Here is a 71,131-nt window from a genome sequence, read left to right on the forward strand (position 1 = left end):
TTGTAATTAATAATTTATTAAGAATTTTATATTATTATTCTTTTTTTAAAATAAAAGAATTATTTTTAGTATCTTTTTAGTTTGGTTAAAGCAAATATAAAATTTAAAATCTTAATATTTTCCAAACACAGAAAAGTAAAGTTAGTAGGAATCATATTCCCGGGATTCATTTTCCTTAGGAATTATTTTTCTTGCCAACTTTACTTTCCCGTCAACCAAACATGGCCATAAGGATTTTTCTGTTTATTACTAGCGAGTTATACAATGTTATAAATCAGATTCTTTTAATTTAAAATTCAGTAATAGTAGTATTCTACATAAGTGATCAGATTTTTATGTTGGGTGAAAATTGAAAATATTTTTAAACTTTATACTAATTTTTCAACAATTATTTGAAATTGCAGAATCTATACTAGAATTTAGACAAATTTCAAAATTTTATTGACGCCTTGCCCAATTAATATGCAATAATTGTGAGAGCATTAAAAAAACTAGTGCATTGGTATATTTATCATCGTTCTAATCTCTTAGTGGATAATATAGAAACCAGAATTAGTAATCTTTATAAAGTTTGTTAAGTTCCAATAAATTACTTCATTCGTTTCATTAGAAATGAAATATTCATTTTTCAGCACAAGGTTCTACATGTAATACTCTATTATTTTATAAGTTAACGAAGAGAGAATAAATTAAGAAATGATGAAAAAGTATAAATGATGTTATTTTAAAATATTTATTTTTAATGAGACAATCTGAAAAGAAAAAACGATTTTTTTTAACGAGACAAGGGGAGTAATTCTTACATAAAAAGATCAATTTTTTTTTGTACTAGTATAAAATTAAAAGGGCAAAATCAAAGGTTCATTGAAATAGCAAAGACAATAGTACAAAAAAGAAGTCCAGCTCCAGAAGTTGCTGCATAGTTGATTAGAATTTGTTGGGCAGCATGAAATTTGGTTGGTCATTGTGGTAAGTTGATACCCCAATTATTTGCTTGGTTTTTTGAGTTCACAAAAATTCGCAATGTTATTTTTATAGTAGTACATAAATTATCAGAGGCAATTTGTTAGAGAAAATAATAAATTAAACATGATAAGAACATACTTTTATTAAACTGCCCTTATAGTTGGTAAATCATAGTAGTACTATTATATATAAATAATTTTAAAAAAATTAAATATGACATATTTAGATCAATACAAGTATGTTTAACTTATCATTGCCACGAGCATATTTATAATTTTCAATTTGTAGGTAATTTGACTGAAACATTTCGTACATGTATATTGTATGCACAAGTGACAAGGCTCTGTGTTTTTTACACAAAAAAAAAAATTGTTGTACACTGAATAAATTCAATTTATTATGCAATTGCCTATAAATTATACTATTGGGTGTGTAATCTACCCCTACAAAATTAAATACGATGGATCCAAATCTATAGAAACTCATCATATATTTCGCCTGCGATTCACAGTAAATATTTTTGGGAAATAATTTAGTATGTACTCCTCAATTTTATGATGAAAATTAATTTGTGCTATAATTTTCAAATCCAACAAGAAAAGAATATTACTTACATTAGTTAATTTTGATAGAGCAGATAAAGTAAATATCATATAATTAGGATTTCTGGATTTCTGATTTTTTTTATCCTCAAAGTCACACCCTTTTTTAATACGTCCAAGGAATTAATTTGCCCTATATTCTGATTAATATCATTTTCACTGTTGATAGGTAAAGCATAGTTTATAAAGAATATAAGTGGATCTAACTCTTCATTTTTCACATGGCAATGTGTGTCTTTGAAGAGAGAGAGTGATCACTTTTATATGATTCTCTTGTTTTGCAACATGCAATTGCTTGCCCTTGCAGTTTCTTCAATTATTCTTCATAATTATTGCAATTATTTACTTTTTAGTTTTTTTTATAGGGAGCTCCTTTAATTATTTTATATGTTTTGGCAATTTTGTGTCTAAGATGATTTTTTTTCTACAAAATATTAAATTATACCTACTGGAACAATCCTTACCCAGAGATAATTATAATTAATAATTTATACTACTTGAATAAAAAATTTACTATCGAAATATCGCATTCTGTTTGTATTGTTTATATTCCAATTATTATTGTACTAAAATCTCAATTGCCTCCTAGAAATAAATATTGGTGTGGCCACGGTGTCATTTACGGAGTACTTATAATATTATGAAATTTTGTTGGACCCAAAATTTAACTAAATTTTAATTTCATGTTTGGGGATATTTGGACAATTGTTGTTGAAATTAAAAGTTCTTTTGGCATTTTGGACCACTTGTTGGCCTAAGTTTTCATACATTTATGTCGCACTAAAATGGGTATGTAGAATTTCGAGTTTCTACATTGTGGGATCTATTTCACTTTACTTTGTTCTCGTCACGTTTAATTTGTGAATCAGTTTGCCTCATGTATGAGGATGTCTCAAGTTTAGGAACCACTTTTGTAGATTGGCTAAATCATATTCGTGTTCAAATTCATACTAGATGATGGCTGGCACAACTTAAGACACATTTATATATTATTAAAAATGCCGACTAGTTGCAGTTTAGGGTTTTAGTTTAGTTAAATATAAGATTGAAGAAGATTCATTGTGCACATAATTATTACTCCCTTCGTCCATCGATAATCGTTTCAGTTTGCCATTTTCGTCCGTCTACCAATAAATGTATCATTTGCTTTTTTACTACTTTTGTTATAGACTCTACATTCTACTAACTTTATCACATTAACATTTTATTGTAAAAGTAAGTTTTAATCCCTTCGTCCCAAGGTAGTTGAGACATTTTTTTTGGGCTCTACTAATATTAAACTCTATTAATATATTCACCAAAAATATCTTAATTGGGGTGGGTTGGGAAATAATACATGGAATGTCAAGTATGTGATATCTTAGGCCAATTTTACGGGTCATGAAAAATACTAGAATTATATTAGAGTTCGTGATTTTATGGTCCGATATCAAATTAAGAAAAAAATTCATTTTTAGATGTATTTAGTTCTCATACTCTCCTTATCCCGGTCAAAGTGATTACATGTCAATTTTGACATAAGAATTTAAGTAGTGTGTAGTTAGTTAAATTGTACTCCCTTTATTCCCCAGTAGTTGATTCATTTTCTTTTTATCATCTTCTCGTACTTTAAAATCATCTTTTTGATTAGTCTTCTCATGCTTTAAAATCTTTTTTTTTTCTATTTTATATTTTCCCTACTTAATTATTGTTAGAAAAGAAAATACCTTACCTAGCCTGAGACGTCCAAAACAGAGGGAGTATTATAGGAATATATTATTAATTGAAAATATCAATATATATTATTAACTTGGTATGCGGTATGCCTAAATAGATTATAGAATTTTTAATCCATTGTAAATGCACTAACAACTTCTTAGTAAAAAAAAAGTGGATAAAAAACTGAGTGATACATGTGCCGCCGCCGCCCAACCTCAAAAACCCTCTTTACGCGTTAAACTCTCAAACCCCTCCCATCTCTCACACTCCTTTACTTGGACTAGTAAGAGCATCTCCAATGGTCGGCGTCACCACCGGAGCGCCGATTTTTCGCCCACGCCGGTTTGACGCCGAACCATTGGAACCGGCGTGGGCGAAATCGGCGTCAAAATCGGCGTCGCCATGCCGATTCCCGCGCTGACGCCGGTTCCCACGCCGATCCTCACGGGCGCCATTGTGGCTCCCGGATCGGCGCCAAACCGGCGTCGGATTTAAATATTTTTTTTTTTTTTCGCAAAACACTATATATACGCGCGTTGAACCTCATTTTCATTCGCACCACTTGTTTTAACGAGTACTCTCTCTCTACCTTACTTTCTGTACAAGATCAATTTAAGAAATGAGTAATGCCGGTGGTAGTGGTGGGGATGCGGATGAGTACGAGCGTATGATGAACGAAGAGCTTGATGCCTATACGAGCCGTGAGGTTGATCGATGGATGCAGAGTTATATGCAGCCGGCGGCACCTCGCCCACGACCAGTTGTCCACCGTCGACAAGTGGTGCATCGTGATCATGACGCTGCACATCAGCGCCTGTTCACAGATTACTTCGCAGAGGAGCCGCGTTTTGACGCCAACCATTTCAGGCGTCGTTTTAGGATGAGGCGGGACTTATTTATGCGTATTGTTAACGAATTGGAGCAGCGATATCTGTATTTCCGCTTCAGGCACGATGCGGTTGGCAGACCCGGCCACACCCCTATTCAAAAGTGCACTGCGGCAATCAGGCAGTTGGCCTACGGCACCGCGGCAGACATGTGGGACGAATTTTAAATGTACTTTTTTAAATGTAATATTTTTAATTATTGTACTTTTTTTTATATTAATGTAATAAAAAATTTTTAATATTATTATTCGAATTTTCCGTATTTGTCTCGTAATTTAAATTCCGTATGTTGATACAAGTGTAAATTAAATTATATAATTGTTATTAGTGATGTGGATAGGTAGTGTGAAGGCTATTTGATGGCTATTTGATGTCCAGTTGATGTGGCAAGCTGATGTGGCAGGAGAATTGTAGTGCTGATGATGTGGCAGTGTGAAGGCTATTTGACGGCTATTTGACGTCCGTCAGCATTGGAGATGCTCTAAATTAGTCTTAATTTTAAATTTATAATGATTTTTCAGTCTAAATGTCTTGGTCGCATAGTTAATTGTAGTTGATTTAATATTGAAAGATTACTCAAAATGAAGTTAAGAGCGTCGGACGGGCGGACGTCCGACCGGAGTGTCGGGTGTCCGCGCGGGACATCTGCCATTAAATGTGAGAGGCGCGGATGCGGACATCCGATGCTGACACCGCATATATTCGCGGCCTTCCGGCGACGTCAACGCGGGACGTCAGCCATTGCGGTGCCACGACAGACGTCTCGCGCGGACGTCCCGATTTTTTAATTTTTTTAAACTCTATAAATACGGCTCGTTGAACTTCATTTCATTCGCAACATTGAGGTTGTTTTTTAACTATGTATTTTTTTAATAATAATTATGTATGTTTTTTGTTTTAAATAAAGTGGTTGCATTTCCTCCATATTCGTGTCGAAATTTTAATTCCGTAAATTGTTTAATTTGGTGAATTTGTGAATTTTTATTATTGTGGATGTCCGTCGGGATGTCCTTGGGGATGTCCGTAATTGTGCAGTGGGATGTCCTTATGACGTGACAGTGTAGTGGGATGTCCTTATGACGTGACATGAAGTGTTTTTGGGAAGTCTGTCGGGTGTCCGCGCGGGACATCCGCACGCACCATTGAGGATGTTGGAAATCAAATTGATAATGTGCTAAATTATTTTTCGGTAATAAACCTTAACTTCACTTTACTAATTAATACCCAAACAATTAAGTACTACTAAACAAATATTTATAAAATTGTAACTTTATTTTTAAAGAAACATAAAATTAAATTCAGTGTATATATAATTTATGAAAGACTAAAGGCCCATTTTGGTCCTTAACATATTGCGATTCTTTTTATTTTGGTCTAAAACATTATCTTTTGAATTATTCGGTCTCTCACAAATAAAAACAGGTCACATTTGGTCCATTTTGGAGGGTTCCGTCAAAAATTTGACGGTCAACGCCAGTTAACTTAATTTTGACTGGATTAAAAATTTTAACACAATAATGTATTCTACATATTTGGTCCTAAACATACTGTCTTTGTTCATCCATCATCTCATCCCATCCATCCCCAAAAAAGGCCCCAATCCACAGTGACGTCCGGCAGCAAGACTGGGGAAGTGGGTGGCGGAGATCCGCGAGCGGCAAAAGCAAATGCGGCGTTGGCTCAACACCTTTTTCACTGCCGAGTATGCAGCCCGCCCCTACAATCTCGTCGCCTACATTCTCGTCGTCGCGGAGCAGACGAATCTGACGTGGTGGTGGCATTTGTGGAACGAATTGATGGAATTCAGCGACGACTTGGGTTTGTTGGAGACTAGGAAAGAAGTCGGCGTAAGAGGTGGCGGCTGTGAGGGCGAGGTCAGCGGCGACAGGTATAGCGCAGGGGGTAAAGGGGAAAGATGATGTTGGCCTCTAGGGCTCGCTGCCTCCCTCCCTCGGAAAGCTCACATCTCTCCAAACTTTGGAGGTCCAAAACAACCAGCTCTCCGGCGCCCTCTCGAGTCTCGCCAGGTTTAACTCGCTGAAAACGCTCTCCGTTAACAACAACTAGTTCACCTCCGTCCCTCCCGACTTCTTCGACGGTATGACCTCTCTACAAGAGGAATCCATGGATTACAATCACTTAGCTTTGGGTTAATTAGACATTAGACATTAATAAAATATATTTATTAACTTAATCCGGTTAAAATGTAATTAAAATTCGTTGACCGACAAATTTTTGACGGAACCGTCCAAAATGGACAAAATGTGATCCGTTTTATATGTGAGGGACCGAATAAGTCAAAAGATAATGTTTTGGACCAAAATCAAAATATCGCAATACGTTAAGGACCAAAATAGGCCTTTAGAGCATCCACTACGCTGTCTCCCCACCGTCCCTTAAACTACTATTTGAGGGCCCCACTGTACTTTTTTACTTCATCCCTTAACTAAGGGACGAAACCTGCAACGCTCCGTCCCTTAACCGTCCCTTAAATTACTATTCATTCAATTTCATTTTTTATTTTTATTTCCAACCCAATTCAATTAAAACAAACACACTTCATTAAAATTAAAATACCATTACAACATAAAATAAAAATACAACTTAAAATTTAAAAAAATAAAAAAAGACATAATTAAAATCCTAAAAAATAAAAATGACATAATTTAAAATACAATTTTATAGAGACATCCTTGAATGTTTTATGTTTCACTTTCGATGTGGGACAAAATCATTCAAGGATGTCTCTATAAAAGAGAAACAACCAAGAATGAGTTTGTCCCACATCGAAAGTGATACATAAAATATTCAAGGATGTCTCTATAAAAGAGAAACAACCAAGAATGATTTTGTCCCACATCGAAAGTGAAACATAAAACATTCAAGGATGTCTCTATAAAAGAGAAACAACCAAGAATGATTTCATAAATTCGCAAGCCCATCAAATATATATGGGCTATTACGAATTTCTTGTATTCATTTATTTGTAAAAATTATTTTTAAATATAAAAATAATTTTTATAAATAAAAAGTATTTTTTAAAAAATTTGATTTTTTTTTAAAAAAATTGATTTATTGCGTCAGCGTGACGACGCCCACTCGCGGGTCGGCGAGTGGGCGTCACGCATGGCGCAGGGGCGCGCAACGTCGCCACGGCGCGTGGCGTGACAGCCCGTCCCGTGTCTCGCATGCACGGGTCGCGGGACGGGAGCGGGACTGGACGATGTGCCGCAACGCGTCGCGCGAGTGTTCCGTCCCGGACGGAACGCTCGCGCGCCGCGTTGCGGGTGCCCTTAGTTTTTATGAAAAATATAGTAATTGAGAAAAATAGCCAATTGTATTTTTGTCCTTGTTGGCATTTGCGGACACACCACTATCCCATACAGCTCATTTCAACTCATGGAGAGAGAAAAAATGATAGAAGTTTTCCTCCATCATTACCTGGGTATCTCTCAAGAAAAGAATCAAGAAAAACCACACAAAATACCCACCTACCAATTCTAAAATTTTATATTAAACCGACACTTCTGTTCACCGATTGCCAATGCCATTGCAATAATAGCCTCTCTCTTTAGCTAGGGCGTCTGTTAATCCGTCGTTTTCAGCTCATTGTTAATGCAAATTGGGTTTATTTAAGTAGCAAAACCATAAAAATAAACCCCATTTCTTCCTCTCTCGCTTTGCTGTCTGTGTCTGCGCCAATGGGGCTCGCGTTTCTCCTCTCTTTCCATTGATTCAGCCTCTGTTTCTTCCATTTATGAGCTGAATTCTTCGCCATGGACACTAAAGGGAGGCTCGTTGCTGGCTCGCACAACAGGAATGAGTTTGTTCTCATCAATGCTGATGACATTGGAAGAGTAAGATTTGAGTTTTTCATCTTTCTTGAGTTTTTCCTTGTTAAAGATTTGATCTTTTTTGTGGGATTTCAAGGTTTTGGCAATCTGAAAACCAACTTCTTTCCTACTTTCATTATAATTGAATGTTTCAGTTTAACAACTTTTTTCCCGATTTAGTTTCTCTTAGCTCTTTACAACTTTTCTAGATTTCCGGGCCATTCCACATTCCTGTCTTTTAGTTTTCACTCAACTGAATTTCTCAGTTTTTTTGGGCTCTCTCCGGATTTTTCTCACTTTTTTACAAATCTGTAGTTTCCAATCTAGTTTTATGTTAATTGATTTTAGTAATTTCTTGATCTAGTGCTAATCTGAAGATTTCCCTGTTTGGCAGGTGACTTCTGTGAAGGAGTTGACCGGGCAGATTTGCCAGATTTGTGGAGATGAGATTGAATTCAGTGTAGATGGAGAGCCCTTTGTTGCTTGCAATGAATGTGCATTCCCTGTTTGTAGGCCTTGCTATGAGTATGAGAGAAGAGAGGGCAATCAAGCCTGTCCTCAATGCAAAACTAGATACAAGCGTATTAAAGGTGATTTATTTGTTCTTTTATCACTCATCCTAGCTTCTGAATCTAGTTGTTGAATTATTTCACTCATTTTCTTGAAATTTTCTTCTAATTTTCAGGGAGCCCGAGGGTGGATGGGGATGAAGATGAGGATGAGTTTGATGATTTGGAGCACGAATTTGATTACAATGAGTATGAGCAGCACCACATTGCCGGAACAGCCTTTTCTTCACGGGGCATTGGCCGGACTACCTCCGGCATCACCACTCACTCGGAGATGGATCCCTCAGCTGTCAACTCCGAGATCCCTCTCCTCACTTATGGCCAAGAGGTAGTTGTCAATTTGTCATGTATCTTGTGAGTGTGAACAAAAAATTAACTGCAAGATTCTAATAAAGTTTGCATTTTGGTTCTCGATAAAGGATGACACGATCTCAGCCGATAAGCATGCCCTGATTATCCCCCCGTACGGTGGGAAGCGAATCCATCCGATGCCCTCTTCTGATTCATCCATGACATGTGAGTGTTTTGTGGTGTGATTGTTGATGCTTTTTTGTTTAGTGATGGTTTTCTTGATCTCGAGTTTTGATGTGTAGTTCCACCGCGGCCGATGGATCCGAAGAAGGACTTGGCTGTGTACGGCTACGGCACTGTGGCGTGGAAGGAGAGGATGGAAGAATGGAAGAGGAAGCAGAATGAGAAACTTCAAGTTGTGAAACATCAAGGAGGCAAAGGGAGTGGAGATGAGCTGGATGATGCTGATTTACCAAAGTAGGTCCTTCCTTTACCAATTCTCTGTTTCCTTCCCTTTTCAAGTGCTTCACAGAGTGTCGGTTGTCTCACATTTAATGGCTTTATTTCCTATGCTTTTAATACTTGTAATGGAATTGTGTACTGTTTGACTTATAGCTTTTGCCTTCACTGCTTTGTAGCCGTTGTAAAAGCTTGTTAAATTAATGGTATTTAATATTGACCTAAACGTGCTAACGATATAATAAACTACCTTGTAAAGTAGGTATTTCTCAGCAAGAAAATGAAATATTGGTTTTATAGTCTATTTATTAGCTGAGAATTTCGGCTGCGGAAGTGAACTGTACAAAACCCTGTAAATATTGAGAACGCGAACGGAGAATTGGTCATGGATATGATTGAATCGTCATTGTTATTATCCATAGACAGCATGAAATATCGAGTATGTGAAATCTGCGATACAATGTGGCAGATGAAATTTTATACGGCGGAGGAACTAAGACAGCTAATTTAGCTTATGCAACTTACTCGTATGATAATCTTAGAGATAAACTATAAAGATTTTACAGTGTACTTTCCGAAACCTTAAAGTTTCTCCAAAAGTAGCACTCCTATAAATGAATAAACTCAGCTCCTTTCTTCCATTTTAGATTTGTCAAAACTGCTAATTTCTCCAGTGTTGCATTAGTAATATATTTAGGTAAATGTATCATTGGTATTTGCCATGTAGGTCTCTTCTAAAATATAGAATGTCCTTCCTTTTTAGCTTTTTGTTGTATTTATGTAATCTCAAATCTATTTTGTCCTTGTTGACAGGATGGATGAAGGCCGACAACCACTTTCGAGGAAGATACCGATTCCTTCAAGCAAGATAAGCCCATACAGAATCGTCATTTTGCTGCGTATGGCAATTCTAGGATTGTTCTTTCATTATAGAATCCGTCACCCCGTCAATGATGCATATGGACTGTGGCTAACATCAATTATATGTGAGATATGGTTCGCCATCTCCTGGATCTTCGATCAGTTCCCAAAGTGGTTTCCAATCAAGCGAGAAACGTACCTCGATAGACTCTCGTTAAGGTATACATTTTCTCCTTTTGTGTGCGAGATGCTCCCGCATCTTCGTGCTTCTGACCACTGACATGCATGTCAAACTTCTCTACCAGGTACGAGAAAGAAGGCAAGCCCTCCGAGCTAGCTCCTATAGACATATTTGTGAGTACGGTGGATCCTTTGAAGGAACCTCCGCTAATTACAGCGAACACCGTTCTTTCTATACTTTCTGTGGATTACCCCATTGACAAGGTTGCCTGCTATGTATCTGATGACGGTGCTGCAATGCTTACTTTCGAAGCTCTCTCAGAGACGTCTGAGTTCGCTAGGAAGTGGGTCCCGTTCTGTAAAAAGTTCAAAATTGAACCTCGTGCTCCCGAATGGTATTTTGCGCAAAAGGTTGACTATTTGAGAGACAAGGTAGAACCGACATTTGTGAGGGAACGTCGTGCAATGAAGGTATCCATCCTCTCCTCTTTTTCTATTGCGTACCATTTGCATTGCTCTACAAGATGTGTCAAGTTGTGTTATTTTCATTCAAGAAAACGATAAAAACTGGGTTTGAACTTGTTTTGATGCAGAGAGAGTATGAAGAGTTTAAAGTGCGGATAAATGCGCTGGTTGCAATGGCGCAGAAGGTTCCCGAGGAGGGTTGGACTATGCAAGATGGTACTCCATGGCCGGGAAACAATGTCAGGGATCATCCTGGCATGATACAGGTATATTCGACTTTCTGATTTCATCCCATCTATGGGCACAATGAATTGCTCTAGAATTAACTTTATATTTGCTTGATAGGTATTCCTTGGTCAAAATGGTGTTCGGGATATTGAAGGTAACGAGCTTCCTCGTCTTATATATGTTTCCCGTGAGAAGAGGCCTGGATACGAGCATCACAAGAAAGCCGGTGCCATGAATTCTTTGGTAACTACCTTTCCTGTTATTTTCCTTTCTTGGAGTTCGGTATACCGGCAAGCTATCTAACCCTGAGTTTGCTTCTTTCTAATTGAAGATACGGGTGTCGGCTGTCATCTCAAATGCTCCTTACCTACTCAATGTTGATTGTGATCACTACATAAATAACAGTAAGGCTCTCAGAGAATCTATGTGTTTCATGATGGATCCGCAAGCGGGCAAGAAAATATGCTACGTGCAGTTTCCTCAAAGGTTTGACGGCATTGATAGGCACGACAGATATTCGAATCGCAACGTTGTCTTCTTCGATGTATGTATCAAAAACCTTTCCCCGTGTTACAGCTTCGAAATTTCGGTTTAGATTCATGAATGATTGAATTTATGTTTGTTCAGATAAACATGAAAGGTCTTGATGGGATCCAAGGTCCAATTTATGTCGGAACTGGATGCGTCTTCAGAAGGCAAGCACTTTACGGACACGACGCTCCCAAGAAAGCAAAACCGCCGGGAAAAACGTGCAATTGCTGGCCAAAATGGTGCTGCTACTGCTTTGGATCTAGAAAGAAGACTAAGAAAGGGAAATCGAAGGATAATAAGAAAAAGGCGAAGAACAAGGAAGCTTTGACTCAGATTCATGCTCTTGAAAACATTGAGGAAGGAGCTGAAGGTGAGGATATACCTTAAATGATCATCTAATTCAACAGTTATATATACCATGCTAATATAAAAAGATGTATATGTAATGTTTATATCTTCTTTGTATAATTTGTTGACATTTTCTCCCTTGTTGGGTGGCAGTAATTGGCAGTGAGAAGTCAGCCCTGATGCCCCAAGTAAAACTCGAGAAAAAATTCGGCCAATCACCGGTTTTCATTGCTTCAGCAATCCTAGAAAACGGTGGGGTCCCTGCAGGAGCAACGTCTGCGTCGCTCTTGAAAGAAGCTATTCATGTGATCAGTTGTGGCTATGAAGATAAAACTGAATGGGGAAAAGAGGTACACACTACACTCGCTGCTTGAGATAATTTATTTCCCATGTATAGATTCTGATCCCGAATGTTAAATATTGCCAGGTTGGGTGGATTTATGGTTCGGTTACTGAAGATATCTTGACCGGTTTCAAGATGCATTGCCACGGCTGGCGGTCGGTCTACTGTATGCCTAAAAGACCGGCGTTCAAAGGGTCTGCCCCAATCAATCTTTCTGATCGTCTCCACCAGGTTCTTCGATGGGCCTTGGGATCTGTCGAAATTTTATTGAGCAGGCACTGCCCCATCTGGTATGGATACGGATGTGGTCTTAAACCACTGGAGAGATTCTCGTACATTAACTCGGTTGTCTATCCATTGACTTCACTGCCATTGCTCGCTTACTGCGCTTTACCAGCCGTCTGCCTGCTTACTGGCAAATTTATTGTCCCAGAGGTCAGTTATCGTTCCTATGCAAACGTGATATTTGATTGTTTTTCTTTTTCAGTCGAATCTGATATCGAGTTGTTTTTTCGTTGTATCTGCAGATAAGTAACTATGCGAGTATAATCTTTATGGGGATGTTCATATCCATCGCCGTGACTAGCGTACTGGAGATGCAGTGGGGAGGAGTTGCGATCGACGACCTGTGGAGAAACGAGCAGTTTTGGGTGATCGGAGGCGTCTCATCTCACTTCTTCGCTCTAATCCAAGGCCTCCTCAAAGTGCTGGCCGGTGTCAACACAAACTTCACCGTCACATCAAAAGCAGCAGACGATGGAGAGTTCTCGGATCTGTACCTCTTCAAGTGGACGACTCTACTGATCCCGCCCATGACGCTGATGATCATCAACATCATCGGGGTCGTGGTTGGAGTCTCGGACGCCATCAACAACGGGTACGAGTCGTGGGGGCCTCTCTTCGGGAGGCTCTTCTTCGCCCTGTGGGTGATCGTCCATCTGTACCCCTTCCTGAAAGGTTTCATGGGGAGGCAGGACCGCCTCCCGACCATCATTGTTGTGTGGTCGATTCTTTTGGCCTCGATATTCTCGTTGCTGTGGGTTCGTATCAACCCCTTTTTGTCGAGGGATGGCATCGTGTTAGAAGTGTGTGGCTTGGACTGTAATTAGACGATACAAAAGGGTAAAGAAGTTTAGGTGGTGGCTGAGTTAATGTGTAGGTAAAGAAGCTGCGAAATCGAGATCAACGTCGGTCGGTCCGAGAAGGTCGGAAAACTATGGAAACTGCAGCTCTACTGTGGCCTACTGTGTTGCTGTCTGTGTAGATAAAATTAACATACTTTTATTTGTCGTGCAAACAGTTTTTTTTTATTTGTTATGTATTCTTTGGATCAAGTTGTGTTCTGTAAAACAAATGGAACGCTATAAATTATAGTATTTCATTCTCAATAAAAAGGTCTGATGCGATAATTTGCTTTCACCTTTTAGAAATGGGAACATCAAATTGTCTATTCCTCAATTTAGCCTTTTTGAAGGGAAAATGAAAAGCGTGTAATTCTTTATTTTTTTTATCTTCTAAAATAAAATTCTATTGGACCAAATGATTGTCCAATACAATAACAGACAATAGCTTCCCAAACAAGATTGAAATCTCTATAAATAACCTTATAAACCAATAGAATCAAATCAATCTAAAAAATAAAACTGCAACACACTACAATTCGCCGGCGCCGGAAAGAGAGCCGACGAGACTTATAGGTGGAACGCTGAGGAAGGACGGTGGCGCGGCGTGTGAGGGCGGCTGGGTAGCGACGAGGCGCGACGGGTGACGAAGGCGGTGAGGCTGAGCAAGGCGGGGAACGGCGGCTAGGCGAGCTATGCAGTGCGGCGGGTTTGGAGGAAGCAAGTGGGCGGGGAATCACGGCAGTGGACGGCGAGGCAAGGCGTGCCGACGAAGTGTGCCTTTGAGGCAAGCGGAAAGAGGCAGGCGGGGCGGGAGGCGGCGCATGGCGGAGAGAGAGGGGGGGAGAGAGGCGGCGGCTAATGGCGGCGCATGAAGGAGGCAGGTGGCGGCGGAAGGAGTAAATTACCGTTGAGGGGGGAGAGAGAGAAATGATTTAGGGTTTCATGGAATAGTAGGTATTGTATGCTAAGAGCATCAGCAATGGCGCCCGTCCCAATAGAATTCCGACCGGCGTGCTGGAATTCCGCGGCAGACGTCCGCCATTGTGCATGGTATGCACGGATACAAAATTCCGCCGAGGACACCACAGTTTCGCGGTGTTACGCGGAATACTGTCGCGACGGGCGTGCGGACGTCCGCCATTGCGTTGACTCCCACGGACGTCCGCGTGGAATTCCCGTTTATTGCATTATTTTTTTTAAAATTTCTATATATACGACTCGTTGAACTGCATTTCATTCGCACCACTTGTGTCGAAATATTTTATTTAATGAAAATTTTTATTCCCGTTGAACTGCTCTTTTTTTTATTTAATGAATTTTTTCCCCCTATTTGTGTCGAAATTTTAATTCCGAAAATTGTTTAATTTGTGAATTTGTGGTTTTTTAATTGTGGGAAGTCCTTGGGATGTCCGTCACTGTGCAGTGGAAAGTCCTTATGATGTGGCAGTGGAGTGGGAAGTCCGTATGACGTGGCGGGAGGTGTTTTTGGGAATTCCGCGCCACTGCTGATGCTCTAATTGCGCTCTAAGTTGGGCCTTTATTGTAACATATAATTTAGGTTTTAATAGTGTAGTGTAGTAGAATTTATGTTAAACTCTATTATTATTTTTACTACACTATAAAGCTAGGTTCTAAATTAGACTTTAAATTTATTGTACTTTGTATATATTTTTAAAATCAAATAAAATTTGTATATTAATTTCTTGAATATTTTTTTATTATTCTTTGGTATATTGAATATATTTTTAGAATTTGAAGTGTTTCATTTATCAGGAAGGAGAAAATTATTAATTTGGAATATGACAAGATAAGTATATTTTTGTTTTTGTGAATCTTTTTGTTGTTTTGGATTTTTTTTCTATAGTTTCATTACTAGTATATTATTTTACCGCTGATATTATTTCAAACCAAATAGAGTTATAATTTGGTGTTGGACCATGTGTACATATTTGAAATTTAATTATCATAAATTAAGTAATTAAATTGATATATTAATTTACTAAATATTTTTTATTACTGTTTAGTATATTAAAATTATTTACAATAAAAATAAATTATATTTATAGTTAAATTACTAAAGATAGTATACATAGTTAGAATTGAGTTGACTTTGATTTATTCTATAACATAGTACTCCAATATATTGTTATTCAAGATATTTACTCATATTTTTAATTTTAGCTTATCAAAATATTGGGATATGTGTCTATAAATATTATTTATTGAATTTAAATTTGGCTAAAGTGAATAGATTAATTGTGAAAATTTTACTGTATTTCATTTTTGCTTTCTCATGTTGGCCTATTTCTAAAAAGACATGTTTTTAGTCATGGGCAACTGTATATTGTATTTTAAAGAGCCACAAAATTTTATTAAAAAGTGATGATGTTGATGTTTGATTCTATTATTATGATGTTTACTAAAATGTTTTCTATGATTAATGTGTAGTTGATTTTTTATATATTGATTTCAAGTACTTTAATCTATTTTTTTAAATAAATATTAAGGAGATTAAAACATGGCTTTACCAGATAACTATTAAGGAGACTTTAGTCAAGCATTTACTTAAAATGATGCTTATTGACAACAATACATCAACACGGAAAATGAAAATAACCTGGTGAGATTGCAGAACTAATTTGCTTCGATGCTGAATATATATGTCTTACAAAGGGCATTCTCTTTATAAACCATTCTCCTATCAAGAAAACAGTGGAACCCAACCATGACGAAGCAAACATACCAACAAAGAAAATAAAGATTATTGATGTGATGAATCCAAGGCCTGCACCAGACAGATATAAAGGAAAAATCAGCGACAAACAAATCGAACTGGAGGAAAATCCACATGTTTGTGACCAATGGATCAAAGAATTATGGTCCGCAATGTTGTCAAAGCAGTATGGCGGCTTATGGCGTTCCGCCCGAAAACCGCCACAGGGATATGACGTATCGGTATGGCGGGATATGGCGGTCATTAATTAAATAAATAAAATAATATTTATATATAATTCAAAAAATTAGAAAATAATAAAAATATAACATCAAAATTCAAAAACTCTTTAAACAATTAATAAAGCAAAAAATAAAAAGCTATTATATATAAGTCTAATAATTAAAGTCTTTAGTTCAACAAAGCATAAAGCCATCATAAGCAATACACAATAGTCATCAAGCTCAACATAGTCTTCTAGTTCATCCTCATCACTAGAGGTGCCCAAGGTTTACGGTTCCGGCGGTTAACCGTGAAACCGTAACCGGCGGTTATGGTTCTGAATCGGAACCGTGAGAATTTACCCGAACCGAAACCATCGATTTTAGAACTGTGGTTCGGTTCAGGTTCAAAAAATTCCGAACCGAAACCGTACTAGAACCACCGCTTTCGGGTGGTTCCAAACCGGAACCGTGAAAAACCGACAGAAAACCACGAAACCGAGTTGGAACCGCAAAAAACAGCCGAAAACTAGCAGTTCAGAACCGTGAAAAACCGTAAAAACCGTCGGTTCGGAACCGAAACCGAAACTGGCGTTTTGGAGCCGTAATCACGAAACACCATCGCGGTTTAGTTCCGGTTCGGCAATCTCCAAAACTAGAAGCGGCGGTTCCGAACCGTAACCGCCGGTTCCGAAACCATGGGCACCTCTACTCATTATCATAGGCATCCATTGCTTCATCACTATAATTAGGGTTTCAATTTCTATTTTAAGTTTAATCTATTTTCATTTTAATTATAAAATAAAATGGGTTAGAATGGTTGGGTGGGCCGATTCAGTTTTGGGCTTATACCAAAATTCAATTAAAAAGTAAAAAATCCATTAAAAAGTCCAAATTAGAACCAAAAAAGTCAAAATTATTGTAAGTCAAAATTAGAACCAAAAAAGTCAAAATTATTGTAAAACACCGCCATAGCGGGATATAATGGCGCCACGACCGTGGCGGGCATGGAGGCCGATCCAGAAAAATCCCATAAATCGGTGTGGCGATGGCGTTTTCATTACTAACCGATATGATATAGCGCCATATAACCGCCATAGCCGCTATTTAACGGTCCGCATGAAAAATGTTGAGTTAACAGTCAATGAGGACCAAGGATATATATACTCAGCTTCAAATAGTGTCATGACCAAAGAACTTACCAAATATTTCAATGCCAAGCCTCTCATATATAGGGCTGAAGAAACCATCAACGACCTGGATAAACCACCAAGTGATAAAAAATGTAACAGCAACTGGAAATAAAACCACACTGCAATATAATTTTTTATTAGAAAGGGAAGAAAAAAAGAAGTGAATAAGATGGTAAACAAGATTACTATATTGAAGCAAAAAAAGTCATTACCATCCAGTCATGAACTTCTTGGAAACCCAACTCTGAAGAACAGCATAGCAAGCCTGATAAAGCACACACATCAGGGTGACTTCCCTTTAAAACGACATGAGTCCTAGCTATTTATCAAAGATTCTCAACAGAAAATATATAGGCTTTGTTAGTAACACCCAAACTTTCTAAATGATAATCTAATACTGAGGATGGCATAAGCATGCTGACTCCTCATCATTTGGTATACATACTTCACCTTGAACTTAATTGGGTGATTGTTATTTTCAAGTGAACATTGGAAAAAAATATTTATATTATAGAATTAAGATTTTATTAAAAATAATTTTAATCAAAATAAATTTGGGTCATTTTTTATGTTATCAATAGTAAGAATCATAAATCATGAATATAATTAAGAATATTATCAAATTATATAAATGATAAAAAATAGTAAAGTACATGGGAGAACCAACCAACCAACCAACTGCCCAAATTGTTGTTAGATAATTATATTTTCTTGCGTTAGATCGTACAAGTTATCTACACTACATCACCCACCCACAGGGTGGAACAGCCCAAGAGTGGACTCTATCAATACCATTTCTATCCAGACACATTACACACTCTAGATTCAGACTGATAACACAAAATATTTTTCTAGGATAAAACCTTAACATGAAGTGTTTGTAATAAGCAGATTTCTTACACAAATGTAGCCAAACCAAACCACTGAAAACACAGAGGAGATAGAATATAGTATGTCAGGAAAGAAACTCATTAGTCCTGTAGTTAGCAAGATGCCGAGAATCAAAACTTAAAAAATATACTTAAAGCATTTTGCAGTATTCAATATCCAAGTATTCAACAGCTGGATAGAAAGGGGAACATTTCATAGGTTTTATAGATTTTACCCCTACATTTTGCTTCTATATGGATACATAACATATAATTAGTAGAGGTGTCTCAAACGTGACATGCAGGAATTTAGGGTGTTCCTTTTCTATCTCTTCTAAGTTCCATTTCTCTTTTTCACACAGGTTTGGGTGGATACACAATCATATACTCACTGGACACTGCTGTTATTCAAGCTAAGCTTTAGATGCTTGGCCCTTGAGAAATCCTATGGCATATTCTTTGTTTCAGAAATTATTCATGCAAATGCTACTTAAATAGTGACCTTGTCCTAGGGCTCCTTTTAGGCTCCAACTACTACATCAATGTTTTATGCAAGTGCAGAACTAGATTAAAATCATTCAACAGCCAAGGATCACTAAAGAGCTACCATTCTTTATTGTTCTTTCTTAGGATTAATTCATCAGCTAATGTCTCTGTCACCAATTCTGATAAGTTCACTAAAGGTTCAAAAAACAGAAGAAATAAAACTTGTAAATAAAAAAGAAGCAGAAAAGAAGCCGACATGCTGTTAGGAGTGCAAATCTCTTAACAAAGAATATCCTGTCGAATACGCGAACAACACAATCAATCCGGCGCCCCAAACCTTGAGGTCGGCGGTTTCACACACGGCTGGCGCGGAGATCTTCTCCGTCGGCAGCGATTGGGTTTTCTTGATGTATTGCACAAGTATGTGGGCAAAATAATTCTTCATTAATTGAAAGCGGAATTAATGAGAAGCCCTATTTATAATATTCTAGACCCTAGGGTTGGTTCGGCCTAAACCTATACGTCGGGAAAGAACCAACAAAGAAAACCCGACGGAGCTTATAAAACGCTCGAGACAATAATTGTTTTAAATAAGGAAAAAAGAAAAACAATAAAAGAAATACGTAAAACAAAGTACTTAGTGCAAAAATAAAAGACGTAAATCAGCATCCTCTTAGGCATTCTGTCGAGCAGCTGGTCCGCTACTTGGGACGAAGTCGTGGTAACGCTCCGGCTGCTTAATATCCTTCGTCGGTCTCAGCTTCCTCGCCGTGTCCACCTGCGAGTCTTCGACTGACTGATTCTCCAGCTCCTGAACGGATTCTGATGTCGACGAACTCTGCGTCGGGGGCGACGCAGCCTTGCCTTCAATTGTAGTCTCCTCCGTTACTCGTGATTGTGTTGAGTTCGTAACAACTCCCCCGTCCTTAGAAACTTCCTTGTCCTCAAGGGAGAGGGTGGGAAATCGTTTCATCAAATCCGCCAATGGCTCCCAAGAAGGAGAATCCGAACCATCCAACCACCTTACTAACACATGCTCCACCCCAGCGCCCTTGTGCCACAATATTTTCGAATCCAATATAGCCACTGGATGGACTACAGGTCGATTCCCGACAAACTGCTCTGGGAGGGGCACGATTGGATCATCCTTCACAAAAGCTCGCAGAAGACTTACATGGAATACATCGTGAATACGACTTCCTTCTGGCAAACACAGTCTGTATGCCACTGGTCCAATCCTCTCCTCCACCTCGAAGGGACCGTAAAAACGCTTGGAGAGCTTTGCCGAGATGGGCCTCGCTACAGAATGCTGGCTATATGGCTGTAATTTCAGCCACACAAAACTTCCAACTTCAAATTCGATATGGCGTCGATGCCGATTGGCTGACGCGGTCATCCGTTGCTGCGCGCGGGACAGGTTTCTGCGCAGCTCGATGAGAAGCTCTGCCCTCTTTGTAGCTGGAGCGTGAATCACATGCGCCATGTAGCACGCCTCTCGGCCCGCAGTTCCATCTATGTTAAGAACAACGCATTCAAACTCTCTTGAGACAGTAACATCCCCAGTTAGCCCTTCATCAAGATTGGAACCATCTCCAACGATGACTACATCTCCAATCCCCTCCAAGTGGGTTTTTTTTTGCAATATGTGAAGAAACCCACTGCCCACCTTGTGTTTTATGCCTAAAGGTAGCAATTGTAGGAATACAAATTGGTAAAACTCCCCACTTACAACGTGGGTATGTACTAATTCAACCACCACCAGAATTATGATGTACACCATCTTGTCCTTATCGAAGTCAAAATACGAGAGAGTGATGTAGTTATCAATACCAACACCGGGAAACTGCTGCGCCTGCTGACCGTCAATCAAAACACCATTCCATAACATACAACAGAGGCTAATAATATCATAAGCATACGCTATGTAATAGTAGATCCCCAAACACTTTTTCTAGAACTCCTTACCCTGCCTAGAAGCTAACTGGTCGGCAAAATCCGAAACCTCCACACAAAACAACCCAATAAATCCAACTCCATTAGGCCTGCCTGCATAATATTGCAATTCGGTCAGCCTGTGGCCTCTTCTTGTCCAATTGATTTCACATTTGTTAACCAGCTCGGGTGTGTGCGGAAACCAGAGCTGCTTCACATCTTCCCACTGGTGTGGCGTCATCCAAACTGCGAACTGATATATTAGATCATCCAGATCAAGAGTCAGTGTAGCTGGATAAAGCATTCTTGTCGACTCATGTACTACTAAAGTCATCCCTAGAACTACTTTCCACCCAATCGACATATTTAATTTGTGGCTGAGTCCAACTTCAAGACGTCGGATATGCTTCAGATTAGTATTATACGCATAGTTGCTTCCCCTCCCCTGAGCTTCCAACAATGCTGCATCCAAGTGAAAATTCCCGCCAAGTGCAGAGCCTCCAATGCTAAACTCATGTTCCTGACTAGGCCTCCCCCAATCATTCATCATTAAACCAAGCATGTTGTCATCACTGCCTCGTCTACATCCATCTCGGTCCACATTTATGATAATGGTGCCAAGTTCGGACAAAGACTCCAAAACTACAGGAACTCTTCGAAGCTGTGAGGATTTCAGCAAAAGAAACACACCAGCATCGGTGATGGCATCTCTAGACAACTCAGCATCGGGGACAACCTTATCATCGTTGGAGACAACACCGTAGCCGCAGATATTATCCCTAGAGTGGTGATGCTCATGATCAACCATCGGTGTTATGCTAGTCCCCTCCACATATAACATGTTTTTGCCACGGCTCAAACAGTGCAAGGGGTCATGTCCGTCCCTATCAGGTCCTTGAGGGTAGCGATCTGCCGGCCTCTCCCAGCTCGAGCCATGCCACGAATCACGGCAAGCGCGGTAGGGGGCTGCTGCTGTACTGTGTCGTGGAGGGCGGCCCTCTGGCCGGTGTGTCACGCGAACGGTGCCTCGTCGACGCCGAATATCCCCACCACGGTCACGCTGGCCGTGGTTGAAATTCCGAGGGACATCCTCGTTGGCCGTCCATACATCACGCTGGAAGCGATATCCGTCCAAGTCCGCGTAGTCCGAAAAATAGGGCAGATCCGGTTCGGGAAGGCGTCTGGCTTCCAACCTATCAACCCTTCTATCCCTCGCATCCAATATAAATTCCAATTGATCAAATCTTGCCATGATTCGATCAAAACCCTGCGTGATCGGGTCAACTCCACCCGAATCATTCCATTGGCGGCCCGAAGCAGAAGGATCCCCCCTGGGTGGTGGTCGGGGTGGGCCTCCTCCGTCACGACGATGTCCCAAAGGCGGCCGGCGCGTCGGACCGAGAACCACCTCCTGCGCGTTTCCTCCCGTCAATACCGGTGGGGAGCGCTGCAATTCCTCGACTATATCCATGAGTTCAAGGTGAAAGCACCAGTTGTTAGGAGTGCAAATCTCTTAACAAAGAATATCTTGTCGAATACGCGAACAACACAATCAATCCGGCGCCCCAAACCTTGAGGTCGGCGGTTTCACACACGGCTGGCGCGGAGATCTTCTCCGTCGGCAGCGATTGGGTTTTCTTGATGTATTGCACAAGTATGTGGGCAAAATAATTCTTCATTAATTGAAAGCGGAATTAATGAGAAGCCCTATTTATAATATTCTAGACCCTAGGGTTGGTTCGACCTAAACCTATACGTCGGGAAAGAACCAACAAAGAAAACCCGACAGAGCTTATAAAACGCTCGAGACAATAATTGTTTTAAATAAGGAAAAAAGAAAAACAATAAAAGAAATATGTAAAACAAAGTACTTAGTGCAAAAATAAAAGACGTAAATCAGCATCCTCTTAGGCATTCCGTCGAGCAGCTGGTCCGCTACTTGGGACGAAGTCGTGGTAACGCTCCGGCTGCTTAATATCCTTCGTCGGTCTCAGCTTCCTCGCCGTGTCCACCTGCGAGTCTTCGACTGACTGATTCTCCAGCTCCTGAACGGATTCTGATGTCGACGAACTCTGCGTCGGGGGCGACGCAGCCTTGCCTTCAATTGTAGTCTCCTCCGTTACTCGTGATTGAGTTGAGTTCGTAACACATGCCAACTCTTCCACTTTGAATCTCCAAAAGGGACTTTCCTTTTGAATGCATCTTATTTTCCATAATTAATACTCAACTCCAGTACAACAACATCCCGATATTATGATCCAACATACAAATGCAAATCTTTAAGAGCCCAATCCATTTAACAATGTAATATCCACACAGAATCCAACACTCATTATGTGGTTCAGCAGGAATCACCAATCATTTAACGCTACACCAGGATATTGCATTACAGAATTTCATATAATTCGCCCCCTCCCTTGTTCTGTTTTTATTTACAAGACATTTCCTTTCTATAATCTATATTGTGGTTAAATGAGTAATTCTTCAACAAAATCTCAAACATGATCTATCCTAATATACTAATACCAATCTTAGTACTTGATAGAGGTTATTAGTGGGAAAAAGTAGACTTTATAACACTATATCATCGCTCACTGGATCAAATTAAATAGCTGCGAGTATACAAGTACTAAATTCTCAAGCATTTTGAGTGTGCATTAACATCATTACATATAAGGAATTCAATTTTTATCCTCTCAGAATTTAACTGATCTAATCAACCAATATCCGACTCCAATTCACGCAAACACCCAAAGTAACTAACAACAATGCACAAGTAAACAACAGAAAGCAGCGATAACAGTAAACCCCCCCAAATAATTCAAATATTCTTCAAAAAATCAAGCAATTGAAAAATGTGAATAATGGAAAGGTGGTCTGACCTTGCGCGTGGAGGAATTGTTGGGGGAGTGGGGCGGGGATTTGACGGGATCTTCAACGTCGTCGTTTGGGCGGGTCGGCGAATTCAACAACCCCGAGGCCGCAGAGTCCTTCTTCCCCCGATTGCTGCTGCTCTCCGCCGCCATTAGCTCCACTCTCATAGGCCGACAGAGTTGAAATTGAAAATTACAGTATTGGAGAGTGGATTTTGGGAAAATTGCGTCAATTTCGTAGATTTTCTAATTCACTTTTTCTGCATACAAGCCCCAACACATTCGGATATTTCAAATTCACCCCTCAAATGTTCACAACCCATCAAAATGTATACTCAAATTCTTCAATATTACATTTACTAGTAACTTTTTAGTTTTTATATTAAGAAAGTTAATTTCTTCGAGATTAATTATTCTTTTGTCATTTCGGTCTCTCCCTTATTTAACAATCCCGATTCACTTTTACTCCACTAACTTATTTTATTTATATTTTATTACTATAAAACTAGTAGAGTATGTATAAAAATGAGATCCACCACATGCCACAATCTTTTTTTCACTTATTTCTTGAAACTAGTATCATTATTTTTTCCATTTATTTCTTAAAACTTGGGTCGAACTTGATGACTTTTAATCGCAGACGAAAGGAGTACTGAACAACTTTTGTTTTTAAGTGCTTTACATGGTGTGAATTATTATATAGTAAAAGTTTAAATGTATTGAATATATATTTTTGTATTCAAATTGGCAAGAAAAAAGTTCAGAAGCGCAATTCATACATCAACGAAGCATTTAATTATATAATGTGAGTTGCAAATTAGGTTTTGACTAAATAATCCAACGCTATGTGCATTGAATTTTGAGGTACTAATTGCATTATTGGAGTTTAAATGAATGTGGACAGGGGTGTCAAAATGGATATCGGGAATTAGATACGCGATATCCAAACCCGAAATATCTGGTAATTGGATATCCGATACCCAATTTTTCGGGTTTTGGGATCGGGTTCGGATATAGGATTTTTGGATTATCGGGTACCGGATAACCCGATACCCGATCGGGTATACCCAAACTATCCAAAATATCCGATTTTTTATATTTTATTTTTAAAATTTAATAAATAATGTATTTATTCTATTATTTAAAAATTAAATAATTAAATGTACTCCCAAAATACTTAACTCTTAAGTCATATTTTGGGCTAATGTATGAATTGTGATGTTTATTATGGATGAATAAGGGGTGTTATAGCTTATGAATTTTTTATTTCTAAATATTTGTAGTAGTTTTGTTTTCTTAAATTCGAACGACTTTAAATTTGTATCAAATTCGAACTACAAGTTTGTAATTTTATAAGTTTGTAGCTAATTTTCTTAAAAAATAATAAAATAAAATCCAAAATCGGGATTGGATACCTGAGTCGGGTATCCGGGTACCCGAAATCATTTTCGGATCGGGTATTAGATTTTGAGAAATTCGGGATCGGGTACTCGAAATTTTCGGATCGGATATCCGCGGCTACCCGATTTGACAGGCCTAAATGTATATTAGTTTAGAAAGATAAAAATAGTACTCCTACTTTTCTGTCTTACAAAAAAAATTCATTTTAATCAGTTTTTAACATTTTACAAACATATATATTTTCAACTTTTGGATACTTCAGTACACATTTAACAATTTCTTAAATATTCATGACATCAAGTAATGAATTATTTTGTGTGACGCGGGGAGGAGTATAAATTATTTTCTTATATATCTACTCAAATGATTTAGAATTATGTCATATCTAAAAGTCCTTTAGAAGAAAATGGATTGTTGGGAAGGTATTGGTATCTTAAAATAAATTTTGTTTTTGCACGAATTTATAGGAATTAGGCATTGATGCTAACCTCACTCTGTCATGAAAGCGAGCTCTAAGACTATCTCCATCCGTGACACTCACTCAACCCAACCCCAATCAACTTTTTAATAAAATATTCATTTCTCTATCCTCCACATACACAACTCTCCCCCAATTCAACCCCCATCAACTTTTTTACTTCCATCAGTGACCCCAACCCAACCCAATTAAATATTTTCTTTATCATATATTTTATATTAATATTTTAATTTATAGTTAATTTAGATATATTAAATAATGTCTAAAAATTATAATAAAAAAATATATGATTCAAATTTAAAACAGAAAATATTAGATATTCAAATAATTAAAGCACAATATAATAATAAATTACACACATTAAAAAATACAAGGCGATAATAGAAATAAATAAACCAAAATACAAATGAAGAGTTAAAAAAAAGCTAGCTTAAACAAGATAAACATTAGTACATATTTAATTGTTTGTGCCTAATTTAATCCAAATGTGCTCAATCAAATCTTCTCGAAGAGCAATATGAGCTTCTCTATTGCGGAGTTGAGCTCGATTAGTCATATATGATGACAAGCTCCCGATCCGTTGAGTGGAATAGCGAAAGGCTTCAACATTTTCTTCATGTACTCTTGTATGCGTATCTTGAATAAACTCAGTGGCATCATAATAATTTTGATATGTATCACGTTCATCTTCTACTATCATATTATGCATGATGATACAAGCCATCATAATTTTTCCCATCAAAATCTTATCCCATACAAGACACGGCCTTCGCAAAAATGCGAAACGTGCTTGTAGGACTCCAAATGCTCGCTCAACATCTTTTCTAATAGACTCTTGGTGTTGAGCAAGCAACTTATGCTTTTGAGTTTGTGGAGAAGTGATTGACTTGACAAATGTAGCCCATGCAGGATATATGCCATCAGTAAGATAATACGCCCTATTATATTGATGACCATTCACAACGTAATTAACATATGGTGCTCGACCTTCTAAGACATCATCAAAAACAGGAGACCGATGAAGTACATTAATATCATTGCACGAACCTGGAGTCCCAAAGTATGCATGCCATATCCATAAGTCGTATGATGCCACAACTTCCAAAATGATCGTTGGTTTTCCACTTATCCCTGTATATTGTCCAGCCCATGCGTTAGGACAATTTTTCCACTGCCAATGCATGCTGTCTATATTCCCTATCATGCCTGGGAAACCACGTTGATCTGCTACATATAGAAGTTAGCCATATCTTGTTCAGTAGGTCTTCTAAGATATGTGGCACCAAAACATGAAATAACACTATCAACAAAATGCATTAGAGAGTCTCTTGTCGCCGTTGAACTCATCCGCAAATATTCATCGACGACATCGGATGATGTCCCATACGCCAACACCCGCATAGCTCCTGTACACTTCTGTAAAGAGGACAAACTTTGTCTCCCAGCAGCATCGCGTCTCTCCTGAAAATACTCATCGTTAGCAGTTACAGCTTCAACTATCCGAAGGAATACGGATTTGTGCATGCGAAATCGGCATCGGAACACCTCTGGTCCGTACGTCGGGTTGGGACCAAAGTAGTCATTGATCAAACGCTCAGCACCAATCTCGCGTTGCCTTTCACAATACCTTTTTCTGACTCTAGAAGCTTGGACCCCTGCAATTAGATTGGGAATGTTAGATAACATATTCTCAACAATTGTATAAATTTGATGATTTTGTTGAGAAACTCGTTCTTCCCATTGATTGAGTGCAATGGTATTTGAATCATCAGAACTTGAATCTGATGAAAGTGATGAGTTTTCAATGGAAGACATTTTTTGGAAATGGAGTGAGTATTTGGTGTTATCTTCAAAAAGAACTCACAAGCTATTTATAAACTAAATACTGTTTACAAGTGGCACGGAATTCATATTTTCACCTCCACATGTGATAGACACACTTGCAGTAATGCATGTGACATATCAATCACTTTTGCCAGGAAATGCATGTGATAAAGAAATTACGCTTGTGACATATCAATCACTTTTGCCAGAAAATGCATGTGATAAAGAAATTACTGACATCCCACTTAATTTTGCATGTGATAGAGAAGTAATCTTCCTGACATCTTAATAATTATTTTTACGGGTACATGCATGTGATATCAAAATCATTTCTGCAAATGCATGTGGTCAAAAATGATGTTTGTGACATCCCACTAACTTTTGCAGAAAATGCATGTGACACTAATTTATATAACGTAAATTTATATTACATAAAGTGCAAACAAAGATCACACCAAATGAAGAAAATTAAGATTACACAAAACTAACATTACATAATTAAAAGCACACCATACAAATATTACTACAACTAAGATCACACCAAACTAATATTACATAACTTATTCTCACACCAAACTCATCTCAAACTAAAAGCATTCATTTTCCAAACACAATCTCTGTTAGGTTGCGTTTCATATCTTGATCTTCTGGGGACAAGTGCTCTTTCTCCAACAACTTAAGCAACATTTTTTGGTACATCTTCATAGAGGGCCTATCCAGCTTTTCACGTTCTAGCTGCAGTCGAGCCCTTGCTATTTCGTTCTCATTATCTGTAGCTAGCCTAAGTGCATGAAGATCTGCAGCGCATTGTGCATTAATAGAATCAGATTGTGTTACCTTGCCTTTTCCTTTTCTTTTTGCCTTGTCTCTGCCTTAGGTCGGGAACTAGTTGAATGTCCAGATGTGGGGGTTTCCGGATTTGAAGGGATAATATACTCGCTGGATTCAGAAGTCTTTGTCCTCTTTGAGTTGCTATCATCCTGTTCATTAGCAAAATATTCATTGTCAGGAAATACCTGTGTTGCAGCATGAACACTCCACTTCTCATGTTTACTCATAACTTCATTAAACACTATAAAATCTTGAAAGTCGTTGCCTCCGTCGCCTTTGTAGATGCTATGAGCTTCATTCTCAACATCCTGGTCGCTCATTCCGCTCCTCTTTCGGGCGTTGGCAGCTCTGCAAGCAGCCACCCATTTGTTGCCATTTCCGTTAAGTCGTTTCCATCGACCCTTCAAAGAGTCCATATTTCTTTTGTTAATTACATCTGGATTTTCTGCTTGGCATTCATGATACAATTTATGGACATTTAGCCATAATGTATCTCCCTTCTGATTTTTACCACGCACACTATCTTCGCTTGCATAGACCCAAGAAGACATAAGTGTTATATCTTCTTTCACACCCCAACTCACATTTTTTGAGCTCCTCTGATTTTTGTTCGCTCGTTGGACATCTCCGAACAAATTGCGGGTGATATTTCCAGACGTGGGAATTTCAGTAGATGTAGGAATTTGGCTTAGATTTGGAGAAAATTCAAGGTTTTGTGAATACTCCGGATTAGAAAAAAATTGGGAGTTTGGTAAATAGGGACGATAGTCTGGATAATTTGGATCCATGAAACCAAATTTATCAAAACAAGAATGAAAAGAAAGTTAGTTTGTTTGTGAAGAGTTTTGCAATGCTTAGTGGGATATATATAGAAAAAATGAAGCACAATAAAAAAGTACTAAATAATAAAGAAATAATAAAAAATAATAATTAATCATAATAAAATGAACTAGTTCACGTGAATTTTTCAGAAGAGGGGCTCACATGAATGTTTGGAAGAATAATTCACATGAGTTTTAAAATGATATATAAAGACAAAATAATAATAATTAAATAAATTAAATTAATAACTAAAATAAATTAATTCAAATGGCTTTTTTGGAAGAACGTTTCACAATGAGTATTGGAAGGATATATGGATAAATATAATAATAATTGAATAAAACAAATTCATAACTAAAAGTAATAAAAAAATCAAAAATTAATTTAGTGTAAAATGTTCAAGATTAAAAATGTAAATCTATATATGGATAAATATATTTCTTATTGCAATAAAAATATAAGTACAAATTTATACAATTACCAAATTTGTACAACTAGTAATAAAATAAATCAATAAATAAAAGTAAAAGTATTTCAATATTGACCAATAGGATTGTGCCATGTGTACATGACCTCCACTTTTTGCTTGGGCCGGCAGGTTGACAATGGAAGAGGAAGTTGGGTTGGGTTGGGTTAATATAATTTAGAATTATTTTTATTTATTTGTTTTTTGTCCTATATAGGTGACCCTCCCTCCATTGTCACGGATGGAGGTGGTCTAATGCTCGTTTTGCAATTTGCAAAGTTCACAAATTGGGGACCTTGTTTATGTTATGGAGGTTTTTTTATTACACTGGCCCCTACAATTGCAACATATAATTATGTCATGTCCTTTTTGAACTGACTAGGTGGTGTTTTAGTAACTTGAAAGAAAGGGTTTTGCACGTGTGTCGTAGGCACGTGTTCCTTCATGATGGCTTGCATGAAATTTGCACGGTCTACTATGTATCGAGGCCAAGTTGTGCTACCCTAAACCCTAATTTATATGTATATGCAAAATAAATTTGGCATCGAGAAAGGGTTTTGCGCGTGTGTCGTAAGCACGTGTCCCTTCATGATGGCTTGCTTGAAACTTGCACGGTCTACTATGTATTAAGGCCAATTTGTGTCTACATATGATGTTCATACAATTCACGTATGGAGAAGAAAAGGGATTGTTGGGACGGTATTGACATCTAAAAGGTGGGTTAGCCTAACTTATTACTCCATTCGTTTCATACTAGTGGAGACATTTCTTTTCGGCACGCGATTTAAAAAATTATGTTAAGTGAGTAAAGTAAATGAAGAATAAAGTAGGAAATGAAAAATGTAGAAGATGAAGAGAGAATAAAGTAAAAGAGAGTAAAGTAAGTGATAAGAAATATGTTAGACTTTTACTAAAAAGAGAAATGACTCTACTATGGAACGTATCAAAATGACTCTACTACTATGGAACGGAGGGAGTATCTATTTTGGAGACTTCTTATGTGACTAAGAGTTTAGGGGAAAAATCAAAAAAAATTAAGGACTTTATTTTTTTTATATATAAATTCAGATATTTGTGGCGATATTTTTTCTAATTTAGGGACTATGCAAAGTTCACTCTTATTTTAATTTTATCAAATTTCTCCAAAATTCTATACTTTCCGTCCCACTATAGTTGAGTCGTACTCTTTTTTGGGTTGTCTCACATTAGTTGAGTCATTTTTTATGGCAAAAAACACACGCTTTATCTCTTAATATTCTATTTGCTATTTTACTCTCGTCATCTCCCACTTACTTTATTCTCTTTTCATTTATATACTTTATTCGCACTCCACTAGACTAACTAAACACTCATTTCTTAATCTTCATACCTAAAAGAAACACCTCTACCGCAAATGGACGAAGTGTCGAATGGAGTACTCATTTAGGAACTTTTGAGTCTAGTAACAGTCATGTGGGGTTCAATCCTTAATTGCTGCTTTTGATACGAACCCGTTGAAGTTAAACGTATTTTATAAAAATTGATTACTCCCTCCATTCCACAGGAGTACGCACTCTTTCCTTTTTAATCTGTTCAACAAGAGTATTCACTTTCTAATATTGGAAACTTTTCACTCTATTGAGGTTGGACCCATTCTTCACTAACAATATTTTAATTATTTTTTCTTTATATATCTCTCTTACTTAATAATTGTGTATTAAAATTCGCATACAACCGAAAGTTAGTACGGAGGGAGTATTTGTATGTGGCCATCTGTGCATAAATTTTATATTAAAAAATAAGCAACAACGTAACATATGCACATCTGAAAGTATCAAAATCCGGGCGAAATCGATGAGTACTATTTTAACATGTTTTACACAATCTTGACAGACATGCTTAGATACTTAAACCGATTTGAAGTAGTTCATTTTCTTATTAGGGGGAGGCCCATACATTGTTCAGCCTCACTAGGTCAGTCGACTAGAGCCTTTTTTATAGTCCACAAATGCTCCACTGACAAGGTCCGAGGCAAATACTTCGTCTTACTGCCATAGAATCTCGCGTACGATGTCGAGATCATTGGTTATTACAGTACACAGAACGTCATATGTCAATGTCTTTCTTTTAGCATTTTGTAGTATGGGCGGAAAAGAGAGAGAAATAGTTACCTGGAATAACTGCGGACAGTTATTCCAGGTAACTATTCGCAGACTCTGTACAATGGCAGCAGTAGTTGATATGCAAAACTGCGGACATCATCAAAGTTTGTAGGCGGAGATTCTTTATAGAAATGGAAGAGTTTTGGTGATATTGATTGGTGAAAGGCAAATACAATTTTCATCTGCAGAAAAAAAAAACAAATAGGAAATAGGCAAATACAATTTTCATCATCAAACCTGATTGGCCTCCATCTGAAAGGTAAGCTTCCCCATTCTCTGGAGAAAATAGGAAATGAATGGATGCTGATTTTTATCATGTTGGTCACTGTCAGAAATATACAATTTAAGGGTTCTATTCCCTTTTCTTGGATCAAGAATACCAAAAGCCTTTAGGAAACGGTCTTGCTCGGCACTGTCAAGGCTTGACCAGAAACTAGAAACATCCATGTGTTCATTCTTCTCGAAGAAAGAATGAAGATGGGAAATTGAGAACACGAGGTTTTGCATGATAACTTTGCCAGCATCATCACTCGATGGCACCTTCAGCTGACAACATAAAGAAACAGCTAGATGGAAGAGTATACTCGGTCTCATGAGATAGAATGCGTCTGCTGAGGCTTTGCTGTTATCCACTGCTGTGAAGTAAGAAGACAGAATCTGGCATGATATGTTTCGCAACCACAAGTGAGGATGCAAAAGGAATTCACAGATGGTTTCCCAAATAGCCTGTGAGAAGTTATTGAAACAAATATGAGAAGCTAAAAGAAAAAACAGAATCATTGATCAAATATTGCATAATACGAAGACTAAAGATGTAACGAAATGTTCACTGAAAGCTTCAAAGAGTAAGTAAGTCCATGAGAGGCTCATAGTAATGTTCGGACAGCAAATATCCTTGTTCGTTGAGATAAGTAATAAAATGAATTTGGAGCAAACAAACATAATCAAAGTACCAAACAAGGGTATAACAGAATAAATTAACAAATGATGAAAAAAAGTCATGCTTATGATCGGAAGATCTAGGAGAAACCTACACCCATAACCTTCTAAAACAGAAATAAACGAGAAGAATATATGTAGTACAACGACAGATAGAAGAGTGAGTTGTACCTCTAGCTCCCTATCCAGGAACAAATAATGAAATTGATTTAGGATCTTCCCTAACATAACAAGAGAATAATATGCCTCCTTCCAGAACGGAATCACTGAAACATCTGATAAATCTTGTTGAGTTGATGCAAGAGCATTGACAGCAGACTGAAGAATGTTTCTCACTGCTGGAAGTACTCTAATGAGGTGATTTTGAAAAGTCATTCCCATAACTTCAACTAGTAAACCCAAAACCTGTCAAGCAAAATTTTATTCAGAGATAATCCTAGAGCAAGAACAGAAGGACATGCAAAACCACAAGCCCAAGGTATTTTGTCCAATAAAACTTCTCTGTTAGCAAAGAACTATAACTAATTATAAGATGAAAGATCATACCATAACCCAAATTGAAAACCATGAAGGGCATCTTTAGGGTGCTAAAGTGCTCCAAAATCAGGAATCACTGACCTCGGGATTAAGTTTGAAAAAAGTAGTAATCCGGTAATAACATCAAAAACAAAAATTCACATGTTCAAGAATAGCTAGAACGATACATAAATCATGAATGGTTATCTACATAAGGATCTTATACTATGCATGATAAGCATAAACATCAAACTCAGTTCCACACTTCCATAACATATCTTAATACTAGTTCATGTGTTTTCTCCCTAAAGTATTCAAAGTTCATGAGTAACCTGTCTGATAGGGTTTAGGGTTCACCGAGTAACCTGTCTGATAGACACAAATACATCTCAAAAGCTTTCAGAAAATAACACAAACTTAAGAAATACTTTGTTTTTGTTGCTAATCTCCACATGGAAAGCAAGCACAAGAAGCATGCTGGACAAACAGACCAGATAAAATTAGAAAATTTCTTAAGTTTTCAGACCATACATCTCAAAAGCTTTCAGAAAATAACACAAACTTAAGAAATGCTTTGTTTTTGTTGCTAATCTCCACATGGAAAGCAAGCACAAGAAGCATGCTGGACAAACAGACCAGATAAAATTAGAAAATTTCTTAAGTTTTCAGACCATACATCTCAAAAGCTTTCAGAAAATAACACAAACTTAAGAAATGCTTTGTTTTTGTTGCTAATCTCCACATGGAAAGCAAGCACAAGAAGCATGCTGGACAAACAGACCAGATAAAATTAGAAAATTTCTTAAGTTTTCAGACCATACATCTCAAAAGCTTTCAGAAAATAACACAAACTTAAGAAATGCTTTGTTTTTTGTTGCTAATCTCCACATGGAAAGCAAGCACAAGAAGCATGCTGGACAAACAGACCAGATAAAATTAGAAAATTTCTTAAGTTTTCAGACCATACATCTCAAAAGCTTTCAGAAAATAACACAAACTTAAGAAATGCTTTGTTTTTGTTGCTAATCTCCACATGGAAAGCAAGCACAAGAAGCATGCTGGACAAACAGACCAGATAAAATTAGAAAATTTCTTAAGTTTTCAGACCATACATCTCAAAAGCTTTCAGAAAATAACACAAACTTAAGAAATGCTTTGTTTTTTGTTGCTAATCTCCACATGGAAAGCAAGCACAAGAAGCATGCTGGACAAACAGACCAGATAAAATTAGAAAATTTCTTAAGTTTTCAGACCATACATCTCAAAAGCTTTCAGAAAATAACACAAACTTAAGAAATGCTTTGTTTTTGTTGCTAATCTCCACATGGAAAGCAAGCACAAGAAGCATGCTGGACAAACAGACCAGATAAAATTAGAAAATTTCTTAAGTTTTCAGACCATACATCTCAAAAGCTTTCAGAAAATAACACAAACTTAAGAAATGCTTTGTTTTTGTTGCTAATCTCCACATGGAAAGCAAGCACAAGAAGCATGCTGGACAAACAGACCAGATAAAATTAGAAAATTTCTTAAGTTTTCAGACCATACATCTCAAAAGCTTTTAGAAAATAACACAAACTTAAGAAATGTTCAAGAGGGGGGGGGGAATAACTAAGACTTGCAATTGGCAGGAAACATCTGAAAAGGCATAGAAGTAACTAAGACAGAGGAAAGGCATAGAAGTAAATGAAACAGTGAAAATATACACATCAGTACCTTTTTACCAGTGCCTTCCTTGTTCATTGCATTTCCCATATGTTTCAACAAAAAACTGTTCACTATTGCTCTAGACCACATTCGGTCAGGCTCTGGATATGCATTTAGGATCTCGCCAGAAAATTCAACAAAGGATAGAAGTAATCTGAATGCACTTTGACGTAATATCGTTTATTCAGATGACATATCATGTACTGCATGAGCCAGGATTGGCAATGCATGCTTTTCCCCAATAGTATAAAAGAATTTCACATTAACCTTCTCATAAGTAGAGAGTACAGTGTCATGGTCAAGACCACTCATCTCCATTGCAGAGGTTGCATTTAGCCCTCGAAGAATATTTGCCTGCACAACAAATAGGAGAGGCTTATTCTTCTTTTTCATCCAGGGATAAGAATATAAATTATCTACGATAATTATCAAGAGGATTGCATTACCAATGTTAACAGAGAAGAATCACTGGAGGCAACAATGTCAAGAACATCACATATAGAGCTACGGATGCCCAAGTCAGCTGAAATAAGAAGTGGGGAAAGCGAACTCAAAATCTTTTTACTGATTCCACTGCCCAGGACCGTCACCACTCGGCCAATGATTTTCAATGCATGGTCACAAGTATCTGCAAGAGAAAAAACATTGGTTGGTAACAAATTCAAATCATGCCTCAAAAGATTGAAATGGTCAAGAAGCTAACCAAAATTGAGGCGTTTCTTTGCAAGAAATATGAGCAATATTTCAACAAATGATTTAGCATCTGATGGTTCCTTCACATACACCGATAACAAGTTGAAGATAGTGATCTCTCTTTTTCCAGGGTATTTAATCAAAGGCCTACAGAGAAAAGAGGTCAAAGGTCCCCAAATATAGAATATCAAAAGAAATTTCAAATACACATAGAAATTTGTTCTATATATTTGGAGACATTCAAATTTCTGTTGTGAGAATACAATTGGGTTTAGAAACATATTCCACAAGAAGAGAAATTATGGAGCACATGTAGAAAAAAAAAATATATGAGAGAGAAAACATCATGGCATAGCTTCAAGCTGAAGCCAATCACAAGTCAATATCAATGCACAAAAACACAACATTGTCAAACTGCCACTATCAAGTGACTGCGATGGGGAAATGAATACCTTTTAGTCGCATTGTTTTTGGTGAAAATACAATGCAAGCCGCAGATGAGCTTATCAAGATGAGGAAGTAAAACTCTTTTGACTGTGGCATCTTCAGTATCCAGTGCATTGTCAAGCTTCAACAAGTTCTTAGTGAACTTCAAGATACAAGACAAAATGGATTCTGAAGCTGGAGGAACGCTAAACGTCGGGTACCAGATTCTCCTCCTTTGATAATAGTGGAACAAGTTTGTAGCTTTTACTCATTGCAATAAAACAATAAAACAGTGAACTTGGCTTTTGGCTATGAAGGCATTCCTTCTTAAATTTAGCAACCAAAGGTTTTAAAGAACATTTCCCAAAATGCACCTCCAAAATTATGATCATCTTATTTGCTAAGAACAATATTTACGACCTTAAGGCTTAAGGACCTCAACTCCCTGATTTGCTTCCTATCCTGCAAATGAACAAAATTTAAAGAATAAGTCATATCCAACAGAAAGTAATTTTTCATCCTTCTGACTCCACAAAGCATACAGGTCTATCCTACACAAAAGATACAGAAATCCAAGTATCATACGGGTTACACATGGAAAACACTAGAGTTCTATATAATTGATGTTGCCTTAACTAAATGGACATTTCCCCCTTCAGTGACTCTTCCCATAATCTCTGGATCCCCACTAGAGTCTTGAAGTTTAGTTCTTCAGCGCTGCATTTATACACTTCAGTTGGAGATGCCTTAATACAGTTATGCTATTCCGTTTTTCCTTTTCCAGGTGTGGTCCTTGTCAGTTTATGGTTCCTATTCTGGATCAAGTAGTAGTTCAATGAATGATATGATCCAGATTGTTAAAATTGGCTCGGAGAAGTATCCCAGCATTGCAAACAATAGAAGCATTGCCAGCATTCATTTTGTTTAAGGATGGGGAACCATTCGATCGCTTTGTAAGTAATTGTTTTTAATTGCATTTGTTTAACGCTGGTCAAATTTGTGAATTCATGTTATAGTTTAATGCTTAGCAGGAGAAGATGAGTGAATGATTGCTTTGGGCAAATGTCTGCAAGTGTAAATTAGGGCACACAAAAACCAAAATAATCCCTTTTGTTGGTATATATAGAGGAAGGCCTACATGAAATGACATTAGAGATTCTGGACTGAGAATTGTATGGATCCATAATAGTTGTGATATATGTTATCTGAAATCCTATTACTATTTGGTTCAGCTGGAAAATGGTGCATATAACAGCTGAATTGGACATCAACTGTTGAGAAAGTCTTTTTAGTATCTCTGTTGAGTCAATTTTTCAAGCATTTAGTGATTATAACACGTGGCCAATTTTATATATTGTAGGAGTATTAGTATATAAATTTAATCTCACTTGTCCAAGCTTTTTCTTTGTGGAATAATTGCCCATATATTAAAATCCTGACTTTGCATTTTGTATCATGTATTCCTCATTAGGCAATAATATTAATACCAATCGGCATTCTCTCTGTGGACATGAGCCTTACGGTCGAGCCACATAATTGTTGTGTGTATATATATCTTGTTTCATTACTTACAAGCTAGTTAACATTTTGGAGAACTTTATGTGCAACTTATATTGGAGTATATGATTATTACAATTGTTGCTAATACTACACAAAAAAGTGCACTTATGAGATATGTCATTGACTACTTCTAGGGATTGGTCACTCAAAGCAAATTGATACGAGTAATATATAGTCGGAGTGAACGAAACAAGAGATGAACATGAGGAGAAGAAGATCTTGACGTTAATTAGGGTTTGAGGAGAAAAGATAGAACATAGAGACAAGTACACGAGTAGAGGAATTACATTGATAAACTGTTGAGAATAACAATCACAAAACACACTTTAATGCTACTAACTATATGGTTCGACTCATACTAGGATTTGGGAAAGAACCATAAAGAAAACTTGAAAACAATAACGACTTTAGTAATATACTATAACTATGAAAAATAAGGAAATACTAATCCACCAAACATACTAAAAAGTGGATACAACTCTTTAGACAAAGTTGCAAATCAGTATCATCGCAAGATATCATCATCGTCTTCATCCTTGTATTTCAATGTGAAAGTGCTCAAACTCCAGTTTAAGTTTTGTGGCCACCTTTTCAAAAAGTTTACTCATTCCCCACGTGAGACATATTTTTCAGAATTTACGATATCTTCTTCAAATTTCAGTTTTTTAACCTCCTCCTCTATCTCCCCACCAATGCGTGAATGAATGCTTTCTGTGTTTGTATCTCCCCGAGGTTCCCCGGCACTTGTTCCTTCTAAAAGGGGATGATTCTGCATTTGTTCCTCTCTATTTTGCCGAATGCGTACCTTACCTTTAACTTTAAGAACAAATTTTTCTACTTTTTTGCCATTAATATCTATAACTTGAACCACCAAATCTTCTCCTAGCTCTTTCCCACATGCCATCTTGAACGTTTTGAGTTTACGCTCCATTTTTTGCAGTAAGAACTTCAAGAATTGCAGGATGCGACCATTATTATTATTGTGTGAAATATAGAACTCCATAACATAAACAAGATCACCAGTGTGTGAATTTTGCATACAAATTGCAAAACAACCAACACAACCCGGATCCAATCGAGATGATGTAATATATGGGCAACCCAGATATGATTCAATATCTGGGCAAAAACAAGCTTTGCTTTCACATACCAATGCAATCCCAACAATCCCTTTTCTGCCATTTACGTGAATCGTGTGAACATTTTCATCTCTAGGCACAACATTTGTAGATAAGTATATGCCGACGTAATCAGTAGACAGTGCGAGCTCCATGCAAGTCATATTAGTATTTGAAGAACTAACACATTCTCCATTATTGACCCAAACATTTGCCCCAACAATTTGGCGATGGTACCCATATGACTGTTGAAGGAGATTGCAAATTTCAATCAAAGCTTCTTCTTTAACAGTGAGAATCTAGTCAAATAGAACACATGTTAGTTATGTCAGCAGCAGCAGATTGACAGTATAAGCATATTTCTATGAAATAACGTGGTTTACATGTCGTGGACTTGGTAAGAAATTGGTGCGGAAATCATTGTTAGTCGACCACAGTTTCCCAATCTGCATGGAATTAAGTGGAGATAATTAATGTGAGAATTAAGAATTAGTAAGAAGAGACAGTACCTCTAGCGTTCTTGCAATGCGTCTAAGGTGACAGTGAGGAAATCCGACAAACTCCAGCACACCATCACACTGGTGATTGTTTTCATCATCAAATATTGGGAAAGCAAAATATCCTCCTTCATTACAGCAATACATTGCATCACTCCTAATTGAAAATTCTTGTGTAGTGTACTGGAAGAGGTCACTAGTTATTTCTGGCTGCCTATTTCTGAAGACTCGTCCAGGGGGGCCGAGTTCCTCGTTTTTGGCTTCGTCATCTACCACATAATAATGTTCCATGCATTTCTTCCTAAAAGAATCTATGTCTTTTGTAAGAGTACCAACCGCATAAGGCTGATTTCTAGTTGCTAAGCACAACCGATTCAACACCATTTTAGGTGCCCACAACTGTACTATCCAATTCTCCGGTTTCCAATCATCTTCTGATGTCTTCTTCAGAAATATTTCTATTTTGTCCTTCATACCCGTACAACTCTTTTTGAGTCAACACCAATGCTCCTCGTCCTTTTTTATATCACATTCTCTAACAAGAAATATATTATCACATTAATAATATCATCATAAATTGTAGTAAAAATATATGCTCTACACGCCAAATCTCTTACTGCATTTAAGATCATTCATTCTCGATTTCTACGAAATTATATATTGCATACCATAAAAGACCAGTGAGTATAAAAATAGAATATTGTCCGATAAGTATATACTGGAAGCTTTTATATAAGAGGATAATTATTTAAATCAGATCTCATTCTATTTGATAGATAAATTTGAAAAGATTATGTGCAAGTGTTTCATGAAATGGAATAAATAAATAAAATAAAATAAACTAAAATAGAATAAATAGTTTTGGGTGATAGGAATTAGAAACCGATCACGTTTACTACAAGTGGGGAAAATGGAGATTCAACGATACCGTTTGGTGTACACCACCCTTTATACTCCACAACAGAGGATTCTGGACTCCGTTTTAGTTATTATAAGAGTAAATGTCAAAATTGATCCTGAACATATGACCATTTTACGTTTTTGGTCATAAACATTATCTTTTGAATTTTTTGGTCCTGAACATATGAAAATTTGATCATTTTGGTCTTGGACTAACCGTTCCGTTAATAACTAACGGTCAACAGGTTTAATCCTGGTTTTGACCAGTAATTAGCCAGTAATTAATTCGAGGGATGTGAATCTGGGTAGGGTGGTGACCAAAATTCGATTATGGTTTCTTCGTTCCGCAGAGAAAATAGGGTTCGTCGAGAAGGATTCCGTCGTGTCTACCTTGGATTCGCCGTCGTCTGCCTTGGATTCGCCGTCATGACCGTTAGTTTTTAACGGAACAGTTAGTCCAGGACCAAAATAATCAAATTTTTATATGTTCAGGACCAAAAAATCCAAAAGATAATGTTTAGGACAAAAAACGTAAAATGATCATATGTTCAGGACCAATTTTGACATTTACTCTTATTATAATTGATCAAAGTTCGATGCTCAATGTATACGTTGGACGCATTCAATAGTTATAAACTCCCTCCCTCCCTCAAATTTTGTCACATTTTTTTATTTCCGTCCGTCTCACAAAATTTGTCAAGTTTTACCCTTTTGTCCCTAAAATTTTGTACATTTTTATATTTCCATCCGTCTAACAAAATTTGTCACATTTTATATTTTATTATTTTTGATAGTGGATGCTCAATGGAGTACTATATTATATTTCATATATTTAGATGCACATATTTACATGCGCATGCTCTGAAAAGACATTACATATTTCGATTAAGGGTTCATATATAATTCATTGATGATGAATACAAAACTCAATCTCAATAGTACTATACAAATTACAAAACACAAAACCAACACACGAAAGTCATTTTTAGATATAATAAAGGCTATTGTAAATTAATTTTTACTAGTTTATTTTAGAAAGATGACCATAAAATATAAAAAAATCTCAAATTTAGATTTTATAAAATGACTTAAAAATAATTAATAATGATATCCATATCACATGCATTTTTTATTGAGTATCAGATTTGCAATAAGAATTCAATTCTTATTTTGATCAAAATCATCGTATTATAATACTTATTAAATGATAGTATTAAAAAAAATAGTACTTGAATTATAAGCTGTTTTAGTCAAACTTGGACCCCAAGAAAAATTTGTTACATAATCACCAATGAAACAAAAGTCATCACCAAAATCAATCTTCTCAAAAAATGGAGGAAGACAGAATCAACCAATTCCCGGATGAAATTCTTGAGATGGAAAAACCTCTGGCGCTCCCTCCGCCTCCACCTCAGCCGCGTCGTCTCCTCCGACTTCCTCTCCCACCGCGACGCCACAGCCTCCACCTCTCACTCGACGACGAATTTAATCTCAAACTCGTGAATAAATGCGTGCTCTACGCCATCAATCACGGCGTTCAATCCCTCCGCCTCCGCGCCTACAATACTGATCTGAGGCTTCCCGCCGCGCCTTTCACCTCCACGACACGACCATTCGACCTTCAATGATGACAACGGGATGGAGACGTTTGCCGGTCCAGATATTTTTTGTTGCTATTATTTTATCATATTTTGATTTTCTAACGGTCCAGATGATAGTTTGGAGTTTATACAATATATGAGTTTGCATTTGATCACATTCCTAAAGTAGTGATATAGCAAAACTCAATCTTCAATCTTACTGCAGAACCAGATAGTAAGCATGACCTAAAATGATCTAAAAATGACATTATTTTTTAAATCCGGATTTTATAAAATGACCTAAAACAAACTAAAAATGACAGGTTCAACAGTTCGGCACTAAAAATTAGTTCGACATTTATTATAACCATGTATATATGTATGGTAATGGTTGTTTGAAATTGAAAAGGTCCTTGAACTAGATGGTGGTCCAATCGAGCAAAGTCCTCCATTTCCGAACCTCAAATGTCTCAAGGTGATGAAGGTGATGAAGGACATTACAAAATTCGTTCAGAGCGTAATGTACTATTTGACAATTGAGAATTTGTATTTTGAGATGGTGGAGTTTCCCGATGGTGTGACTGGTTAAAAAGAATCCCGAAGATTTGTGTGACTACGAAGATTATAAAGTGAATGGATCCTTTTAACTAGAAGGTGAAAGAAACACCATTTACTATATTAGTCTCTTGTCTATTTTTTATCAATGACCCTGTGCAAGAAAATATGTGACGCCCCGAAATTTCATTTCTTTCTTTCGAGATAAATCGGATTGGTTAGCTTAATTAATTTCTTTTAGAAGACGTGTAATCGTAGAGTTCTCGTTATAATCTCGACATTTGTTTGAAACGGGCATGTTGTGTGGAGAGATAAAAGGGGAGGAATCTTTATCGATGCAAAAGAAAGGGTTTTGATAAAAGGAAATTTTCTAAAATATCATTGAGGACTACATACACACATGGAAGTAGAATGAGATTTCATGCCCATGCCTTAGCCGTTTGAATTACACGTACATGTGTATAAATAGAGATATATGTTCAACTCTTTTGGTACAGAGAGGCATAGTGTACAGCTACTACTATCCTAATGGTCTCAAGGCCTAAGACTTGGCTTCAAGCTAGAAATAGGAATGGAAATGTAGGCATGCTTGGAACAAGATTCTCTCTACTTCTTCCCTCCTGATCGGACAGCACAAGCTCCAATCTTGACAGCCAAGCTACTCCAAGGACCCTGCAAGAAAGGCTACAAGACAAAGAAAAAGGGATTAGAAATGGATCACATAAAAGCTAGAGTTTGGAACTTCCCTAAACATAGTAAGTTGAGTAGTATAGCATGTTATCTTCTGCCAAGTCCAAAAGAATGGACAAAAGATATGTTATCCTCAAATCTTTCATAGGGGAACAGAGACAATGGGGAGTAGGAGTTGAATTCGGCACCTAGACCCAGCAGAGAACTGAAATTCAGCCCCCAAAACTTACACAAATTTAGTATGAGCAACATAGTCACAAAGCTCAAAAGGAAACCAAGCATATAGCCCAAAATGGAAGGATCATCCCCCCAAAATTCAGACGCAAGAGGCCAAAATCGAGGCCTATATAAGCCGCCCCCCACCTCCATTCCCTCCACCATTGAGTCACCACAAGCTTCACCACACATAAGAATTTCAGCAAGGACTATGGAGGAGAACGAGGGAGGCAGTGACAACGCGGAGAGAGAGTAACCACAACCGAGGTCCGAGAGGTAATCCCCTCAACAACACCCTCGTTACATCATGATAGGCAATCACTAGATAGCATGAGTGATGAATCCGCGAATTTCTGATGTTAGCAAATGCTGGTAGAGAATAAAGACTACGTCACAAAGAATTTACGTGGTTCGATTTACTGAAGTAAATCTACGTCCACGGGAAGAAGGGAGGGCAAGATTGTATTGCTTGATCTGGGATTACAGCTTACAACACAGACTTGCTATATGATATTTTATCTCTAGAGAGCTTAACCCTCGTCTATCAGATCTAAGTTCTATTTATATATTGAACTAAGATCGTGGCTTGCATCACCACCCTAAGTCGTGGATGTCGTGTAGGTCATGGCCTAAGATCGTGGATGTAGCGTAGGTCATGGCCTACGATCGTGGCCTGAGTTGACACCACGTGGTAGTGGGTGTGTTGGAAGTTGTGGAAATCCTGTATGGGTCCACTAACTCCTTGTTCGGTCGAATACTGAGACCGAACTGCTTTGGTTGCCGATCTGAGAGTAGAGCTTGATGCCGACCTGAGAGCAGAGCTTGATTGGTTGGCTTTTACCGAGCTGTAGGCTGAGGCCGAACTCTTTGGTAATGCCGAACTCATACTCTTCCTTGGGCTTTGGGCTGATGGGCCGTCATTGCTGTTGGGCTTGTTTAGTACGCACCCCATCACTACCCCCCCCGAAGGGCGAAGTGAATCACTTCGGCGAAGTGAGTCACTTCGGCATTCTGGATAAAGGCAAGGGGGAGGCTGATGTCAGGGGACGTGCCTTGCACGTGACTGCATTAAATGCGACAGTAAAATCCGGCCGTTGAATCCTGAAAAGGTGGGATTCGAAACGGTGCGACGATTTTCAAATCTTCGCCGAATCTGATAAATACCTCCTTTCGTCATCATTGAAGCACTTTTGCGACTGCTTCTTCTGCACTCTCTCTTTTTTGCGAAAATTCTCTCTCGGTAGTCTGGTAAGGCTAATTACCGATAAGGGCGAGCAGGGGGCCGACGTCGTGCTGCCTCTGTACAGCCGAGAGATAGCAGCTCGGCTTCAGAATCTGCCGCTCCTTGAGGAGCTCGCTTCATCCTCGGTCCTGCTTTCTGCAGACCGAGTCCGGAGTTGTCGAGCTGATCGGGACGAGAACCTGGAGGCTATCTTTGCCTCCGTGGGACCCGTTTCACCCGCTTCGACTTACAACGGAGAGGGTGAGGCCGAGCCGCTGGAGCAGGAGGCCGAAGTCGAGCGGGCCGGGCATCCGGAGAAGGAAGCCGATCAGGAGGCGGAGGCGAGGCCGGCAGGATGCGAGGCCGAGGCTGAGGTAGCTCAGGAGAAAGAAGCTGAACCAGACCGAGGAGCCGGAGACGAAGCTGGCGGAGTATGATTTCGTCTCCCTTCTCTTAGTCTAGTTTCTTCCTTGTAAAATGGCCTTGAAGCCCTCCTAGTGTAAAAAATTTTCCTTGTGAATGAAAAATTCTCTACACTTGTCTTCGTATAGCTTTTCGTACTCGCCTTTATTCCTGTTGTATTTTACTATCTGCTCGGTACAGCTGCCGAACTAATATAGCTGCTTTGTACTCAAGGAGATGGAGATACTTCACTGGAAACGGCTGTACTCTTCGGCTTTAGACGAAGCTGAGAAAAGAGCTATAGCCGATCAGACGAAGAATGACGAGCTTCTGGCTCGTTTAGTGAAGCTGGAGGCCGATAATAAGGACTTAGAGTCCGATAAGAAGGATCTGGAGGCCGAGCTGAATACGACCATTGCTGAGAGGACTGCGTACGAGGATTACATCCGTGTGCGCGGGGGAGTGACCATATCAGATGTTCAGAGTCGAGTTGACGAACTGTGGGAGGAATATCATGTACTCCGGAGGAACAATGCGCTGGAGAGCTCGGCTTGCCAACAAGTTGTGAAATCATTACGGCGCTGGGCTTCTCGGTACGACATCATTCTTTCCCGGCGTCCCTCAATCGAGAGATTCCTTAGGCATTTCCCGCCAACAGATGCTCGCACTCCAGATCAAGCTTTGACGTACAATCGTGTGGTCTTGTATCCTCTTTAGAAGCTTTGACTCACAATCGTTGGCTTGTATATGTTCTAAGAAGGGGATCAGCCTTCGAAGAACAAGATACCTCAGTAACATTTGTAAGAGACGACACGCACAGAGACAGACAAAACACACAGACAAAACGCACAGAGACAAACAAAGACCAAGCAAACCAAAGAAAGCACATTGACCGAACAGGACTCAAGACTGACTGACCGGACTGTCTCTTACAAATGGAACTTCTTGAGGTTGGAAATGTGCCATGTTCGGGGTACCTGTTCTCCTGACATGTGAGCCAATTTGTAAGACCCTTTGCCGAGGACTTCTGACACCCGATACGGACCTTCCCATGTGGGTTCGAGCTTGCCCAGCTTTTCTGCTCGGCTTACTTCGTTGTTTCTCAAGACGAGATCTCCCACTTGAAACTGCAGCTTCTTCACCCTTTGGTTGTAATACCGGGCTACTTGCTCCTTGTACTTGGCTGCTTTTATGCAGGCCAATTCTCTTCTTTCTTCGGCAAGATCTAGTTCGGCTCTCAGTCCGTCACCATTCATTTCTGAGGAGAAATTGAGTTCGGGGACTGGGTATGCCGATCTCAACCGGAATCACGGCTTCAGTGCCGTACACCATCGAGTTCGGCTCCGGTGTGACTTCGGTCATTTCGCCTGCCTCTGACTCCGGCTGCTGTGATTGCTATGCTTGATGGTGCCGAACTGATTGCTCGGCACTTTTAAGCGCAATCTGCGAACACACTTGCTCTTTTTCGATCACCTTGGATGACCGCTATCCCTCCTTTGGTGGGGAAGGTGTTCGGCGAGGAAGCCTCTGATCGCTATGATCGGGCTTCTTTTTGTCTTCTCTAGATCGAGAGATTCCTTAGGCATTTCCCGCCAACAGATGCTCGCACTCCAAATCAAGCTTTGACGTACAATCGTGTGGTCTTGTATCCTCTTTAGAAGCTTTGACTCACAATCGTTGGCTTGTATATGTTCTAAGAAGGGGATCAGCCTTCGAAGAACAAGATACCTCAGTAACATTTGTAAGAGACGACACGCACAGAGACAGACAAAACACACAGACAAAACGCACAGAGACAAACAAAGACCAAGCAAACCAAAGAAAGCACATTGACCGAACAGGACTCAAGACTGACTGACCGGACTGTCTCTTACAAATGGAACTTCTTGAGGTTGGAAATGTGCCATGTTCGGGGTACCTGTTCTCCTGACATGTGAGCCAATTTGTAAGACCCTTTGCCGAGGACTTCTGACACCCGATACGGACCTTCCCATGTGGGTTCGAGCTTGCCCAGCTTTTCTGCTCGGCTTACTTCGTTGTTTCTCAAGACGAGATCTCCCACTTGAAACTGCAGCTTCTTCACCCTTTGGTTGTAATACCGGGCTACTTGCTCCTTGTACTTGGCTGCTTTTATGCAGGCCAATTCTCTTCTTTCTTCGGCAAGATCTAGTTCGGCTCTCAGTCCGTCACCATTCATTTCTGAGGAGAAATTGAGTTCGGGGACTGGGTATGCCGATCTCAACCGGAATCACGGCTTCAGTGCCGTACACCATCGAGTTCGGCTCCGGTGTGACTTCGGTCATTTCGCCTGCCTCTGACTCCGGCTGCTGTGATTGCTATGCTTGATGGTGCCGAACTGATTGCTCGGCACTTTTAAGCGCAATCTGCGAACACACTTGCTCTTTTTCGATCACCTTGGATGACCGCTATCCCTCCTTTGGTGGGGAAGGTGTTCGGCGAGGAAGCCTCTGATCGCTATGATCGGGCTTCTTTTTGTCTTCTCTAGATGAGCTGTCTAAGGAAATGCGAGCATCTGTTGGCGGGAAATGCCTAAGGAATCTCTCGATTGAGGGACGCCGGGAAAGAATGATGTCGTACCGAGAAGCCCAGCGCCGTAATGATTTCACAACTTGTTGGCAAGCCGAGCTCTCCAGCGCATTGTTCCTCCGGAGTACATGATATTCCTCCCACAGTTCGTCAACTCGACTCTGAACATCTGATATGGTCACTCCCCCGCGCACACGGATGTAATCCTCGTACGCAGTCCTCTCAGCAATGGTCGTATTCAGCTCGGCCTCCAGATCCTTCTTATCGGACTCTAAGTCCTTATTATCGGCCTCCAGCTTCACTAAACGAGCCAGAAGCTCGTCATTCTTCGTCTGATCGGCTATAGCTCTTTTCTCAGCTTCGTCTAAAGCCGAAGAGTACAGCCGTTTCCAGTGAAGTATCTCCATCTCCTTGAGTACAAAGCAGCTATATTAGTTCGGCAGCTGTACCGAGCAGATAGTAAAATACAACAGGAATAAAGGCGAGTACGAAAAGCTATACGAAGACAAGTGTAGAGAATTTTTCATTCACAAGGAAAATTTTTTACACTAGGAGGGCTTCAAGGCCATTTTACAAGGAAGAAACTAGACTAAGAGAAGGGAGACGAAATCATACTCCGCCAGCTTCGTCTCCGGCTCCTCGGTCTGGTTCAGCTTCTTTCTCCTGAGCTACCTCAGCCTCGGCCTCGCATCCTGCCGGCCTCGCCTCCGCCTCCTGATCGGCTTCCTTCTCCGGATGCCCGGCCCGCTCGACTTCGGCCTCCTGCTCCAGCGGCTCGGCCTCACCCTCTCCGTTGTAAGTCGAAGCGGGTGAAACGGGTCCCACGGAGGCAAAGATAGCCTCCAGGTTCTCGTCCCGATCAGCTCGACAACTCCGGACTCGGTCTGCAGAAAGCAGGACCGAGGATGAAGCGAGCTCCTCAAGGAGCGGCAGATTCTGAAGCCGAGCTGCTATCTCTCGGCTGTACAGAGGCAGCACGACGTCGGCCCCCTGCTCGCCCTTATCGGTAATTAGCCTTACCAGACTACCGAGAGAGAATTTTCGCAAAAAAGAGAGAGTGCAGAAGAAGCAGTCGCAAAAGTGCTTCAATGATGACGAAAGGAGGTATTTATCAGATTCGGCGAAGATTTGAAAATCGTCGCACCGTTTCGAATCCCACCTTTTCAGGATTCAACGGCCGGATTTTACTGTCGCATTTAATGCAGTCACGTGCAAGGCACGTCCCCTGACATCAGCCTCCCCCTTGCCTTTATCCAGAATGCCGAAGTGACTCACTTCGCCGAAGTGATTCACTTCGCCCTTCGGGGGGGTAGTGATGGGGTGCGTACTAAACAAGCCCAACAGCAATGACGGCCCATCAGCCCAAAGCCCAAGGAAGAGTATGAGTTCGGCATTACCAAAGAGTTCGGCCTCAGCCTACAGCTCGGTAAAAGCCAACCAATCAAGCTCTGCTCTCAGGTCGGCATCAAGCTCTACTCTCAGATCGGCAACCAAAGCAGTTCGGTCTCAGTATTCGACCGAACAAGGAGTTAGTGGACCCATACAGGATTTCCACAACTTCCAACACACCCACTACCACGTGGTGTCAACTCAGGCCACGATCGTAGGCCATGACCTACGCTACATCCACGATCTTAGGCCATGACCTACACGACATCCACGACTTAGGGTGGTGATGCAAGCCACGATCTTAGTTCAATATATAAATAGAACTTAGATCTGATAGACGAGGGTTAAGCTCTCTAGAGATAAAATATCATATAGCAAGTTTGTGTTGTAAGCTGTAATCCCAGATCAAGCAATACAATCTTGCCCTCCCTTCTTCCCGTGGACGTAGATTTACTTCAGTAAATCGAACCACGTAAATTCTTTGTGACGTAGTCTTTATTCTCTACCAGCATTTGCTAACATCAGAAATTCGCGGATTCATCAATGAGAACTTAGAAACATATATGAAACCTCAATACAGTAACTAGAACACATGACATATGATGAATCAGTAGCTAATATTGCAAGAGAAATAATCAAACCAGGAACAGAAACTCGTTTCATCAAACTCCCAAGAATTTAGAACATAAGAACAAAAATCCCCCAACAAAATCAGATGAAATCCCCAACATAGCTACTGCACTAATGAAACTTAAGGCTCAAAGGAAAAACTAAGTAAAGGGGGAAAGGGAAGGGGACTTAGCTTAAATATGTGGGGCAGTCCGGCGACGACGGAGGAAGCCGAGCGACGCCGCGGGGGCTGGATCGACAATAGCAGCGCTCGCTAGCCAGCCTCGACTCAGCGACAAAGGGCCGCAAACGGCGGAGCTAACCACCGAGAAAGAGAGGGCTCGATGGAAGGGGTGAGCTAAGTGACGAGTGAATTGCAGAGGAGGAAGAGCTCGCCGGAGAGAGAGAGAGAGGAAATCCGGATCAGTGGGAAGGGAGTAGGCGCCGGTGGAGCTCCGACAACCCGTCGGGACGGCGATTTCGCCGAGGAATGGATGGAAGTGAGGTAGCCACCGCTGCTTCTTCAATTAGGGATTTCCTAATTTTGAGTTTTGTAGAAAGAGAGAAAGTGTCCGACGGGTTTTGAAAGAAATGGGAGTATGAGAAATTTGACCACTTTAATTGACTTGGGCCTTTTGACTGTTGGGCTAAATCCCATCTATTTAAGTAAGAGTGTTGTTGGGGCCATCTTTTTGACAAAGCAAAGTGGGCTGCCCCTTTAATTAAATTGGGCCGAGATTATCTATGTTGTGATTGGATTTAATTGGTGGAATAAGCTTGGATCGAGAACTTTTAATTGTTGGGCTTGAGAATTTATAGGGACTAACTTAAGGAATTGAGCTTGGAGCGTAATTAATTAATTGATTCCCGAATAATTTATTAAATTATCGAAGTTGAGAAATGTTGAAGTTGGAGACGCGAATTGGTCGACCGGCGTCGCCCCGCGACGCCATGGGCGGCCTTGAGGAAAATCCGAAGAAAAGGAATTTAAGGAGGGATTTTAAGAATCCATATTTTATTAAGAGATAATATAATTTCTCCAAGATAAGTAAAGCGAATAATTAAATGCGGCCGCACAATAAAGCCGAGTTAGGATTTAAGGAAAAATCCTATAGGCCGAGACTAAGAGATAGATGCTATCCTATAGGGTGCATGCATTCTTTTTCAGAAAAATAATTCAAGTACTAATTAGCGTGTTACGCTATTTATTTCTAAAGAAAAAATTATACAAGGGCAAGTGAGGCCAATCGAGGAATTTTAATTGGAGATAAGCATACCAGGTGGGCTTTCTTTTAATATCCAGCACTATAGTGTGGATATAAAGCAAATGTTTTGAAGTTATGAAATACCTTTTTCTCAAAATAAATATGTGATCATTTCTTTTAAAGTTGTTGTCATGCCATAAAATGTTTGTTTTCGAGACCTGTCTGTGAGGGCTATATGCCTTGGGTTCTGGCGATGCCAAACCATGAACGAATTCGGTGATGAACGAATTCGGTGATGAATAGATTCGGTGACGAACGAATTCGGTGATGAACGAATTCGGTGATGAATAGATTCGGTGACGAACGAATTCGGTGATGAACGAATTCGGTGATGAATAAATTCGGTGATGAACGAATTCGGTGATGAATAAATTCGGTGATGAACGAATTCAGTGATGAATAGATTTGGTGACGAACGAATTCGGTGATGAACGAATTCGGTGATGAATAAATTCGGTGATGAACGAATTCGGTGATGAATAAATTCGGTGATGAACGAATTCGGTGATGAACGAATTCGGTGATGAATAGATTTGGTGACGAACGAATTCGGTGATGAACGAATTCGGTGATGAATAAATTCGGTGATGAACGAATTCGGTGATGAACGAATTCGGTGATGAACGAATTCGGTGATGAATGAAGTCGGTGTTGAATAAATTCGGTGATGAACATATTCGGTGATTAACGATGAACGATGAATGAGGAAAGAACTTAGTCAGTAGATGGACTTTTAGCTCACAAAAGAACTTAGTATGCTCGGGTCTTTTAAGAAAACCCCCGTGTGATACTGTTGATGGATGACAACTTATATTTGTATGTTTTGTTTTCGGCACGTGTCCACTGAGTACTCATGTACTCAGCCCTGCATGTATTTATAAATGTGCAGGTTGAACGTCAAGATGGAGAAGAATTGATCGGAGTCGATGCTACTAAATAAGCATGTGGATTTCTCGATGACTCGTGTCTTCATACACGAAGTCGTTTAATAAGGACCTCTTTCCGCTGCATTTTTTTTAGAAGAATCTGATAGTCACACCTTCGAACTCTGATTTAGTTGCTATGGTGAATGATTCTATTTTGAGAGCTTGTAATACTTGGCTTCTAATTTGTGGTATCAATTGATTGGCGTTTCGGCAAGTCCCTTGAGTTCTTTCCTCGTTTCGTTAATTCCGCTTATTAGTCACGGATTTCCCGCCTTTGCTATCATTAGCAAAGTGCGGTCGTGACAAAATATTTATGACTTGGTACTACTTTTTTTTATCTAGTTGCGTTTTTATGTTTCTTTCAATTTCGTTCTTTCTATTTTGTTAAGGTGAAAATGGTTGAGGCTAAAGGTTTGCCCCACTCGTAAGGTGTCAAGTTGTGAACTCAGTAAGTTCGTTGAAAATTCTATAGTTGATGTGAATGTGTATAAAAGCACAGTTAGATCCCTCCAATATGTTACTCCCTCCTGATAGGATAAACCTCCTATCGGGCTGATCGGCGTCCGTGGATCGGTGATCGATAAATGTCTGTCGCGGGCAAGTGCCCATCGAGTAAGACAGTTTTCTAACATTGGAGAAGAGAATGAACGATAATATTGATATTCTTAATTGATTTTCCAAATGATTACAATAACTCCTATTTATAATGCTAATAACTAACTTAATGAACAAGAAAACAAAGATATGGAAAAGATACACAAATCCCTAATTTAACTAACTAAATAATGCTCGTATCAACTCTCCCACAGTTGAAATCCACCTTGTCCTCAAGGTGGGACCTATGGCACAATGAAGAGAGTAAAAAACATCAGCTTTGGCCGGCTATTGGCGGTGTGATGGCGGCGGCTAGAGGCGGGACTCGACAACCAAATCTGGTGTTGTGCGCGGAACGTCTTCCGGCAGGCAGCAACGCAATTTTGGTTCGAGATGGTGGGAAGGCATAACTAGTTGTTGTGCGCGTGTGGATTCCCGTCGGGCAACGACGTAGCTATGGTCCGATCGGTGTGGCTATTTGTTGTGCGCCGTGGATTCCCATCGGACAGCGATGTAGTTGTGATTCGATCAGTGTTTTGGAGGGTGAGATCACGATGAAAGCACCAATTTGATAGAATAAACCTCCTATCGGGCTGATTGCGTATGTGGATCGGCAATCGATAAATGTCTGGCAAACGTCTTCGAGCAAGACGGTTTTCTCACTTTAGAGAAGAGAATGAACGATAATATTGATATTCTTGATTGATTTTTCAATTTGAAAAGATTATGTGCAAGTGTTTCATGAAAAAGGAATGAATAAAGAAAATAAAATAAAATAAAATAAATTGTTTTGGGTGATAGGAATTAGGAACCGATCATGTTTATTAGGCCATCCACAACGCTGTTCCTATACCGTTCCTTAAACCACTATTTGAGGGCCCCACTGTACTTTTTTACTCCATTCCTTAACTAAGGAACGGAACCTGCAACCTTCCGTTCCTTAACCGTTCCTTAACCGTTCCTTAAATTACTATTCATTCAATTTCATTTTTTATTTTTATTTCCAACTAAATTCAACTAAAAAAACACACTTTATTAAAAAACAAACACACTTTATTAAAAAAACACACAACATTAAAAAAAATTACAACTTAAACTTTAAAAAAATAAAAAAAAAACACACAATTCAAATCCTAAAAAAATTAAAAACACACAATAAAAACACACAATTAAACGTGGGAAAATAAAAAACTACTCCGCCGGCGAATCATCCTTCGGAGGCGGTCGAGGTTTAGGGGGAGGAGGAAGACCAAGTAGTCCTGCCATATGCACAATTCCGTTCCACCAGGCCGTGAATTGGGCGTACGAAAAGCGGGAAGTGTACGCCATTGTGGCGGTTATGTACGCCACCATAAGTGTGTCCGAGCCTTCCTCGCTCTAGCCGTCTTCGCCGCCTTCGTCCCTTGCGGCTGACGGCGCCCACGGCTGGATCCCCCGTATTCGTCGGGCGTTGGATCCCCCGTACCCCCAAACACCTGCGGTGCACCCTCGCTGGCCTCACCGGTGTCACCAGACGAGTAGTTGCCGGTCGCCGTGTGCTTCGTGCGCTTTGAGGTTGAGCCCGAGCTCGAGCGGACACCGCCGGCCCACCTTTCCTCGTCCTTGACGAGCTGCCAAATATCAACATATTTGAACTGTAGACCGGTGTCCTGGTAGAAGACGCGCAAAGCCGCCCTCAGAATGTCGGCGCCCGAAGCTCCGCTTTGGTAGTTCGCCGCTTCGGCCGAGTAGATGCCGCAAAATTTTTTGACCTGTGCGTCAACTCGGCCAAAGTGAGCACGGAGCATTGTATATTTGCGCTTCCGAGCCCCTTTCGGCTTAGTCTGGTGGTAGACATCACGGACCTTTTCCCAGAAGCACTTGGCGGCTTGTTGATTCCCGACGATGGGATCGTACGAGACGGTGAGCCAGGCGGTGTACACCGCCTTGGTTTCTTCGTTGTTGTACGGATGCCGGCCCAGATCCTCCGGTTCCTCCTCCTCCTCCTCCTCGGCCGCCTCAGACGCAGCCCTGGAGCTTCCACCGCCTCGGCTTCCTCCCTGTGTGGGTTCAACGGGGATATCCTCCCGAATCTGGGACAAACCCTGAGAAATCCGCGAGCGTAGGCATCCACATCGAAAGTGGGTGGTTGGTACCCACCCGGCGTCGCCGACCCCTGGGTGCCCGGCGTCGACGACCCGGAACCACCAAGTGTGTTGTACATGGTCTCCCAATCGCCGAACGCGTTGAGATCCCACCCACCGGAGCCGCCACCGCCGTAGTTGCTGTCGCCGGATATTTTTGTGTAGAGATTGAATATGAAAATTGGAGAGGAAATGATGTTGATTTAAGAAGAATAAATGTGTAGTTGTTTGTGAAATGAGAATGAGAAGTAGGAGTATTTATAGAATAAGAAAATAAAAAAAAATTAAAAAAATTAAAAAAGTTAAAAAAACGGTAATATTACCGTTAATTAAATTTTTTTTTTAAAATCGATTTTAAAAAAAAATTATTATTGCGTCATCTGCTGACGTGTCCCATTCGCGGGCCGGCGAGTGGGAAGCACGCACGAAGCGGGGAGCGCCACGTCGCCCCAGCGCGTGGCGGCACAAGCCGTGCCGCGTTACGTTCCGCCGGCTCCCGGCACGGAATGGGAACGGAATGGGAACGGAATGAGAGCGGAATGGTGCGCCGCAACGCGTTCCGCGGCGAAACCGTTCCGGCGGAACGGCACGCGGAACGCCGGCGGCACGCGTTGCGGGTGCCCTTACAAGTGGGGAAAATGGAGATGCAACGCTACCGTTTGGTGTGCACCACCCTTTATATACTCCACAACTGAGGATTCTGGACTCCTTTTTAATCTTCTTTTTTTTTGTTTCTTTCCTCTTTACTTTTATTGGTATCATATCAAAATCAGCTACAAGCATATAATAATCCCAATCCATGATTAATTATTTTTATTGTTTTATTTTACTTTTATATGCACCAAAACTTTTTATTTATGAATTTTATTTGTATTTTTAATCTTTACAGCGATCAAAATAAGAATATTATGAAATATATATAGTTGTTCTTAATTAACTTATGTCAATTTTTCATACCTAGAGGCTAGAGCTTAATTTTAAAATTTATTTTTGTATAGGTTAATCAGTTTTATTATGTTGGAATTTTTCATATTTCGATTTTATATCAATGTTTTAGACCCATTATTTTACCAGCAATCTAATAACCAATTAACTATTTAAGAGAAATTTCATTCGTATCCATAGAGGAATGTAAGTGTGATTTGACTGATCTGACAACTCTTATGATATATACCCATATTAATCTTGTGTTAATATAGATATAGTATATATGCTAATGGAATTTTACAATATAGCAAACAATTTTTTCATGAAACTGGGCGGAAAAAGGATTCTTGAAGACTTGGCTTTTATATATGTATAGATAGATGTATAAATGTATAGATATTTTTTTGAACACCAAGCTAATATCTTTCTTGGGTTCCAAACTAATATATTTTGCTTTTCTAACAATATGGACTGGATTATCTATTGGAATAAATGATAAGTATAAAAAATAATTAGGATAGACTAATCTAAACATAGTAAGTGATGCCGGTTGCTATTTGAATCAGCATCATTTGGGTATGATTATTTTATTGTCTTCATCTTTGTATTTCAATCTTGAGTTTAAGTTGTGTGGCAACTTGTTTTAAAAGCTTACTCACTCCCAACTTGAGACATGATTCAAAATTTATAAATTACTAGTAGTATTTTTCATATTTCACTTTTGTAATCAACTCCTTTGTCTCAATCTCATCGATGCGAGGATGTCTGCTACTGCTTTCTATGTTTGGCCATCTTGGAATGCCAATTTTTCTGCATGCACGCTTTGTTGATCTCTTAGCTATATATAAATATAAGAACACAAGTAAATTACTTTCTATCAATCTTGCATTTACTATCATTATCAACAAAACTGAGAGAATAAATTATTAAATGAATATTTATACTCACAACCAAGCTCTTTTCCATCATCATCTGGAATCGGAATCTTGCAAAAATATTGATTGAATACTTCAATGCTACTCATTTTCCTTTTTTGTAGGAGTAGTATTTCTTTTGTCTCTGCACTAGGTCCTTCCAATTCTTCTACTTTTGTTGATGCACATTTAAAATTGCAAATATAATTCACATAAAATTGTTTTTTCATTTTATTGTAATTTAATTTAGATAATATTACCACTTACCTCTCTCAATTTTGTTCTTTTCTTGGGTGCAACTTCCATCTTCAATTTTCACATTTTTTACATCTTCAACCACCAATTCTTCACCTAGTTGTTTTCCACATGCCATTTTAAAAGTTTTTTGAGTTAACACCAATCCCCCTTACTTGTGGCCCTCCTTTTATACATCATGTTCTCTAACAAGAAAAATATTGTGAAATTAATACTCCATATTGATATAATATATTTGAGTAAAAATAGGAGAAAATAAATGTTCTCCACGCGAGATCTGTTATTATATCATTTATTGTCAATTTGTATGATATTATAGATTGCATACATAAATGATTTAAGATCATCTATTGTCAATTTTGTACGAGATTAGACTGTAAATTTGTTATGAAATTATCAGTTTTCTTCTTCTTCTTCACCAAGACCTAACAAATATCTACCCTCGACACTACAAACCAAGAATTTTAATTGGAAGTAACGATGACAGCTTAGTCCTATACATAAAGCTAGCCTTAACACAAAAACCATTTTTATATATCTTTATTTAACACAATTCGTTAGTCTCTGTGCTAAAAAAATGTTTCAATTTAGTTGGGACGGAGGGAAGGGTATTATAGTACTCATCGATATTATGTGTCCTGATACGAGTGTGCAAACCATTCCAGAGGTTCAGCTCCACGAGGACAATGTCGACACTCGCGACATCGATCAGGGACAACAGCCCAACAATGAAAGGAAGAAGCCTGCTTGTCCGAGAAGGAAGACACGGCCACCCAATCACATTGACGATTGTGTGCCGAAGTGAGCTAGCTTAGTGATAGGATTGCTTTTGTATTTTCATCTTGTACGTTGGTGTTTTCTGGTTTAATAGGTTGTAAGTGTCGGACGTAATTATAAGCCCCATCTTGGGTTTTCTTTCCCGGGAGGTAGGAGGTCGAACCACCCAGATATAAAAGGGGAGACTTGTCAACATGCATAGTAATGAATGATAAGTTTATTCTCCACAATCTAATCTCTCTTTACATTTTCTGAAACTGCTCTCAACTGCCCGACGAGATTCTCTCTCGCACGCAGAACCTCCGAGATTCTCTATCACGATACGCTCTCGCGTATCATTTTGGTGCTTTCATCCCGAAACTCATGGCACAACCTGGTCCGCAATGGGGTATACCCCCTGATCTTCCTACGTCTAAACCTTTGGTCGGGCCGTCAATCGGGCACAGAGAGTCTAGGACCTCTTCGTATTCATAATATTTCCGACGGGACTGATTCTCCTGATTTACACAACGTCAGACCCTTGATCGTTTCTTCTCCAAATTGGAATCGAGAATTGATGCTACTGATCATCGGCTCACGAATATGGAACATGATCCTCCATTTGATTATCCAGAATATGTTGAAGGGGACATGGGCCAACCGCCCACAATTTGGCAATCTCATCGTCGATACAAACCATACCAACACTCGCCTCGGACCCAAGAAGATTCCCAGCCGCCAGTCCTCTATCACGATACGCTCTCGCGTATCATGTCCACAGCAACAGTCTCGGATGCAGGTGAAGTTGTTGGGCCCAAGGAAGCCATTGCTGGAAAAAGCTCGAGTCAATCTACATGACTAAGTCCAAAGATGCAATGCTATACGGGAGAGACACTAGGATAACTCTAGAGGAAGTCAAGGAACCTCAGCAGGATACCAGCAGCCAAAAGATCTAAAGAAAAGAAAAAAGACAAAGGAGTTTGGGAAGAAGGATGTGTTCATTCTAGGAAGAGGAGATTGAAACTGCTGAGGTACTTAATGTGTTGAGAGATATTCATGGATCTTGGACTCGGACTGTACTAAAGAATGGTTCGAACAAACTCCTTGAAAATGATCAGGTGTGTGATATAGAGGGAATAGGAAATAGTATAAGATTATAGATGCATGATAAATCCTATGCTCCTTCCAATCCCATAATGGATGCAGGGTAGTTATAGATGGAACAAGGCTGATGATGAAGGGAGACAGGAAAAACAGTCTTTGTTATTTGCTTGTAGATTCAATTGTGGACTAAGCAAAACAAAGCAGGGCTAATGGAATTAATGCTGCTGAGTGCTGAGTGGACTTGAAGACATGTAAGGAATGTATCTTGGATACAAAAGCATATATATTTTCAACATTCTTCTTTCACAAATCACACCATATATATATATATATATATATTTTCAACTTATATATAAAGCCATAACAAAAGCCAAGAAGAAACTAGATAGGAGAGTACTTGACATACCAAATAAAGTTGAATACTAGTTTTCAACACAAACAGAAACAAAGTCTTGATAGAGCAGAGTGACCAACACAACAAACATTAAATACTGGAGTACTATATATATGGTTCTACTCGGGATAGAATTCGGGAAAGACCCGAAAACGAGAAAGCAGTAATAAGCTAAGGATTAGCACCACTTGTAGTGGTTCTTGCAAAGCTTGTTCCTTGAGAGAGGAAAGGATTGTTGAGTAGATCCTCTCTGGTTGGCCATCTTTCAAGTCCAAGTTTCTTGTATGCAGTCCGTATTGCTGACTGGTAACCTATATAAGAAGAAATAGATTGTTAATCTAATATGAATATAATATAGTACTACTAGTATTTATACTCACAGCCAAGCTCAATGGCAACATCCTTCAGGCGCTTGCCGAAATGTGGCTTGAGATCTTCAAGGCTAAGATTGAGACCCCGTTTCCTTTTTCTATTCTCCGTTATGTTGAAATCCCAAACTTTTCCCGAAATGTGGCTTGACATTGTCAAGGCTTTTGACTGCTCACCATACTGCATTCTCTTAAATCTGACTGGGAACAACATAGCTGCTGCATCAGAATCAGAACCAATTAGTTTTCGTTCTTCAGAAGCAATAACTTCGACCACCAACTCTTCTCCAAGTTGTTTCCCGCTTGCCATCTTAAACGACTTGAGTTCATGCTTCATTATTGGCAGTAGCAACTCCAAGAAGGACCGGACATAACTATATGTTGAAGGTCCCGGGTAGAGAAAGAACTCCATGACATAAACAAGTCCACCCGTGTGAGAACTCTGCAAACAGACTGCAAAACAAGCACTAGAACTCTTTCTCCTCTCAAACAATGGTTGGTCATCAATACCGAATTCATACAAACTTGGGCAAAAATAAGCTTTGTTTTCAGACGCCATTGCACTCCCAACAATCCCCTTCCTGCTCCTAACGTGGATTGTATGCACATCATCCGCATCCACATATTTGTTGTAATATGTATAAGACAGGGCAAGTTCCATACAATGCACATTAGTATCAGTAACACTAATACATTTTCCATTACGCACCCAAACATGTGTGGCTTCAAGTTGTGGAATATCCCAATCAATGATTTGAAGGACATTGCAAATTTCAGCCAAAGCATCTCTGCGTATAGAGGACTTCCAAATGCAAAAAATGTCGGAATCAAATATAGAAACAGATAAGCAGCATATTGATTCAATAAAATGAAGAGGCTTACATCATTCTCAGGCAGTCGTAGAATTGGTGGGCTGAAGTCAATGGCAGCCGAGCACAGTTTTGCAGCCCGCGTGGAAGTGAAGTGAACAAATTTAGAATTCAGTTTGAATTAAGAAGAGACAGAGACAGTAAGATTACCTCGAGCATTGTTGCAATGCGTCTAAGTTGACAGCCAGGAAATCCGATGAACTCAAGCACGCCCTCGCACTTGTTGTTGTTTGCAACATCAAATACGGGAAAAGCAAAATATCCGCTCTCAGTGAAGCCACACACTGCAAAACTTGTCATTGGAAACTCTTGTGCAGAGTAATTGAAAAGGTCACTAGTGATTTCCGGTTTCCTATTTCTGAAGACTCGTCCGGGGGGTCCAAGATCCTCCTTTTTGGCTTCATCATCTGCCAAATAGCGATGTGCCACACATTTCATCCTAAAAGGAAGCATACCACTCGCATCACTAACAACGTAAGGCTGATTTGCAGTGACTAAACACAACCTAGCATTCACCATTTTAGGTGCCCAACATTGTACTATCCATTTGTCTGGATTCCAAACATATCCTTTTATTCTACTCATAACAGTTTCGATTATCTCCTTCATCGGTATTGGGATACATTGAAGATGATTTCCAAACAAACTTTCATTGAAAAGCAATCCCTGTAGGTCAGCATCAATCCCCGACGACTTGATCACATTTACACCACCACCACCAAGTGATCTGCTGCTTCCAATTGTATCAGAAGCCTCTACAATCTTGAAGCTCTTGAGATTCGTCTCCATTATCCTTAAGAGCAGCTGCTGACCGCAATCACTATATGCATCTTCTCTACAGCTTGGATCCAGGAAAAATCGAATTGTGCACCTGTTATTCAGAGAAACGGCAAAACAGTGTGACAACTTAGCATATTGGGCATAGTGCGCCAATGGATTGTTAGATATAGCGTCTTCGCACAAATTTGAACGGGAAACACTTGTATCCACTTGTTGATGGCAATATGCAGCAGCTTCAATGAGATATTGAGAGAAAAAATGGTTTTCCGAAGAAAATGTATTGGGAGTCCTAGAATGAGAGTCTATGAACCATTTCATCTGCATACAACATGTGTTAGCACACTTGCCGCAAGGAACCATAAGTTGCATCAGAGAGAGCATCGGGGCATTCTTCACAGCCAATTCAAATATTTCTACAAATTCTCTCTCAGGCTGCCCCTGCTTAGCAGAGACATTCATTTATTAAAAACAATTTTTTATGATATTTAATTTTGAAGAAAAAAAAGAATGAGGTACTACCAATTTTGGTTTGAAACTGTAAGAGGAGCTCAAATCAGCAATCTGGAAATGATAATTAAAGTGATTATTATTAGAAAAATAGAATTAAATTAAATTAAAAACATGTACCTGTAATCCTTGATCCAGTGCAGCAAATAGCTCAAACTTCTCCGCCACAAGAAATGGTGACAAGAACTCCAGCACACCATAACAATGATTTGTATCGAGATCGAGCAGAGGCAGTACCATGTAAGCTCTATAGCCGCAGCGCGCAGTTTCGTCCCGCAGAGGAAATTCGTGGGAAGAATAAAGCCTTAAATCAGGTGTGGATTCAGGAAGCTTACTGCGGTAGGCACGTCCGACAGGTCCAAGCTCGTCTCCGACATTGTAGACATGATCGCTGGTTAGCTGTCTGTACCAAGAATGCCCCTGCCAAAGGTTGCTGCCAAGAAGAAAGGAGAATGACGATGTGATGAGGCTCCCATCCACCTTTCCATCTCCCCAAAATTGAATCATGTAATCATTTCCTTCATACTTTGATCCAACATATTTCAATACATTTTGGATTTTCCAATGATCATAAGATAATAAAATCTGCTGCTTCTTTTTCTCCCAAAAAATCCGCCCATGCTTCAATTCCTCATGCCCTACTGCATCTTCTTCTTCCTTCCCCAAATCTCTTTTGAATTCAGAAACTTTTTCATACCATTCGTTCCATCCATCTCTTCCTTTCACGATGGACAAAGCACTTTCGAAATCCATATTGGAGTTGGAGTTGGAGAGGAGAGGAGAGGAGAGACTCAACAATACAAAAATTATCTTTTCACTTCTCTCTTCTCTTAACTTCTACTACAATACTCATTGGTCAACATACATGTCCTTGTTTTCCATCTTTACTACTTACTATTTTTGTTCTTCTCTTCACACTCCCTTCATGCCCCTTTTTTTCTTATAATTACATCTCTTAATCTTAAATCATTTTATTCACCACCACCATTATCATACTAATAAAACCTTTTTAATAACTAAACAACAAAAGGCTATGTGCTTATTAGATTAACTACTATTCTTCTCATTTGGGAACTTTACTTTTCAATACTATTAATTTTACCAATTCATTCTCAATATATTCATTTCAAATATACTCCACATGACAACTAGTGTACAAGTAAGTAATAACAATTACAAATTAACTTGTGGAGCCCACTAATTTTATTTAATTTTACTACCACCATTTCTAATTTTTGTTTCTTTCAAATTCTACTATATTCTTTCTTTATAAGAATAAATTTGACAACTCAAGTGGTTAATTAGTTTTATAACTGAAAGATTATTAGTGTGTTAAGACCATCCACAATAACCGCCCAGTGACCGCCCAGCCGAGCGCCGGTGCTGGGCGGTTCGCTGGGCGGTCTATTGCAGCCGCCCAGCCGCTGACTGGAGAGAGAAACCGCGCAGCGCTGGGCGGTGGCGTGGCGCTGGGCGGGTCGGCTGGGCGGTCCTTTCGGCGCTATTGCAGCTCCCGGATCGCCCAGCGCACCGCCCAGCGCGAAAATTAATTTTTTTTTTCCGAAACACTATATATACGCGTTTTGCTCGTCATTTTCATTCGCACCACTTGTTTTAACGAGCTATCTTTCTTTCTGTTCAAGATCAACAACGGGAAATGGATCTCAACAACGAGCCTAGTTCCGGGAGGTGACGGCGATGGTGGCGGCGGCGATGGTGGCGACGGAGGCGACGACGACGGAGACGAGGAGTGAATTGTCACTCTTTTTTATTAATGTATTTTTTTTTAAAATTAATGTACTTTTTTTAAATTATTGTACTTTTTTAAATTTTAATAGTATTATTAAACTTTTCCCGTATATGTCTCGTAAATTAAATTTCGTATATTGTGTGATTGTTAATTATGTCATTTTATATAATTGTTATTAGTGATATGGCTATTGATGTGGCTGGGCTATTTATGATGTGGCTAGGCTATGGCTGGGCTATTTATGATATGGCATGAGGATTTTTAGTGCTGATGATGTGGCAGTGGCTGGGCTATTGCTGGGCTATTCCTATTGTGGATGGTCTAAGTGTATGTAATTTAAGAACATGGCAGTCAGTTTCACATGTTCGATTGGGAAAAAAAAGGAAAAATGCGAAAAGGGAAAATAATAAGTGGAGAGAGAATGGCGAATATTGTTTGACAGAGGAGTTATTTTTAGAGTTGTCCAAAAAAAAACATTTTGCTGAAATTGATTTTATTTTACATAATTATTAGTATTACTCGACTATTTGGTTGAGTACAACCATAGTCATAGTACCTACCACATGTGATTATGTCCACGTTCTAATTTCTACAGGTATTCCTGTTTTCTATACTATTCAATTTAATTGATGTAAAAGTGAACTTCACATTTACTTCTTGAAAAAATAGAGTTTTACACGATTTAAGTATTTGAATTAAAAAAATATCTCAATATGAAACTTTTTTAATGACAAACCACACTGCTGTCATGAATAAGATATAGTTTCAAATTCTAGCAATCTCTTATTTTGACACTCAAAATACTAGTAATTTCATATATACATGAGAACTAGTGTAGGAGTAAGTAACAATTAGTAATACAAACTAGTGAGCATATTTATTCTCTAATTAACTTCTACAATACTCAACGAATTGTTGCAGAAGGGAGTAGGTGAACATGTCTTTGTTTTAATCCATATTTGTTTTTTATTCACACTCCCTACATGCCTATTTTTGTACAAAATCTTAGTACCATGTGATATACTCATATCATGTAGGTAGGTGTATTTAATTAACTTCTTTAAAAAATATTTTAAATGAAATATAGGGAAACATTGATAAGTACTATTTTTCTAGTAAAAGTGTTTGATACATTTTTTTATCATACCGTGGAATTAGGACATTCACATGTCACAACACAGACATACTATAATATTTACACACTCAACGCACGTTATGCTATACACCAATAATTTAGGAATAGTCAGAATTAGTTTTAGTCCAAATTTACTCCTGATTTAGTTTTTCTACACACTCCATGTATGCCTTTTTCAACAATTAACTTAATTATCTAAAGAAACAGGGTTTAAACTAGTAACCCCGGAAAAAAAACGAAGTTATCGAAAGAAACTTTTCCATTGATTGATTTTGTTTGAGTTCTTTCAAGATGGATATAGCTTTGTCAAGTTTCATGACAAACAGCATGATAAGGGAAACAATTGTCATATTTTAACATGCTTCGAATATTGTCATATCATATGGAGTATTATATTGTATCAGAATATTGTTACACTTTTAGAATAAGTTTACTATTTTGAAATTCCACATGACAATATTTTAAGCTATTAGATACAGAATTTAATGGCTATATAATAATTATTTGTTATTAATTAGATACTAGTTATTTTTTATTACACCTTTAATATAACTTAAAATATATGTTGAATTGTTTATAAAGGAGATACGAAATTTGAAGATAAAATTTCTTTTAGGAGTAGAATGGGAGATCCTGAATATAATCAGAGAACTTTGGCCTTAAACATTATCATTATACCGCAAGGCCAATTTTTTTTATTACCCATTATTTTTAGGGTGTTTGAACATTAGATTCTCCCTCTTTCTATCCCCTCTTTCTATCCGCAAGGACACATAATTATATCTCATTAACATCATAAGGAGTTGGAGGCCCCATTTAGGGTTTGTCCCTCCAGCCATGTCCAAGGTGGTTCGAATGCTTGATTCTGGCTCTCCGTTGAGGGAAACCTCCGCATAGACTTTCATCTTCCCAATGCTCCGGATATCTGGAAGATTGTCCGCTGAAACAAAGTTTATCTTTAAAATTTGGAAATCCGTTTTGTAAATGTAGCTCTAACTATATATAGAAATTTCAACTTTGTGATTAAGGAAAAATCAGCAAGGAAGGTGTTGGGAATGCTCACCTTTGAGGTAACAAGTATAGCTATTAACATTAAATGAGTTCAAGTCTTCCAAGTGGTTGCATAAATTTCTCCATTTTGTAAATGCATCACACACGGCATACCCGCGGATACCCGACATTTTACATCATCATCTCCCATTTCCATATCCTTTAATATGGACAAATCTTTTAAATCTTGGTCATTTTGAATCATGTTGATGTTGTCATCTTGTTGCGTGTCCGTAGGTTGAGATATGATAGGTTTTCTTTCGCTTAGTCTTGTAGAGATTCTACAAATTTAGTAGAGAATGAAAAAGTTTAAACATATTCAATTAAACATAATAATATATATTTAAAAAATTACACTAAACATGTAATAAAAAATAAAACTAAACACAAAATGAGCCTTTCACAATTATTAAAAATATATACTACCAAATATTACATATACTACCAAGTGCCAACTCTCCATGTAATGCCAAATAAGTAGTATTAAAAAACTATAAAGTAAAATATATACTACCAAATATTACATATACTGCCAAGTGGCAACTCTCCATGTACTGCCATATAAGTATTAAAAAACTAAAAAGTATTTACGGCCTGTTAAAACGCGTATATAGGTTTTCCATTCAACTTACTTTCATTTTCATTCATCCAATCCTTAATTAGGTGTAGAGACCAATACATATGGTAAATATTTACCCTAGCTCCTACTCCCTCGAGTTTTATGTAATGTTTTTTGTTAATTAACGATGTGCCACACATTTGATCCTAAAAGGAAGCATACCACTCGCATCACTAACAACGTAAGGCTGATTTGCAGTGACTAAACACAACCTAGCATTCACCATTTTAGGTGCCCCGTCAGAACTTCACCGTCATTGTTGAGGCCCCACAAGACCTCCACGTCTTCTAATGTCACAGTCGCTTCACCGACTGGAAAGTGAAACGTGTGCGTCTCTGGCCTCCAGCGTTCAATCAAAGTGGTGATGAGATGGTGGTCAATATCTTTCGGTTTACCACACCTCAACATCCCGCCAAACCCCTTCCTGTCTACAACCGCCAACACACGAGGATGTATGGGAACATCTCAAATGATACCTTCGTACCTTCTGCAGCGTACGTCTTGTGAGGGTTCTCCAGCCCATATATTGTTAGAGACGTGTTGTCTCTAAAAATATAGTACAGATGGGTCCTCAGGACCACATAATAGTCTTCTGCGAGCACTAGAAGATGATGTCATAATTTGCCTACACAAAGTTACGCAAAATTAATAACAATTCGCCTACACAATATTACACAAAATAAACTAACCAATATACATCGACATAAACAATTTCAATAATTTGTCAATATTGAACCCAAATAATGCAATGCACTTTAAAACCCATATAAATCAAAACAAGTTGCCCGAATTTTAAGCAAGAACAACACTAGGGTTTAGATTGTTAATCCATATTTATACCCTAACTCAACACCAATATCTCAACTATTAAGCAACAATAATGTCATCCAAACAATCAAATATGCTAAATAATAATTCAACACACTATTTCAATACAATATTTCAACTCAATTCACAACCAATTACAAACCCTAGCTAACTATCCAACAATTACTCAAATAATGTAAAAGATAAGCATACTAACCGAAAATAATATACAAATTTGGGGGAAAATAGCACCGATAGATGGATGGAGGGCGAATTTCGTGGAGCAGTCTGCCTTGGATAAAATCGCGAGTGTGTGGGCTGAGTTTTTCGCAATTTGGGGGAGGAAAGGGTGAAATATCAGATCTGTATAAAGCCGCCACTGTTATTGGCGTCTTCTTCAAAACACGCCGACCTTGTTGGGGTCTTTTATCAAAACGCCATTCTACTCAGCGTTTCTAATTTCATAAACACGCCCTCTTAAAAGGCGTTTTATAAGTGTACAAGCCAAACACAATGGCGTGTTACATTCGATACTGTATTTATAAAAAATACGACTAAAATACGTTGAAATTAAAACACGCCAACCATGTTGGCGTGTTTACTTAAAGAAACGCCAACTAAGTTGGCGTCTTTACTTAATGAAACGCCAATGCGGTTGGCGTTTTTCCCTATATATGGAATAGATAACAAAACGGGTACATTTACGTTTAACTGTTATTTTAAACGTATACTAGCCTATATACCCGATTTACCCGGGGGAGGAGGCGTTGCTATATGTTTTGAATTAGGGATTTCTGTGAAGAAAGGATTTGGGGATGGAGAGTTGATCGATGGGTTGAGATAGAAGGAGAAGGAAAATGGGCTGATGAATTCATTTATTTGGGCCTTCTACTAAAATTAAAAGTTGGGCCCAAGTATTATTTTATTTAAGGAGTGGGCTGTATTTCTGGGCCAGTTTAATTAATCAATGGAAGTGGGCTGCCTCATTTTAATAATTGGGAGAGATTTTTATGTCGGATTGGAGCTCAAATAACTAATTTTCGAATAATTTACTAAGTTCTCAAAGATGGAAAGTAATGAAGCGGGAGACTCAAAAGCCGACCGGCGTCGCCCCGCGACGCCATGGGCGGCCTTAAGAAAGATCCGAAGAAAAATGATTTAAGAAGGGATTTTCCAAGAATCCATATTTTATTAAATAAGTGCCCAATTATTTATTTTAGAGAAAATAAAATTTCTCCAAAGCTAGTAAATTGAATAAATAAACTCTGCAAAATAGTAATGTCACGCCCGCATTTTCTAAGGATAGAAAACACGGTTGATCGCGACTAGGGGAGGATTAAAGAAACGGGGAAGAAAGGGGGAAACAAACAAATTGGTCCAAAATATTTTAATAACTAAAATAACTTGGAAACCGACATAGCATCAACATAGTACCAATTCTAAGAAAATAAAGACTAGACAGTAAACAATTTGAAAAGAGTTTGACTCTCAATGATAAAACAATTCAAAAGATAAGACACCTAGCGGAGCGTTCAAGATACGGAAAAATGTCAAGTATGAAGACACGACATATCCAATAATACTAGACAGACATGATTAACCATGAACTCTGCTCAACATCGTCCACATCTGTCGCCGCTCAATCTGCACATTAAGAAAACAAATATGCAGGACTGAGTACATCATGTACTCAGTGGACACATTCCAAATTCAGTTTGTCAAGCCATAACGAGTGATCTTGGGGGTTTTAATTTAAAAGAACCCAAGTACACTAAAAATATTTCACATAAAATTCGGTTGCAACCGTTTTCCATCCACATTCATCCATCACCATATCTGAACATACACGTGGCCACGAACCAAGTCACTAAACCGGCCAACTCCAAAGAGATAGCGCACGATCTACAGGGTGTACACCAGTCCGAGCAAGGTTTGCGGCCCTACTGAGACCCGAATTCGATTAAACATACATGGCTGATTTCTTCTTCTCGACTGTGGCAGTTGAGTGAATTGCAGGTGTTTAAAGAGGCGAAATGTGTGAAAGTTAATCCGGATACGCCCCAAAAACAAGTCCGATTCCTCACACTTAATGGTAGCTGTTGCTTAATTTTACTAATGAAGATGTGATGTTTCAAAAGCTTATAAGTTGCAGGAGCTTTTTCTAGCTATTATAAATTGTTTAAGAGCTTATTTTACTAATCCATCTTAGTAAACAATGGATTAACCTATGCTATGTCGATCGATCTAGGTTAATCGGGGAAAGTAAACGTCACTTAGGATTTATCTATTAGCTTAGATAAGATTTTATGTTTTGTTACAAGTATCGGCATAATCAGGCTTGCGTTATGCGCAAAACATTTATCAAATTTGGATGGTTGGATGGTGGGATCATGGTTGTGCTTACTATTTGTGTCTGCGGGCAGGTGGCAAAAAGCTTTTGACTCCACAGCCACGTCTGAGGACAGGATTCTTTTCTGTTCTCGAGTACTCAATGTTAAGTCCTGACACTATTAAGGAGTCATGCACTTCTGTCGGTGTTGCCAAGTATGGCAAGCCGATAGGATTGGAGGAAAAGATAAAAGTGGACTTAATTGTTGTTGGTTCTGTTGCTGTAGACCCAAAGACCAGAGCCAGACTTGGCAAGGGTGAGGTATAAGATGCTATCTTTTTTGCATATGTTTTCTGATAATGATAGTCCTTCTCCTCATAATTTGATCCATATACGCGATTTGTCTTGTTTGTAAACATTGGCTGCAGTTGGAGTTATGGTAATTATTTAATGGTGCAGGGATTTGCTGAACTTGAATATGGTATGCTACGTTACATGGGTTCCATTGATGACTCGACACCAATTGTCACATCTGGTCCGTTCTCTGTGGCTTTTCCTTAAGTGTTCTCAAATACACATGACAATTGATTAATTTTTCTCTTGATATTGATTCAATTCATTGCTTCTATATCGTCTCCATGTTAATTACGTATCTTAGTTCACAGCCTTTCGAATTAATACAGTCATACTTAGATATGACTCCTTGCATTCACTATCTTCTTTCTTATAATAGTTTATAATTTTCCATTGTGAATGACTTGACGACCTTAATGTTCTTCTACGATTTCATTTGATCATCCATTTCATTTTACGTATAAAGTTCACGATGAGCAATTGGTGGATGACATACCCATCGACAGACTGCTGGTGCACGATGTACCCGTCGACATCATATGCACTCCAACCCAAGTTATCTTCACCAACACCTCCATTCCAAAACCTCAAGGTCAGTTCCCTCTGTTAATATTTTCGCCAACGAACATGTTCAAAACAACCTGCAAGTAAAGATTGTTCTCTTGCATTTTATCATGAAAGGAAATGACAGCCTAACTTGATTTCTACTGCTTATAGGAAGGAATATACTGGGACAAATTATCTCCAGAAAAGCTTGGTCAGATTAAAATACTAAGGGAGCTAAAGAGAAAAATTGAACGCGAAACTGGGGAAAAGCTTCCCACTGGCCCCTCGGAGAAGTTACCCCCTACAGCGCGAAGGAAGCGCTGATGCATCAAAACCCATCTTGCGCCTGCATTAGCTCATGTGCCTTGGTTTATCCATGTATATACTTGCTTCCTCTTCTTCTGTGTAAAGAATAGTTTAGTTTATGAGTGAGACAATTCATATTGATGTTGATTTAATTCATAAATCAGAAGAATGAGTGGCAAGTCCCACATCGAAGAGAGTAGGAAGATTGTGTAGCGTGGTATGTATTATAAAATGAGAATCGAATTTCTAGTAAAGATCATGCAGCCGTGCGTTGAGCACATAGCGAACTATTCTTTCGCCTTTTACTAAAGAATACCGTGTGCTCGTCGCTATTTAAGCGGCATACACCTATTTTTGGAGGGTTGTCTATTTGACATCACAACTAATTCTAGTTTATCACTTTTTAAATTTGTTAACCGGGTTTGCAGAAGTAAATCTTCAGATTAACTAAAGATAATAAATTCGTAAGTACTTGTATATTTATCTGAGACTAAATTATTTTACTAAATTGCTCGAACTGATTTTTCTATACCATCAAATAGGGATTTGAGTTTAAAATTGTAGACGTCAATTCTAAAACAATATTTGAATTTGGAATAATTTCAATTCCAAACTCTGTTAATTCTATAATTTGAAGTGTAGTATACTCATCCGAGTAAATTTGGAAACATGAAATTAGCAAAAAAATCAATCCGGTCCAAAACAATACAAGTTGAAGGTTTGAATGTAGGCTTGAAATGTCACGCCCGCATTTTCTAAGGATAGAAAACACGGTTGATCGCGACTAGGGGAGGATTAAAGAAGCGGGGAAGAAAGGGGGAAAACAACACAACTCGACCATAGCTCGAAACAAACGGGAATAGCTTGAATAAAAATCAGAGTATCATCTCAACAATTGAGAACTCAAATGGATTATATCTCAACAATACATAAACTCAAAAGAAACAACATTCAGCGGAAGCATTTCGAGAGTAGAATAATGCTATGTATGAAGACACAACATATTCTAGACATTTGATAGACATTCTTCACCTTTTATGCTCAACACCCACCGCACTCGTCACCGCTCAACCTGCACATAGGGAAAACACATGCAGGGCTGAGTACTTGATGCACTCAGTGAACAAATGCCAAAACAATTTTTATAACAGTTGTGTATATCATGCCACCATTGAGTGACCTCGGGGTTTTAACTTGAAAAGGCCCGAGACACTAAAAATATTTCAAACACAAACTTTCAACTCATCCTCAA

At 38.8% G+C, this 71,131-nt stretch overlaps 6 protein-coding genes and 1 non-coding gene across 8 annotated transcripts; 3 read left to right on the forward strand and 4 right to left on the reverse strand.

Moving 5' to 3' along the window:
* The first annotated feature begins 7,549 nt into the window (after nt 1–7,549).
* LOC121781215 (cellulose synthase A catalytic subunit 2 [UDP-forming]-like) lies at nt 7,550–13,680 on the forward strand. Its single transcript, XM_042178929.1, has 14 exons — nt 7,550–8,010; nt 8,381–8,576; nt 8,672–8,883; nt 8,975–9,071; nt 9,149–9,323; nt 10,119–10,385; nt 10,472–10,817; nt 10,940–11,077; nt 11,157–11,282; nt 11,371–11,583; nt 11,667–11,940; nt 12,072–12,268; nt 12,346–12,696; nt 12,789–13,680. The coding sequence occupies exons 1-14, from the start codon at nt 7,930–7,932 to the stop codon at nt 13,368–13,370; spliced, it is 3,255 nt and encodes a 1,084-aa protein (XP_042034863.1). The 5' UTR covers nt 7,550–7,929; the 3' UTR covers nt 13,371–13,680.
* A 2,331-nt stretch (nt 13,681–16,011) lies between these two features.
* Nucleotides 16,012–23,893, reverse strand: LOC121781238 (protein LIKE COV 2-like). Its single transcript, XM_042178965.1, has 4 exons — nt 23,682–23,893; nt 17,725–17,777; nt 17,522–17,576; nt 16,012–16,170 (listed from the first exon to the last, which is right to left on the reverse strand). Exons 1-4 carry the CDS (start codon nt 23,838–23,840, stop codon nt 16,147–16,149), a joined length of 291 nt encoding a protein of 96 aa, XP_042034899.1. The 5' UTR covers nt 23,841–23,893; the 3' UTR covers nt 16,012–16,146.
* A 1,999-nt stretch (nt 23,894–25,892) lies between these two features.
* LOC121781235 lies at nt 25,893–27,340 on the reverse strand. The gene is made up of 2 exons (XM_042178961.1): nt 26,599–27,340; nt 25,893–26,489 (listed from the first exon to the last, which is right to left on the reverse strand). Exons 1-2 carry the CDS (start codon nt 26,700–26,702, stop codon nt 26,009–26,011), a joined length of 585 nt encoding a protein of 194 aa, XP_042034895.1. The 5' UTR covers nt 26,703–27,340; the 3' UTR covers nt 25,893–26,008.
* Nucleotides 27,341–31,676: 4,336 nt separating this feature from the next.
* Nucleotides 31,677–35,093, reverse strand: LOC121782771. Its single transcript, XM_042180717.1, has 5 exons — nt 35,065–35,093; nt 34,807–34,951; nt 32,746–32,979; nt 31,873–32,361; nt 31,677–31,817 (listed from the first exon to the last, which is right to left on the reverse strand). Exons 1-5 carry the CDS (start codon nt 35,091–35,093, stop codon nt 31,677–31,679), a joined length of 1,038 nt encoding a protein of 345 aa, XP_042036651.1.
* A 23,354-nt stretch (nt 35,094–58,447) lies between these two features.
* Nucleotides 58,448–61,817, reverse strand: LOC121781220 (protein NLP6-like). Of its 2 annotated transcripts, XM_042178940.1 has the most exons (6): nt 61,104–61,817; nt 60,996–61,037; nt 59,847–60,914; nt 59,710–59,775; nt 58,840–59,629; nt 58,448–58,770 (listed from the first exon to the last, which is right to left on the reverse strand). In XM_042178940.1, the coding sequence occupies exons 1-6, from the start codon at nt 61,734–61,736 to the stop codon at nt 58,631–58,633; spliced, it is 2,739 nt and encodes a 912-aa protein (XP_042034874.1). In that variant the 5' UTR covers nt 61,737–61,817; the 3' UTR covers nt 58,448–58,630. The 2 variants fall into 2 exon arrangements, with proteins under 2 accessions (XP_042034874.1, XP_042034875.1); XM_042178941.1 differs by lacking the exon at nt 60,996–61,037.
* Nucleotides 61,818–67,891: 6,074 nt separating this feature from the next.
* On the forward strand, nt 67,892–69,897 carry LOC121782773 (5-formyltetrahydrofolate cyclo-ligase-like protein COG0212). Its single transcript, XM_042180720.1, has 6 exons — nt 67,892–67,898; nt 68,293–68,436; nt 68,768–68,994; nt 69,133–69,208; nt 69,494–69,619; nt 69,749–69,897. The coding sequence occupies exons 1-6, from the start codon at nt 67,892–67,894 to the stop codon at nt 69,895–69,897; spliced, it is 729 nt and encodes a 242-aa protein (XP_042036654.1).
* Nucleotides 69,898–70,140: 243 nt separating this feature from the next.
* LOC121783109 lies at nt 70,141–70,259 on the forward strand. Its single transcript, XR_006046527.1, has one exon. It is a non-coding gene; the product is annotated as a U5 spliceosomal RNA (small nuclear RNA).
* Nucleotides 70,260–71,131: the final 872 nt, after the last annotated feature.

This window comes from Salvia splendens, chromosome 20 (assembly GCF_004379255.2).
Source record: "Salvia splendens isolate huo1 chromosome 20, SspV2, whole genome shotgun sequence".
Lineage (NCBI taxonomy): Eukaryota > Viridiplantae > Streptophyta > Magnoliopsida > Lamiales > Lamiaceae > Salvia > Salvia splendens.

What these genes read in the sequence shown, in the direction of transcription:
- LOC121782773 (XM_042180720.1), top strand. An exon ending in CCAGACTTGGCAAGGGTGAG is followed by an intron (nt 68,995 to 69,132) that starts GTATAAGATGCT and finishes TTAATGGTGCAG; the next exon opens with GGATTTGCTGAACTTGAATA. An exon ending in CTCCATTCCAAAACCTCAAG is followed by an intron (nt 69,620 to 69,748) that starts GTCAGTTCCCTC and finishes GCTTATAGGAAG; the next exon opens with GAATATACTGGGACAAATTA.
- LOC121781238 (XM_042178965.1), bottom strand. Translation starts at nt 23,840, where the DNA reads ATGAGAGTGGAGCTAATGGCGGCGGAGAGCAGCAGCAATCGGGGGAAG. An exon ending in ACAATTCCTCCACGCGCAAG is followed by an intron (nt 17,778 to 23,681) that starts GTCAGACCACCT and finishes GTGCTTTATCAG; the next exon opens with GCTTGCTATGCTGTTCTTCA. An exon ending in GCTTGGCATTGAAATATTTG is followed by an intron (nt 16,171 to 17,521) that starts GTAAGTTCTTTG and finishes TGTCTGGTGCAG; the next exon opens with GCCTTGGATTCATCACATCA.
- LOC121781235 (XM_042178961.1), bottom strand. Translation starts at nt 26,702, where the DNA reads ATGGGCTGGACAATATACAGGGATAAGTGGAAAACCAACGATCATTTT. An exon ending in TGCATACTTTGGGACTCCAG is followed by an intron (nt 26,490 to 26,598) that starts GTTCGTGCAATG and finishes TCAATATAATAG; the next exon opens with GGCGTATTATCTTACTGATG.
- LOC121781215 (XM_042178929.1), top strand. Translation starts at nt 7,930, where the DNA reads ATGGACACTAAAGGGAGGCTCGTTGCTGGCTCGCACAACAGGAATGAG. An exon ending in CTCGATAGACTCTCGTTAAG is followed by an intron (nt 10,386 to 10,471) that starts GTATACATTTTC and finishes CTTCTCTACCAG; the next exon opens with GTACGAGAAAGAAGGCAAGC. An exon ending in ATCATCCTGGCATGATACAG is followed by an intron (nt 11,078 to 11,156) that starts GTATATTCGACT and finishes TTTGCTTGATAG; the next exon opens with GTATTCCTTGGTCAAAATGG.
- LOC121781220 (XM_042178940.1), bottom strand. Translation starts at nt 61,736, where the DNA reads ATGGATTTCGAAAGTGCTTTGTCCATCGTGAAAGGAAGAGATGGATGG. An exon ending in GCATTGCAACAATGCTCGAG is followed by an intron (nt 59,776 to 59,846) that starts GTAATCTTACTG and finishes ACTTCCACGCGG; the next exon opens with GCTGCAAAACTGTGCTCGGC. An exon ending in TACGACTGCCTGAGAATGAT is followed by an intron (nt 59,630 to 59,709) that starts GTAAGCCTCTTC and finishes TGCATTTGGAAG; the next exon opens with TCCTCTATACGCAGAGATGC.
- LOC121782771 (XM_042180717.1), bottom strand. Translation starts at nt 35,093, where the DNA reads ATGACACTGTACTCTCTACTTATGAGAAG. An exon ending in TACTCTCTACTTATGAGAAG is followed by an intron (nt 34,952 to 35,064) that starts GTTAATGTGAAA and finishes AAGTGCATTCAG; the next exon opens with ATTACTTCTATCCTTTGTTG. An exon ending in TTCAGATGGAGGCCAATCAG is followed by an intron (nt 31,818 to 31,872) that starts GTTTGATGATGA and finishes TTTTTTCTGCAG; the next exon opens with ATGAAAATTGTATTTGCCTT.